Raw genomic sequence first — 70,696 nt, 5'->3', positions numbered from 1 at the left:
TTGAAACGGAGAGTAGCAATAAAAAATCTAAATCCAAGTCCAAAGGACGTAAGTCCAACAAATCCTGTAAGTACTGCAAGAAGCATGGTCATGATGTGACTGAATGCTTCAAGCTGAAGAACAAGCAAGAGAGAGAAAAATCCGCTGAAGCTAGTGTTATTGAAAGTAATTCAGAAGGCGATGTTATGTTATCTGTTAGCTCCGGTTGCAAACGGAGCGAAACCGAGTGGATTCTGGACTCTGGTTGTACATTCCACATGTGTCCTCACAAAGACCGGTTCGTCTCTCTAGAACCGATTGATGGTGAAGTTGTCTTGCTGGGTAATGATACCCAATGCAAGGTTAGTGGAATTCGAAGTGTTCAGATTAAAACTCATGATAACGTTGTTAGGACTCTTACCAATGTTTGGTATATTACTGATTTGAAACGTAATCTGATATCCTTGTGCACCTTGAAATCTCTGGGGTGCAAGTACATAGTTGAAGGTGGAGTTTTGAAGGTTATAAAAGGCTCTCTTGTTTTCATGAAAGCTTCTCGTTCCGGAAGCTTGTACGTCTTGCATGGCAGTACTGTGACAGGTTCAGTAGCAGTATCCTCATCGATGTCTGATGCGGATCTCACTCAATTATGGTATATGCGTCTGGGGCATATGAGTGAGAAAGACATGCATCTCCTGAGCAAGAAAAACCTTATTGGTGGTTCATGTACGGGTAAATTACAATTTTGTGAGCATTGTGTTTTTGGGAAACAAAAGACGGTTAGTTTCTCTACTACTACACACCGTACCAAAGATGTATTGGAATACATACATTCTGATTTATGGGTACCAACTAAATTCCAGTCTATGGGAGGCTGTAGATATTTTATGTCTATTATTGATGACTTTTCTCGTAAAGTCTGGGTCTATTTCCGGAAATATAAAAATCAGGCATTTTCTATTTTCAAAAAGTGGAAAATACTTGTTGAGACTCAGACAGGTAAAATGGTCAAGAAGCTCAGGACATACAATGGCTTGGAGTTCTGTGAGTCAGATTTCAATGACTTCTGCGCGGCAAATGGAATCGCCAGGCACAAGACCTTGCCTGGTAAACCCCAGCAAATGGTGTTGCTGAACGTTTGAACATGACTCTATTGGAAAGAGCTCATTGTATGCTCTTTAATGCTGGGTTATGGAAACATCGTGATTTCTTGATGTTCTTGAGGTTCCGGATGCTCCTGAACCGTTATATGATTAATATTGAGTCTTGGCATGTTTAGAAATTGTGTTAGGGCATATTTGGAATGATTTTTGATTTAATCCCCGTTAATTGAATCCGTGGTATTGTTGTTGTGTGCTGGAATGTGTCTAGACATGGTTTTGGGTTCCACGAGAGATCTCGGGACCGAAAGGTTGCCTGTGTATTAGTAGGGGTAGGTGGGGGGACGAACACCCGCCACCTACCCGTTACCCATGCCCTTCTTTCAAGCGAGCATGCGACTACCCGCCAGGCACTCACTGGAAGATAAGACCGCCGCCCACCCGCTGGAAAATCGATGTAGGTCGTGATGATTTTCCCCGTGTCCCGTTGTACCCCGTTTGACGTGTATGAGTCCCGTTTGATGTTTTGAATACCGTTCTAGGAGTTTATGTGTAGTACGTGTCGTTGTTGTTACGTCTTGATTGTTATTGATTGATCATGTGTTGATTGAATGATGATGAGTATCGTGGTCATTGCGCAATGATCAGTGTGACTGATGATGATGAGATTGTGATTGGTGGAAATGAATTGTTAGTGGTTGGCACAACGAGTGCCCGGTCATTGTACTAAAGGTACATACCTAGCGGTTATTGTGCTAAAGGCACAAATCCACCTTCGAGTAGCTTGCCTTGAGCATGGGTCAGGTTATAAGTGCTGTGGTGCCATGTCGGGGCTATATGCGCTGACCCCTTGGTATTGGTACTAGAGGTACGGATCATGCGAATGGCATTGAGGCGCTATCATGATATGAGGTGGTTGATAGGTGGTTGGTCGGCGGGGGCATGTAGTTGCCCGGAGGAATAAGGGAGGCGATATAAGGGTGGCCTGGAGGTACAGGTTGGAACTGATATAAGGACGGAGGGGAGTCAAAAGGTTGGAACTTGGTATAAGGGTGTGTTTGGAAACCTGGAAAATGAGTTCTGGAAATCATTTTCCAAGTTTTCACTGTTTGGATGTGCCTGGAAAATCAAGTCAACGGAAATCATTTTCCGTTGACTTTGGAAAATAGGCTTGTTTTGGAGGAAAATGACTTCCCCTTTTTTTGGAGGGAAGTCATTTTCCAACTTTTACACCAACATCACACCATCACCAACATCATCAATACCATACCACCACCACCACCATACCACTGCAACCACCGTCGCCGCCCACCACCACCACCATACCACTGCTGCTGCCACCACCACCATACCACCGCAACTACCACCACCAGCATCACACCACTGTCGCCACCACCACGACCATACCACCACTGTCACCACCACCACCACCATACCACCGCAACCACCGCCGCCGCCGCCACCACCACCGCTGCCGCCACCACCACCACACCACCAGCATCACACCACTGCTGCCACCACCACGACCATACCACCACCGCCACCACCACCACCATACCACCGAAACCACCATCGCTGCCACCACCATACCACCGCAACTACCACCACCACCACACCACCAGCATCGCACCACCGCCGCCACCACCACCACCATACCACCGCAACTACCACCACCACCACACCACCATACCACCGCCACCACCGTCGCCGCCACCACCACCACCACCACCATACCACTGCAATCACCGCCACCACACCACCACCACCACCACCACCAGTTATTATTATTATTATTATTATTATTATTATTATTATTATTATTATTATTATTATTATTATATAAAAAATAAAACCACTACCACTACACCACCACCACCATAATATTTTTGATATATTATTAGTTATTTTTTTATTATATTTAAAATTATTATTATATTATTATACATGTTGTAATATTCTAAATAAAATAATTAAAATGTTTAATTATACAATTCTACTCATTTTCCAGAAAATGAACCAAACACACAAAAATAGTTTTCCAAAATGCAACCAAACACTGGAAAGGAAAATGTTTTCCGGAAAATGACTCATTTTCCGGAAAACATTTTCCAGAAATCATTTTCCTGTTTTCCAAACGGACCCTAAGGTTGGAAGATGGGTTGTGTGACTTGATGATTACTTGCTAATTGATTGTCTTGAATTCCTCGGTTGTCTATATTTGCTATTTATATGCTTATATGTCTATTATGTCTTGTAACGTGTTCTTAGGACGCATGCTAGTCTTTATGATTGTTCTATATCGTCGAGTCTGTTGTAGTGTCTTGAGTCTTGATCTTGGATTTAAATTAGAGTCTCGTAAGTATATATGTATTCCATTTTCAAAATGATTTCTTATATCTACATATATTGTACTTAACGCGTGGGAGTGGGTTACCAGTATTATTCGCTGACGGTTGTTACACCGTATGTTTTTCAGGTACAGTTTAGTAGCTTTAGAGTGCGATAGATGGACACGTGGACCTAGCTTAGATAGTTTAGTATTAATTAGATGGCCTGTGAGCCTTGAATTCTATTATGGATATTAATTATCGTTTATGCTTGTTTAAGTTAGATAGCCTGTGCATCTAGGTTCTCAAACCTAGATGTGGCATAACACCCCGATACTTATGTTGTTAGTTCCGCTTTGTTTGGATGAATAATGATAGATTTGCCTTTATTTCATAGGCTTTAAATGTTTTAAAAATTAAGGGTGTTAAAACTACAGCTCTCGGTGATCGCACGGCATCTGCTCCCCTAGCACCGACTGCAGCTTCCAGTGAGCACACGGTCTCGGACCGTGTACATCAGCCCCTTGGTGGTCGTGGGAAGTGTGCTACCAAAACTCAGCAGCCCCGTTCTCATGTAATGGCCACTCGCAGTCAGGGTCCGACGGAGCATATGGCTTTGGTTGTTGCTACTGGTAATCTTGAGCCGACTTGTTACTCTCAGGCCATGAAGAATTCTGAGTGGCGTGAGGCCATGAACTTGGAGTTTAATGCCTTGCTGCAGAATAATACTTGACGGTTAGTCCCTTATACTCTTGGAATGAATGTTGTGGGCTGAACGTGGGTATTTCGGACCAAGGGGAATGCTGACGGGTCAGTTGAGCGGTATAAGGCTCATTTAGTGGCGAAGGGATTTATTCAGGTTGCGGGGCAGGAATTCTTTGAAACTTTTAGCCCGGTAGTCAAGCCAACGATGGTACGTCTCTTGTTGTTTTTGGCTGAGATTGTTTATATGCGCCAGCCTCCCGGCGACGAGGACAAGGCTTCGTCTAGTCATGTGTGTTTGCTCTAAAGATCGCTTTATGGATTAAGCAGGCTCCTCGTGCCTGGTTCACACGGCTGCATAACTTTCTGGTTTCGATTGGTTTTTCTCCCTCTAAGACCGATGTGTCTTTATTTATTTGTTCTCAGGATAATGTTCAACTTTTTTTTTTGGTTTATGTTGACGACATTCTGGTCATGGGATCTGATTCAGCTCGTGTTGCGAGTTTGGTTGATAAGCTGGCATTGGAATTCAAAGTGCGTGATATGGGGGTGACGTCGTTCTTTCTTGGGATTGAAACAGTACCTCTGCCTGATGGGATGCTTTTGTCTCAGCAACGGCCAACGGTACATGAAGGATATTCTGAAGCGGGCTGGTATGACTGATTGCAAGTCAATGTCTATTCTGGTCTCACTTGCTAAGCCGGCGGATGATCATCCGGTTCCCTATGCTGATCCTACTCAGTATCGTAGCCTGGCGGGTACTCTTTAGTATCTTACCGTCACTCATCCAGACTTGTCCTATGCTGTCAATCGGCTCTGTCAGCGTATGCAATCACCTACCATGATAGATTGGGCTGCGCTGAAGCGTGTGTTACGGTATGTTCACGGCACTTTGCACTTTGGTCTTCATATTTGTAAGTCTGAGTCAATTGACATTCACGCCTTTTCTTATTCGGATCGGGCTGGTAATCTGAATGACCAGAAGTCTACGAGTGGTTTTGCCATCTTTCTGGGCCGTAATTTGATTTCTTGGGTATGTCGGAAGCAACGAACTGTGACTCGTTCATCTACTGAAGCTGAGTACAAGGCGTTAGCTGATGTGTCTACCGAAGTTACTTAATTGGCTGGTTTCATTGCTGCGAGAGATTGGCTTACCTCTTGCTATAGCGCCCAAGTTATGGTGTGACAACTTGGGAGTTACTTATTTAATTTGTGTGCCAATCCAGTTTTCACACCCGAACGAAGCATGTTGAAATTGACTATCACTTCGTTCGCGACAAGGTGTCCAAGAAGGAACTGCAATTTAATTTTATTTCTACTAAAGAACAGTTAGCCGATGTATTTACTAAACCTCTTTCTTCTTTGCGTTTTAGTTTTTTACGTGGCAAGCTCAATGTTTTGGCTAGCCTAACTTGTGTTTGAGGTGGAGTGTTAGGACTGTATTTGTAACACCCCGAAATTTTGAAGCTTTTAAAACTTATATAATAAAGGTGAATTCTCATTAAATCCCAAAACCAAACATAAGAGTGCGAGGTGCTATGCCACACCTGAGCTGGAGAACTCAGATGCACAGCCTAAACTAACTAAATATCCTCAAAGCAATGTCAATACACGATTATGGCAGGCAGACCGAAAGGGAAACTAACTAATCTACACTTCGGATCTCTAGCGCGCTCCGGGGTCTACTCATCTGTGCCTGAAAGCCAAATATATCTGTTCAGCGAATGATGCTGGTAACCCACTCCAACGCGTTGAAATACAATATATATATATATATATATATATATATATATATATATATATATATATATATATATATATATATATATATATATATATATATATATATATATATATATACATATAAACCATTTTGAAGCAGGAAGATATATACTTAGGAGACTCTAGCTTTAAAACCAGGGATAGACTCGACAGATAGGGATAAGCACATTAAACGATGATAAACAGTTATATAGAGACAATATCATAAAGAACATGTATCTAAGGTCACCGATCACTTTCGAATCATTCACTCATCATTCAAGTCACACAAGCATACTTTGGTGGCGCCACGGGACCAATCGCATACCCCAAACATGAAGGTTAGTACATATAGTACTAACACGGCCCCGCAGCACCCTACCTAATACCGCAACATGAAGGGGTTGATCGCAACCAACCGTAAAGACCGTCGACGATTTCAACGGCGGATCACAGCCCTACACACCGCTGACGCGCTCAGTCGGTGGACTGTGATCCTCTTTTGGGGACTGCGACCCTACACACCGCTTGACGAACTCAGTCGATGGGTCGTAGTAGATCAAGCCCTACACACCGCCTGAGGGACTCATTCAGTGGGCGATGATCTTCAGAGACTACGACCCTACACACCGCTGGCCCATACACTCGGTGGATCGCAGCCGACCATAGCCCTACACACCGCCTCATCACTCATTCGGTGGGTTATGGCCTTCCTCGGGCTAGTGGCCCTACACACCGCCTGGCGCGTCCAGTCGGTGGACCATAGCACACGAGGCCCATGTGGACCGCAACCCAAGAAATGAATCACTGACCACAGCCAAGAAAATGAACCACAGCTCATAAGTAACCAATTTGACCGTAGCCAACTTCTGAACTGCAGCTCAGGAACACCCAATTTGATCGCAACCAAATTGGGGTATCATGCATCACATAACACATAGTAGCACGTATTAGCACATTGGGAAGGGGAGACGTATAAATAAACTTATGTGTGATCATTCACATACTAAGAATAGTCCTAAGGGGTTCATGCATCTTCCACCTAGGCCAACGGGTTACCGATTCAATTAGCATGCAATTCCTAAGACTCTTCTATCCTACGAATGGCACCTGAAACATCAAACTAGACTCATGCACGACAAACGGGGTCCATTGGGACACCACGGGGATTGGGGAACATCAAACGGGGAAGCCAAAGTCCTGAAGTGGGTAACGACCAGCGGGTAGCCGGTGGGTGGAGGGCCACCCGCCGGCGACAATTTTCCGTGCAGCGGGTGCCCGGCAGGCAGTCGCCTGCCCGCTGCCGACGGTGCTTCTTTGGGCAGCGGGTAGGTGGCGGGTCCCCCTACCCCCACCTACCCCGGCGACCCTCCACTGGCCCTTTATCACAATAAACGTCCCGGGATCCTTTGTGGAACCCGAAACCATGCTTAGACACTTTTAAACGTAAATAACGATACCACGTAGGCAATTAATGGATCAAAAGCAACAATCACGTAGGACACAACCTAACAAGACTTATAAACATAATTATCACCCGAGCATGCGAATTCCCACCCAAATATACCAAGAAAATCCCAATACGAAATTCAAGATTCAACCTAGGGCCCTAATCATATTTAAATCACAAAATCATGCTTTATCTTTTAAAAATCAAGAACATCAAGATTAATCAAGAACATCACACAATTATCAGGATCCTCTTATCATCATCAAGATCACACATAAAATCACCACAATATCAAGATCATATCACAATTATCATAGAAGATTTCATCAAGACACAAGTATAGAATAGGGAGCCAAAGAAGAAGATTATAGCAAGGAAAATAGGTTTTGTTGAGACATGGGTTACCTCTTAGCCTTAATTAAATTCCTTGACTATGAAGGGTCTTTCTTTAATATTTCTTCTTTCTTGATTTCTCCTATGGGAATTCTTGGAAATTCTTATGTGGTGAAAGTTATTGTGATGTGAGTTCTAGGTGCTTCTTATGTCCCTATTTATATATCTAAGAGTCCTAATTAGGGTCTAAATGGTTTGGGCTTGCCAATTCTATTCTTTATAGGACTAAGGGGTTGATTTTAGGGATAAGGGCCCATTGACTATGGTGGACCCCCTTTTAGCTAATTAATGAATTTTAATTCCCTTTTTAGGGTGAGTAATTAATTAATTAATTTGGTTTACGGGTTGTAACACAGGGTGTTACAGTATTAGTTGTGATAGTCTAGGACTCTCTCTCTGTATCCTTATATGACTGTCTTCAGTCTTTGCCTCTTTGGTTAATGTTACGATATTATTCTTATCCTCATCGTCTGGCTCTGGTTGGGGATTCATACTTCAATTTGAGAATTATTAGCAGAAATTCACAGTGGATAATTTAAATAAAATAAAAATAAAAATAAAAATAAAAATAAAAATAAAAATAAAAATAAAAATAAAAATAAAAATAAAAAAAGCTCACAAACCTAATCAACGAAAAATCAGAAAAGTTACATGCTAAAAAAGTTAATTGCTAGTATGCCGGAATAGCTTATTTGTACTTTATCCCTAAAAAAATACCGGACTGAAGGGTGACTATGCTCGTGGGATCATTTTGTAATAGGTGGACTAGTTTGTGCAACTTTTTAATTATGGACAAAAGCAAATAAAATGCCAGCGGTCAATCATGTGTTTTCTTTATATACGCTATACAGGGTTCCTAAGCTTGTGTTCTAATTGTTGCAAGGCGTATTTTTCTCTATATACAGGTTGTGTAGTGATAGGTTATATATCTCGGCACCGACCACCTGTATGTCCGTGGACTCGTTTATGAGCGGTTCAGGGTCAAGAGGTTCAGGACCCGATCCATGGGTCAAGGTTGGAGGTGGCGGGTCCAACTCGAAGCGGGTCAAACCCGCAACCATGCGTATAAAAGGCATCTTGGCCTTCTAAGTGAGGGGAATTCCATTCATTCACTCTCCATTCACTATCTCTCTAGCTAATTGCTCTTCCTTCTCTCTACAATACAAACTCAAGAACACTCATGATTAAAATACCCCTTCTTCTATATCATCTTGTCTATTATACTATTCTTATACATCACATATATGCATCTAGTACATACAACCAATATCCGGGAGAATTAGTATTATCATGTAGTATTTACTTGGTCATACATGAAGCTTCTTATACAAATGTAGAGTGAGATCAATGTTTATACACATGCATGAATATTGGAAAAGAAAAGAAAAAATATTTGATACCTTGTTGTTATAGAGATGTTATACACCGATCACCGACCGTGAACAAGAAAATGCGACCTCATTAAAAAAGAGAAAAAAAAAAGAAGTCCAACCAAATGAACACGATTAGGTCATCCCCAATAACGAATCATTCATGAATTCTGGAATAGTAAAATTCCCTTTGCTAAATTTTTGACAAATGAGAGGAGTAGATTTTGTGTGGGTCCCACGATCTAATTTGCATATTTGATTTTTTTAAACCTCCCTCACATGTACTCCCACTTTCAACTCCATTTTGTACTCCCTGCTGAAGTGTCATTATCGGATTGGTTTAAATAACAAAGTGGGCCATTGTTTTTCTTTATTCACTTGAATTCATTGGTACACGTGGATGGAGTTTATACTTCATGAGAGTACATATAAGCATTTTCCTTGTTTTTTAACACTCTATATTACATCTCTAGTTTGCTAGCATTTTGGTCACAAAACATACCAGGCAAAAGAGAATTAGACTTCGTAGAAGACTAATTTTGGTTCTCATGTGTGTTCATAATTATGAGATAAACCTGGTCTCTAAATATGCATAAATTACTAGTCAATATATGAATTATTATCCACATACCAGATGCATCAAAATCAAAGCATTCTGAATGACTTGATCAATTCGCGCACTCAGGCAAGCATATCATATACTCCCTCTGTCCCATTTTGCATGTCTTACTTTCCTTTTTAGTTTGTCCCAAAATGTTGTCCTCTTTCCAAAATTGAACATCACCATTATTCTACTTTTTCCCAAATTACCCTTAGGGGGCGTTTGGTTCACGGAATCTTGGATTACCCCAGGTAATATGATTACCTCCTGGAAGGTAATGTGAGATTTTGGGAATGTAAGATTACCTTGTGTGTTTGGTTTGGATGGTGTAATATAATATTACTTTGTTTGGTTCAGGGTTATATTTTAGGTTATATGAGTCAATTTACAATAATGCCCTCAATAATATATATATATATATATATATATATATATATATATATATATATATATATATATATATGTGTGTGTGTGTGTGTGTGTGTGTGTGTGTGTGTGTGTGTGTGTGTGTGTGTATCTATATCAAAACTTAAATATTAAAAAAAAAACTAAATATATAAATATACACATATGTATATTTAATTATATAAACATATATTAATTTCATCATCATCATCATTATTATTATTATTATTATTATTATTATTATTATTATTATTATTATTATTATTATTATTATTATATAAAGATTAGTAAAAAGGGTAAAGTTGGAATAATTCAAGGTAATCTAAGATTACCTAAAAAAATGGGGGTAATCACATTACCTTGAAACATTACCGCCACATCAGCTTTCAGGTAATATAACATTACCTGGTAATCTCATAACTTGAACCAAACAAGGTAATATAACATTACCAGACTCAGATGACCTAGGTAATCCAAGATTCCGTGAACCAAACTCCCCCTTATGACTTTTGCTTTTATTTCTAAAAGTGAAAAAGTGAAAGACATAATTGAAAAATACATAGCATTTACTTTAATTCATTAAAAAGCGTGCAAAAAGCAAATGAGACAACCAATTCGGGACGGAGAGAGTAATATTTATTTATATTATTAAAAAAAAAAAAAAACTTAGCAGCCCACTATAAACAAACATCACATCACAGGCAAATTATGCCCTGGACCGGTGTCCACAATGAATTGTGGACACGGGCCCAAAACGACGTCGTTTAAAAAAAAAAAACGCGTCATTTAGTTAAAAAAAAAAATCGCGCGCGTTTTGCCGTTAATGGCGTTAACAGCGTTATTTTTTTTTTGGATTATGAATGTACAGTTATGCCGTTATGAATGTACAGTTGTGCAATTATGAAATTATGAACACAGAGCTCTAACATTATGAACTTACAATTATGAACATATATAGTGATAAAATTATGACCATGGAGCTTTAAAATTGTGAATATAGAGCTTCGAAGATTATGAATGTACAGTTATGGAGTTATGAATGTACAGTTATAGAGTTATGAATCTACAGTTATAGAGTTATGAATCTACAGTTATGGAGTTATGAATCTACAGTTATGAGATTATGAATCTACATGTATGGAATTATGAATGTACAGTTATTGATCGAATAATGAACAAAGAGCTCTAACATTATGAACTTACAATTATGAACATATAGTGATAAAATTATGAACATAGAGCTCTAAAATTGTGAACATAGAGCTTCAAAAATTATGAATGTACAGTTATGGAATTATGAATGTACAGTTATGGAGTTATGAATGTACAATTATAGAGTTATGAACGTACAATTATAGAGTTATGAATGTACAGTTATTAACATATAGTAATAAAGTTATGAACATATACTCCTATAACGAAGCGGTCTGAAATTAAAAAAAAAAAAAGAAGATAACTTAGGCACTGTTACCCGTGTCCAGCAAGCTTGCTGGACACGTATCCAACGCATAACGATTGCACATCACATGCATGACTAATCAAAATTCAAGAACGAAGCTAAGCTGATAAAACCTCCATCCCCGGCCCATCTATCTCACTTCGTGCCTCTGGCTATCGTACTTGTGCAGTTGTGCTGTAGTTTTTCAAAGCTACCCTCCCAGCATTCAAGGCTTTCTATGCCTCTTAGCCCTCTTGCTCGAGTCTTCAGCCTTCTTCCATGAGTTTTTGAAAGCTTTCTTCCCATTCTCCACATCCTTCTCTGCCATTTCTGCCCTATTCTCCCAGTGTTTAGCTATCTTCAGTGCCCTCTCGTATGTCCTCTTCGCTGCCGTAATCACCTTCTTCGCGGCCTCAACTTCCCAATTAAGCGCTGCATTCGTGCTGTCCATTTTGATACAGCTGTTCATAATCTCACAGAAGGAAGCCATTGCCTGAAAAAATAATAAATATTATTTATGATTGATCAATCAAGAAACTAAATAAATATTTTGGCCAGCACAGCACGGGCTTAGCTCAGTGATATGTGGGGATTATGGTCAACAACAGTGGACTATATATGCAACATGAGGAGTGTGGTTCGGCTGGGAGGGGATGTTGATTGAATTCCCAGTTTGTTTGTTTTTAACACTCTATATTCCATTTCTACTTTGCTAGCATTTTGGTCGCAAAACTCACAGCAATCAAGGCTTTCTCTGCCTTCTCCCAAGATTTCTTCCAATGCTCCACGGCCTTCTCTGCCATTTCTACCCTATTGTCTGAGTCTTTAGCTATCTTCAGTGCCTTCTCGTATGTCCCGTTCGCTGCCGCAAGCTCCTTCTTCGCGGCCTCAGCATCCCGATTAAGCTCGGCTTTCTTCCTCATCATTTCCTTCTCCGCCTTTTCTGCCCTATTCTCCCACTCTTTAGCTTTCTTCACTGCACTTTCGGCTACCACCTTAATTAGCTGCCGCAAGCTCCTCCTTCGCGGCCTCAAGCTCTGCATTCTTCTTGCCCATTTTGACAAACTCGTTTATAATCTCACAGAAGGCACCCATTCCCTGAAAAAATTAACAAATAAATATTTATGATTGATCAATCAAGAAACTAAATAAAAAATTTGAATTAATTTCACTTTTGGTCCCACGACTTTTGATGTTCTATCACTTTTGGTGCACAAATTTAAAATTTTTTAATTTTGGTGCCTAACTTTGTTATTTTTATCAGTTTTGGTCCTTTCGGCCAAATTGACAGCGAAATGTTGTTGGATTTTATATTTTTAGGGGTAAAATTGTCATCCTAAGGAAGCATCTTCAATATCTAAACAAAATCACTTAAAATCATATCTATAGGTGTTTGATCGATGAGAATAATGGGGAAGACGGGCAGAAACCAGACAGATCTATGGGATTTATAGTTTCGACAATTGCCAAACTCTTTTTTTCCTTTTAATATGATTTTTCTTTTGTTTAAATATTGAAGATCTTTAAATTGGATGACGATTTTGTCCCTAAAATATAAAATCCGGAAATATTTTACCATCAATTTGGTTGGAAGGACCAAAACTGATAAAAATAACAAAATTAGGCACCAAAAGTGAAAAAATTTAAAGTTGTGCACCAAAAGTGATAAGAACTCAAAAGTCGTGGGACTAAAAGTGAAATTAATTCTAAAAAATTTTGCCCTTACTAGTTTAGCTCAGTGATTTGTGGGAATTATGCCCAGTAAAAGTGGACGGGCAGATTCTTACATGGGTGTCAGATTTACCTCCTCACACATGCTCAGTCCGACCGGGCAGGACGTACGAGGATATTCAAAGAAGAAACTAAATGAAAGAGAGAAAGGAAAACAAATGGACATATATAGTTCTGCAAGGTTACCCCCTTGAAAGGTTCCATGTCGTCGGACTTGAGCTGCGCAAACAAGTGGTGTACTTCCTCGGCTCTCATCTTCTTGTTGCAGGCCTCCGAGTTCTCAAAAGACGGTGCGAGTGGGCGCTTCACGACAGACTTGTCTCTAGGTGTTTGCTCCAGCGGCTTCTCTGTAGGCTGAACCTGCTGGGGGGGAGAAGTCTCCACGACCCCCTTGCGCGACTGTACTTCATTATTAGACATTCGATCTATCCCCCGGAGTTTCTCTCTGCTTGTGACTTGTTTGTGAAGATGCATGGGGATGAAGTTAAATAGGATGGGTGGCCAAACCCCACACCTGCTTCTATGGAACGTGACGGACGTGACAGCCCAATTAATGCAATGAGATGAACCGCTGCCGTTGGGAAGATGAAAAAGGACGGTTACGAATTACATGTGAAAACTGAAAATGAGTAATATTACATGCCTTCCCACTTTTTAGTCAATTTTTTTACTTTCTCTAGGAGTGTCATCCTTTGATTGGTTTAAATAATAAAATGGATCATTGTTTTTATTCATTTATTTTTATTTATAGAATAAAATTTGTACACCTAAGGAGAGTTATATTCTATGGGACTACATATATCATTTTTCAAATACTATTTGTATTCCCTAATTTTACTTTCAATTTTTTGAAAATAAAGAAGCTAATTCATTAATCATAGGCTCAAACGTTTACAATAAAGATCAATGGAATTGTTAAACATTTCTTACCATTAGACATAGAAACAACCTACGTAGCAATGCTAAAGAAAACTTGATTCGCAAACTGTTTCACAAATTTGAAGCTGGATTCTTTGGAGGAACTTAACGCTTCTTTAATGATTTGGTCAAACGTACCCAATACTGACAGTGGTTGAATAGTCTTGCACACCCCTAAGTACGTATCTATTTCCATTATATTCTTCTATCCATTGACAATATCTCCATCAGTCTGAACTGCATATCATAGTTCAGAGGAGTCTCTTTTTCATTGTCATGTTTGTTGCCCAGGATGAGATTCACATACGCCATGACTAGCTATATCATATCGTTTTACGCTTCATGAAAAAAGGAGCAACAATCAGAGGGGACGGGGTTGAGGGCGAGGAATAGGTCGTGGTAGGGGCCCAAAGCGAGGTGGCAGGAGCGGAGCTAACAACGATGATTCCCGAACCCAGAATAAACAGCCCAAAGATCAAACTCGTCAAGGACAGCAAAATACGTGCTATGAGTGTGGATGCAAAGGACACTGGTCCTGCACGTGTCGCACTTCAAAACATTTGGTCGAAGCCTACCAGATGATGATACAACAAAATAATGAGCGGAAGACAAATGAATCCTCTCAAGCTACATTGCCTGAAGCAAACGCCTTACTCAATTTGAGTGATGACTTATTGGGCGAGAAGCTTAAAGATTATGGAGACCAAGCATGAGTGTTTTAATCTTTTCATACATCACTTTCGTTATTTTATGCATGCGAGCACACATCTTTCACAAACAAGATACTCTATTGTTTTTGAATAATTCCTTATCTATGAATTTCTAAAATGCATGCTAGACCATTATTTTCAAAAATTCAGTTTGTCGGATACTTGTTGGGGAAATAAAATATTCCATGCTACTACTTTAATTCTAAACCTCCGGCACACTACATATCCTTATTCTCCCTTATACCTAATACGTGGTTTCAAAATCGTACATTTCCCAAACTCTGTAGTATGCAGTTCATTTTACCGTCACACCACCATGGCGTATCTCTAAAGGCTATCAAATACACATTGGTTCTAGGCCTTTATGAAGATCGGTTCGCGGCATTAGGGGGAGAAGAAGGAGCTTGCGGCAGCTAAGGTGGTAGACGGAAGTGCAGTGAAGAAAGCTAAAGAGTGGGAGAATAGGGCAGAAAAGACGGAGAAGGAAATGATGAGGTAGAATGCAGAGCTTAATCGGGTTGTTGAGGCCGCTAAGGTGGTAGCCCAAGGTGCACTGAAGAAAGCTAAAGACTCGGAGAATAGGGCAGAATTGGCAGAGAAGACCGTGGAGCATTGGAAGAAATCTTACCAAAGCATATGGAAGAAGGCTGAGAAGGCAGAGAATGCCTTGAAAGCTGTGAGGGTAGCTTTGATAAAGCACAACACAAGTACGATTTGAATGCATGCAGTAGCCAGAGGCACCAAGTGATCGAACTAGTATGGGAGATAGATGGGGATGGAGGTTTATTAGTTTAGCTTGGTTAGTCATGCATGTGATGTGATGTTTGTTTATAGTGAGCTGCGCTGCTAAGTTGTTTTGTAATGAACAACCAAGTTCATAAATATTTATATGATATGCTTGCATGAGTGCGTGAATTGAATCAATTGATCAAGTCATTCAGAATGCTTTGATTTTGATGCATTTGGTATTTGGATGTTTCATAGTTCATATATTGACCGGTAATTTATGAAAGGAAAATACTACATGTACTCTTATTTATTTTAAATTTTTACTTTTTCTCACAGATTTTTTATATATAAATATTTTTTTTCAGATCCACATAATGAAAATATTAAATCTTTGTTTGTCACATTATAGAGTAAAGTGAGGTTAAACATAGTGTTTGATTAATTAGTTTTTTTATAACTTCATAGCTAGTGTTAAAATTTAAAAAGTTATTTAAAGTAACCTTTTTAATGAACTTTTGTAGAAACGAAATATACCAAACAACTATTAATTAACAGTTAATTTATGAAACACCTTTTTACAATAATCCACCAATGTTATCAACTAATTATACATTCAAACTCAATCAGTTAACAACTATTTATCAAACAGGCCTTTATGATTTTTCATTGATTGTCAGCTATTTCTTATTTAATAAAACTAGTATTTTTCAACATGAATCTGTTGTAATATATTAAGAATAGAGTAAATACCCAAAATGGTCCCCCAATTATAGCTAAATTCACAAATTGATCCTCGACTTTCAATTTCAATCAATTAAGTCCTTAACTTTACAATTTTAACACGATTTGGTTCTCCGTCTATTTGACCGCTTGTTGACCGTGATCTTTGAAGATATATATGTAATTTCACATGCAAAGCTCAAGAGAATGCTCTTGGAGGTGACAGCACTCTTTCGGAGGGGGAAGTGCTTCTTCGCTTGCTGCTTGGAGATCACGAGTCGGTTCAGCTTAAAGAACGCTCTTGGAGGTGACAACGCCGTTTCGAAGGGGGAAGTGCTTCTCCACTTGCTGCTTGGGGATCACGAGCCGGTTCAGCTTGCCTATGTCGCTTGGAGTCACGACTTTCTCAAAGAGCTGCTCTAGGGACTTCGCCGATCTATCTATCAAAAGCTATAATCTCTTCGACATGGGGTGTAGCGCTGGCATGATCTCGATCGATCTCGCACGTGACCTCCTGTACGTGCACCCCAACTCTAACGCCCTGGTGGTTAGCACGAAGATTATTACGCCCAACTATTACAAAGGATCGGAGAGAGCTATGCTCCTCCCTAACTGCCACTTCAGAATGGGCGGGGCCGCGATTCTCATTCGGATCGTTTATGTATTCGATATATAATTATTTAAATTAGAACATCAAATATTATGTAGTACAATTAAAGATATAGTTCGGATCGTTTATGTATTTTGATGTTATCATTGCTTGAATTTGTGCAAATAATTGCTCAAATTAATAGCTAATGTCTCGATGTACGCATGCGGTGCTATAACTTTGAAGATTTTATTTATCATTGTTTACGGGCTGTTTGGTTGGAGGTAGTTTAAGTGTAGTTGAATTGCAATTCCGTGGAGACTACAATTACGCCGTTTGGTTGGAGGGAATTGCAATTCCATTGAATTGTAATTCCCTCCAAATACTGAATTACAATTCCGGACTCCCCCCTATGAATTCTAATTCAGTGTTGAATTGGAGATTGGGAAGACATTTTTGTCCCTGACATCTATTATTATTATTAGTACATGAGGGCATTTCAGTCATTATGTCACGTATTCCCTTTCAATTCCCTGTAATCTTATTTTGCATACCAAACACTGTAATTTGAATTCCTACTTTATTCCTACCTTATTCTTTTTCCTTCGAATTATAATTCCTTTCCATCCTAATTAGGTAAATGTGCTCGTTCTCTAATAACCCAGTTATAGGAATGAATTGCTATCCTAATTCATTTGTATAAAAGATATATTTTTTGTCTAGACATATAGCAATTTTTTCATTAAAAAAAAATATATCAATGATTATATTTACACATTATTGAAACTTCTTTGTAGACGACATTGGTAGTGACAACACAATCTTGTCCATCCTCGTCTAGAGCTAACACCTCCAGTCCATCAGGACGGGTTACTCGGGTAAAAATATATAATGGTAGAATATCACTCAATTAGTGATCCTTTTATATTTTCAGTCAATTAGTAATATCAGATTCATTTTCAGCCAATTATATTTTTTTATTTTCAGTCAATTAGAATATCAAATACAATGATATTTTTACCTAATTTTTGTTCCATTTTTAATTAATGTTGTAGATATTATTATTGAAATATTTCCGTTTCATTTTTAATTTACCTTTACTATTGTTTAACATTCATTTCCTTTTCTAATTAACATAATTTCCATTCATTTTTTCATTTTTAATTCTCAGTCAATTATTAATATTCATTTCATTTTCCAATTTACATAATTCTTGTTCCATTTTTAATTGATGATGTAGAATATTACTGTGACATATTTCTATTCTTTTTTTAGTTTACGTTCCTTTTTTAATTTACTTTTACTATTGTTTGGGCGGGAAATCAAGTAAATAGGATTTTGTTTTTAATTATAGTATAGATATAGATATAGATTATTTATTTATTATTATTATTATTATTATTATTTTATTATAAGTTAATTTCATTTCCTTTTTCATTTTTCTTTTTTTATTGTTTGGGAAGAAGTGTTTGGGCAAGAATGAAAGAAAGAATTTGTTTTTAATAATATAAATATAGATAGATTATTAGCTTAGTTATCATAATAATTATTAGTCAATTATACTAAAAGTGTGTTTGGAAATTCAAAAATTGATTCCAGAACTCATTTTCGAGGTGTTCAGTGTTTGGTCTATTAGATAACTTGATGTTCACAATGTCTTCTTCAATGGTTATCTAAGTGAGAATGTTTACATGAAGCAACCACCAGGGTATATTGACATAATTTTCCTACTCATGTATGCAAACTATAAAAGTCTCTATATGGTTTGAAGCAAGCACAATGTGCATGGTGTAAGCATAATATAAACACATACATTTATGTAATATTGTATATGTAAGAAATAGGAACTAACCTCCAGCCATAGTTGTTCTTCCTTAAGTTTGCCTTGTAGTTGCTGTAGATATTTTGACAGAGTGTCTCCCACTTTTTTTCTAGTTCAATAGAGATAGTGTATCTATTAACCATTCTTCCAATAGTGTATCTATTAACCATCAATATAGGCTTTGTAACGGTTACCTTTACATACTTAATGGCAATTTAAGGGCCCTCATAACTTGCACAATTATTGCATTTCCTAATGGAAATTGTTACACATGGTTCAAACGTCTTCAAGATTGTATACTCTCGATTGGTTTCAAAGCATCGAAAACTAATGTATCATTGTCATTGTTGCAAAATTTGCGCCTAGGCGTTAGGTACCAGCATCGCCTAATGTATCACCATAATCAGTGATCTAGCCAGTCGGGCGCCTAGTTGGTTAATTAGCTAATTTTTTTTTCAAAAATTGATTATTTCACTCAAAACAACGTCGGTTTGAGAGAAATAACCCTAATCATTCAAACCTAGATGTTTTTAGGTTAACATTTAATATTTTAGTTGGTAACGTTTTTTGTTTTTTTGTTTTTTTTTTTTGTTTTTTTTTGTTTTTTTTTTGTTTTTTGTTTTTTGTTTTTTGTTTTTTTTTGCTTTCGTCTCGCCTAAGATCTCTTCTAATCTCATGTTTATCACGTGTGAGATAGCCGAATAATGGGAGGATAAACCTCGGATTTATCGTTCTCAAGGATGGCCGCTCGGAATTAGCCCTAAGTTGCTAAAGTCGGAAAGTAATGATAACGACATTGATTGCAAGCATGTTACGCGCACACAATATGATTAATGTTGTAGTTGAAGCACAAAATTGAAACTAACAAGTAAACAACAAATAGAAAACAAGTAGGGGTTGGATTGCTTAGTGTGGATGAAGATGCTTAAGAGATCATTTGACAAGAGAGTGGCTTATGCCCTTTCGTAACTTAGACTACTGATAAGTTTCAAAATATACTAAGTTTCCAGTAGTTTTTCTAAGGATTGTGCACTAGTTTTAACTTAGAAGTCGTGTTTTTAGAGCAAAATATATCCTAAAAGTACGTTCTTACACAGAAATACCTTCCCGACTATATTTTATTTATTTTCATGTATTTATGGACAGAAAATGTGGTAAAAAGGTGAAAATAAGCAAAGTCAAGACAAGCAAGCGAACAAGGACCGAACACGCCGGGACTACGCATGAGAAGAGGGATGGAATGGGAATTAATTCCCATTCACGCCCCTCCTCACGACGTGAGGATGCCGTGAATGGGGAATGAGATGACCAAGAGAAAAGGAAGGGGCATATGCCCTATTCACGCCGGCCTCACGGCGTGAGGTCGTGCGTGAATAGGAGTGCGAATAAAAGATGGAAAATTCAGCATTTGAGGAGAGTTCAATTTCATTCAACAATTTTAGAGAGAGAAGTTTTTAGATTAGGGTTAGATTTTATTTTCTTTTTCTAGGATTTTAGTCAAGATCTAGATGTTTTCCAAGGAAGCTTGAAGATTTGGGGAGCTTGTGGCTTAGATCTTCGTCTTCTACAAACATCGGAAGGGATCTAGCTTCATTTTGGGTGAAATCTAATCTTTGATCTTCATTGTTTAAATCTTGTTCATCCATTTCATATTTGTTAGATCTTGCTCATTATCATGTTTGGCTAAAATTCTAGGGGCAAGGATTGTTGTTTAGATTGCATTTGTTTGATTCGTAATGTGATTTGTGATTCTTGATTGTTGTTGGCTTACTTGTCTTGTTGGAAGTGAGTTTTGTGTGGACTAGTGTGTGAGGTTCACAATTCACCCATTAGATCTAGGATGAGTGCATTGGCAAGAGATTGTGATGCACTCTAGCCTTAACACTTGCAAATCCCGCCCTCAGATCCGAGAGGATAAGGTCCGGAAAGGGATGTAGGCAAGATGTTTGTTATAATGCCTCTTAGAGAACCAGAGTTCCTTTGAGCGGCGTATAGACCGAATCGGCGACGCATTAGCAGTGCCATCCCTCTTGACTAGAGTTTCGACCCGCTTGAGTCACTTAACCTTCAGTATGGCCAACCACGCAATGCAATCGAAGCACGATCCGAGCCCGTTTTCCTTTCATCTGTTTTACTTCTCGTATCTCTCTTTCACCTTACTCGATTCGTCTACCACAACCTATTAATGCAACCCCTTAACCAAGGACCTCAAACTCAAATACCTTTACCATAACACTCTCTCAACACTTCCAAGTTATCACTCCTTGAGTACGACACTCGGGGTGGTTCTCACTCACCCTGTTTTATCTCTAGTACACCTCAAATCCTTACACGACCATCACATATAATCTTTTGACCACACTTCCTAAAAGAGAACCGTAAACGCAAGCGTGCAATCCGGTCAACTACTAAGGTTTTGTCTAGGATTCACCTAAACCTTTCCTCAAACACCTTGCCTTCAACTCTTTCATAGCCAAGCCCCGTAGGGTTCCTTGAGCTAAGAAATGCTAAGGATAGGAGCTTGGATTGATCTAGCATAGATCAATCCCTCAAACACCATAGTAGGTGATCAAGTTCCTAGGATTCAAGCAAGTCAATCCTCAACAACAAGACATAGAAGCAATGGCATCAATCAATCCCTAATTTAGGAAATAAGTCATGTAAGCATCATCAACACACACTTACACAATCCAAACCCTAGCTAATCTAGCCTACCATATTCAAATCAAATACAAAATCATTCATGAATCTAAGCATAGCAAAGCAAAATAGAAATGAGAAAGGAATAGAAATTGTACCAAAAGTATATTAACAAATTGAAAGAAAGTCTTGCAAGATCCTTGAATTTGGAGTTTGTCAAGCTCTTCCTTCAAGCAATCCCTCTAGAAATTCTTCTACAAAGAGTTCTTCTCCTAGATATACTTGCTAAGTTATCTATTTCTCTTTCTAAAATTGTGTTTCTCTCCAAAAGCCTCCCTAAATCTGATCTAAAAACACTTTAAATAGCCTTCTCTTTCAATTCCCTTCGCAGCTAGTCCAACGTGCCTTCCAACGTCGGGGCAACGTGCGTTGCTCGGGAACTTATTCTCCCCAACGTCCATCGCAACGCACGTTGTCCGGTGCGTTGAACTTTTTGGAAAATTAGCCTTGTTCCACTTTTCCACAACGTGTACTGCAATGCACGTTGTGGCTGCGTTGCTTGGCCCTGGCTTGTCTCCTTATTCCGCTTTGCTTCCAGTTGTGCCACTTCGCCTCATTTAAGCCCGAAACTTACCTGAAAACTTGTAAAACATAAAGTGCGGTGGTAATTTCCAAAATAATATAAAACATAGTTATTTGGCACATAATTGCTACACAAAAGATTACTTTAAGCCTAGAATTTACTCTAAAAGGACCTTAAAAGTGTGTGTCTTTGACACTTATCACATGTTTCCACACTTTAGCCTTGGTTGTCCCCAATCAAGTTTCAATCAAACCCAAGATCACATAAGTGTCAAAGATACACCCAACCATACTCAATGCCAACTCAATTCATCCTTTGGTCAATCAAGATAAGTGTTATGCAACCGAAGTGGGTGAAGTCCCTCACATTATGTGATAAATAAGCTAGTGATACACCCCTACTAAAATACTTACGGAATATACTAAGGAAGCTTCAAAGCAAATGAAAACAAATGGTATTCTCTCACACCAAACGTCAAGCATGCAATCCCAAAGTGGTATTCACCTCTTATCTTGTAAAGGTCTATAGCCGAGCCACACTAGTGGGAACGATGTGTACTAACTAACCAAACCCATCCTTATACTGCCAAGGACCCTTATAAGAAATTAAAATGAATGGCTTGGTGTGGGCCTCTCACCAACCTTAAGCCAAGGTCCAATCTCCTCAGGCACGGAGCTCCGTGTTTTAACCCAGGGAAACCTTTTGTGGTCCCGACTTAAGCGTTGGTTCTCACCTCCTTCCACCCTTATGCCAAGGATCGTCTTCCCGCGGCATAGATCTCTATGTTTTTACCCGATGAGGTCTTTATGATCCCGACATAAGCAATGACTCCCTCTTTTGCTCTCTTTTTTCTCATCTCCTAAGACATCACCATGAGACAACCGACTTCACGTAGAGCTCTATGCTTTTTCGAAGACAGTGATGAAATTGCCCCAAATCTTAGCGAGATGGCTTACCTTTTTTTTTTTTTTTTTTTTTTTTTTTTTTTTTTTTTTTCTATCTCTCGGGGTGACAATTTATTTTTGGTCTTTGCCTTTTTCTCATTGTCATTCCCCCACTTTTTCACTCATATTTTTTCTTCTTTTTGGGATAAGGGAATTTTCTCACTTCTCTCCACAAGGCTTCACCTTTTGCCCCATACCTTACCAAAATTAGATTCATTCCCGACCTTGTTTTTATTATCTTTCCAAGGTTCGAAAGTACACACTCCTACTTCGAGGGATCGTTTACTAAGGTCTAAGCAAGATAGAAGGTGAATTCATACAAGCATGCATCAAATGTAAACCTAGATGGCTTATCTATGTAAATTCTCACTTGGGTGTAGAGAAGGTAGCTTCCAAAGGATATTTCAAGAGTAAAATTTTCGGACGGGCACATCACTCTCACATTCATCACATAATATGAACAATGACATACACTCCAAATAAAAAACACTCGTCAATCAAGCACCAAGGAATCAATTAAGTGACATGAGACAAATAAGCACAAGGTGCTTCCCTTTCCACACTTTAAACCGAACATCGCCCTTGATGTTCTCTACTCAAGGGTAGATAAGGGAAGTTAAGGTCTCAACAAAAGGGCTTGCCCCTTAGCACACTTTAGGATTTTTGTGGGACTTGAGTGAACTTTGAAAACTAATCCTTTGTGACAAGCAAACCAATTAAGCACATGCCAAAAGCAAACAAGGTTTCCACACTTTAGAATTACAACTAGGGCTAAAACAAGTTAAGGGATAGAGAATTGTCACCAATGATAGTGCATAATCCCTTTAACTTTTTGAAAATCATTCGCCTTTGCCCTTTGGTTCCAAAGGAAGCTTCATACAAAATCGGTTAGTGGTATAAGAAATACATCACACATTTAGCTTAATCAAAAGGGAATGGGAAGACTAATCCTACCTATTATTTCTGTGATTTTTTTTCCAGTTTTTTTTCATAATGAAAGCAATATAAAGAACTAATCCTAAACTTATTGTAGAGGGATTATTAAAGTAGAGACTCAACTACTCAAACAATAGTAAAGACATGCATGCTTCATGCAACTAAAAAGAAAAGCATAGTAAATGAAAAGCATAAAAAGTAAGTAAAGTAAAACAAAATAACAAAATAGTCATGCGTAACAGTCTAGAACATGCGCAAATGACACTATGAAAAAAATTATCACTTTCTCCTCGTTTGGACAAAAGCCTTATTCTATCTTAGGGAGGTGTTGTGCCGTTGCAACTTCAGTCATTCCTGTGATGCGCGGCCTGTGCCAATGATGCCGCCATCCAAGGCTACATTCTTCCTGAAGGTTGTCCCTCTGCTCTTGCCAACATCACCCTCAACTCAGCAACATGACCGTGCAACACCCCAATCCTGTCGTGCTGTTCGTAAATAACCTCACGTTGATGAGCTAACAGGTGCATCATTTTGTGGGCTAGGAAAATCAGTTCCTCTTTGACCTCCTTTAGTTGCTCCATCTACTGTTGGTGAAGTCGGTACACGTGGGCCTGCATGGCTAACCAATCATCGGCCCTGGGGAATTCATGGGGTAACATCGGATATGGTAATTGCACTGGCCGTGGTGTGGGTATCTCTTCCTCCTTAATTGTGTGGTCCGCGCTGCCTACAAAAAAAGCAACTTCTCCATCAAACATTTATGATAGCCAAACACATCATATTTTAACGTGATCAACTCGCATTCACATTCCTACAATTGTTTGCAAGAGATTCAATCTCACAATTTTAAGCAATTAACACTACACACCATAATCAAGCATGATGAATTTACATTCAAATCCTCTTAATCAAGTTTAAAGATGGAAAATTCTAGCAAAAATTTAGCATAGTTTCCCCTATTCTAGTCGCTTTCCACACTTTAAACTTGAGACAAAGATGACTAACATTGATACACCATCAACAAGTTCAACAATTCAAGCTCAATTCAAAAAGTCAAAAAGTCAACTTCATCTTCTCCAACTAGTTCATGGAAGAATTCATTCTCAAAGGGTTCATGCAAAACAATGGTGGCATTCACTCACATTATGCAAATTTGATGAACTCAAACATTAATTGAACTTTTCTACCATTAATCACAACATGCAAGACATATAACCATTCAAAATAAAAAATCCCCAAATTCAATCATAGGGTTCATGCTTGCATTCATACACCATCAACAATGTCATATAATCACAAATTAATCTCAAATAAACATCATAATCACCACAACTAGGCAATTTAATCAATTTAAAAACATAAAACTTCTCAAGAAACTCATCTACCATCTTCAATCCTACATAGAGAAAACTCAAGTTTCATCAATGGAGATTGAGGGTTGAGAGGGTTACCTTGTTGTGAAGAAGACATGGTTGAACCTTTGATTTTACAAACTTGAATGGAAGAGGAAGATGGTGAATGAATACTACCTTTGCGTGGGAGAGGAGAAAATTGCGTTGGAGAATATTAGAATGAGAGAATGAGGGGTTTTGAGGGTTTTAAGCTCGGATTCCCGCAACCTGCTTCCGCAACGTACGTTGCTACGTGCGTTGCCCTTTTGGCCTCATTTGCAACGTGGCTCACAACGTGCGTTGTGAGTCACGTTGAACTTTCTGGAAATCCATCTTTTCTCAACCTTCCTCCAACGCGCGTTGCCCTTGCGTTGCTCCTTGCGTTGAGATTTCGGCCTCCTCCACAACGTGTGTTGCCACGCACGTTGAACATTCTGGAATGTTGGTTTTTTTCTCATCTTAGCAACGTGAGGCACAACGTGACGTTGCAAACTCCCCTGTTTTGTTGGTGGTTCGGTTGATATCACAACGTGAGGCACAACGCACGTTGCCGCGGCGTTGTGACCTCCCTCTTCTCTTCCTTTTGGGGTTTTCTCTCCTTGTCCAATCCTAACAACTTCACAATTTCCTAATCTGAAAAGTTAGCTTTTCCAAGTCCTAAAAAACAAAGAAATTAAGGTCACAATCATTATTTGCACTTTATTCAAACAACTAAAAATAAAAAAGAACAACAAAACAAAAGTAAAAACCTTGGGTTGCCTCCCAAGAAGCGCCACCTTTAGCGTCGTTGGCTAGACGTGTTACCTTTCTCTTCATCCTCCTTCGAAAGTGTTGGTCTTGAGGCACTTCGGTACCAAAGACACTTTCTGGATCTCCCACCATGGCTTGATCTTCTTCTTGGCTCATTTTGTAACCACCGAGCAAGCATTTTCTTTCTTCTCAACTTAGTTCTCATCAAATTTCTCCCCATTGATCCTAAAGATAAGCTTGCCCATCCCCACGTCAATTAGGACACGGCAAGTAGCTAAGAATGGGCGTCCTAGGATCAATGGCACCTCGAAGTCCTTGGGTTGGAAGGTTTTTACTTCCAACCCCATGAGATTAACCGATACAAGATTTCTTCCAACTTTGACAAGCACGTTTGCAACCACACCTCGGGGGATAACGTGTAGTCCTGTCGACTAAGCAAACAACAAGCGGTGTGGAAGCTATACAAGGCAAATTCAATTTATCATAGATAAGGGAAGGCATGATGTTGACGGAGGCTCCTAAGTCGGCTAAGGCATCCTTAAAAACACAATGCCCTATACTACATTTCACTAGGAAAACACCGGGATCATCTTGCTTGCTTGGGCATCCTTTATGAAGGATAGCCGTTGCCTCGGCACCAAGCTCAATTTGAGGTAAATCTTCCTCCTCATCACTATCAAAGTCCTCATTAACCAAACATGCACGATAAATAGTATTCAAGAAAGCATATTCCCCTTCTTCATAGTCATAACCTTGTGAATTTTCAAATCTTGTAACTTGAGGTGTTTGAGCCTTACCTTTCAATGGTGGAATTTCCTTCTCACTTTCTTTAAGGGCATAAGAGGTTTCATTTCCTTCCTTCTTTTCCAAGAGATTACAAGAGGTAATCTCTTGCATGTTGACCTTCACGGTGTTGGTTTCATCTTTCTCACAAACCCTTTCCATTGCATCTTTCTTTTCTCTTTCTATTGGTTTCACAACGGACACGCCATTCACTCTTTCTTTGGGATTATTTTTGGTGTTACTTGGAAATATTCCCCATGGTCTTTCGGACATTAGCCGGAACATTTGAGACATTTGGGTTTCAATGTTCTTCAACGAAAGAGCATAGTCTTGCTTCACCGCGGCTATCTCTTGCCTAATCTCTTGTGAGACTTCTTGTCTCAGGAATCCTTGATCTCTCTTCAAATCACTAATGGCCTTAGATAACCGTTCTTCCACATCTTTTGCTTCACTTCTATGCATCACCATCTCTCCTTGTGGATTTCTCGGGGGGTCGGTAAGAAGTACTTGGTTGCCCTTGGTTGTAATTTGGGCCAAAGGTAACCCTTCTCTCCATTCCCGTTCCATAGACGTTCTTTCCTTGAGGTTGCCCTTGGTATCCTTGATTTTGCCAACCATTACCTAATTTCCAATTTGCATTGTCATTTCCCCACCCATTTGGCTTTTGTGGTGGCGGATAGTTGGGCACCTCTACCTCTTTAATTTGAATCGTAGATGTGCAAGTGTTGGTGTCGTGTGGACCTCCACATACATTGCAATACAACGCTAAAGCCATGCACGGTTGAGATTTTGCCTCCAACTTCTCAACTACCGTTTGCAATCTCTTGATCTCTTGTGTAATTGCTTCGACCTTGGCTTCATTCGCTACACTCTCTTTCACTTCATACATCCCCGGGCTTGCATCCATTTTGTTATACCAAAATGAAGTATTGGATGAGATTCTTTCTATCAACGCCTCGGCGTCCGCCGGTGATGATGATACAAATGCTCCGCTTGAGGATGAGTCTAGTAGCATCTTCCCTTCATCGGTAAGACCTCCATAGAACGAACTGATGACGTCCCATGGATGTAGTAAGTCCGGTGGGTACTGTCTTCGTAGTGACTTGAATCGTCTCCAAGCTTCACCTAGGCTTTCTAAGGAGCCTTGTTTGAACTCTTATACATGCTTGCGAATTTTCATGGTTTTCGTTAATGGAAAGAATTCGTTCATGAATTCTTTGTGTAGTTGAGCCCACGACCTAAAGTGATCGTCATCTTGCGAGTCCAACCATCGCAATGCCTCACCTGAAACAGAAAAAGGAAACAACTCCAGTCCTACTATTTCATTGGATACTCCTCCTTGTCGAAACATTCCACAAGCTCTAATGAATCGCATGATGTGGGTGTGGGGATCTTCTGAGTGTGTCCCTCCAAACGGACTATTCTGTACTAAGCTTAGAACCGCGGGATGAATTTGGAAATTAACATTTTCGAGGTGTCATGTAATCCGAAATGGATATTCCCCTCTCTTCTTGTGGTACTTCGAAATAGTCTTCATTCCCAACGTGTTCAATTGGATTTTTTTCCCTCATTTACTCCTTGTCCTATAGGTGGTTGATTCACATAAGTTGGAGTTCCTCCTTGTTGGTTTGGTGGTGTGTGCATAGTAGAATTTCCTCCTTGGGCCGCTCCTTGTGTATGATTTCTTCCACTTGAAGAAGCCATATCATTCAATGGAATTGGTTCTCGTGTTGTTCTTCTTCGGATTGCCTTGTTAATTTCGGGTTCAAAGGCCAAGAGTCCTATGTTCCCTTTTGATCTTGTTTGCATTCAATCCTAGAAAAACAAGTCAACTTTCTCCTCACAACTAAAAGTAGTTGATGAGGGTTAGAACAAACACAACAAAACGAAATAAAAGTAAAAACAAAGTAACAAGCATTCAAACAATGAACGAAGTCAAATTCCTAATTAGCAACAAATGGCTAAAACCTAATGCCATCCCCAGCAACGACGCCATTTTTGATAACGTTTTTTTTTTTTTTTTTTTTTTTTTTTTTTTTTTTTTTTTTTTTTTTTTTTTTTTTTTTGCCTTCGTCTCGCCTAAGAGCTCTTCTAATCTCATGTTTATCACGCATGAGATAGCAAAATAGTGGGAGGATAAACATCGGATTTATCGTTCTCAAGGATGGACGCTCGGAATTAGCCCTAAGTTGCTAAAGTCGGAAAGTAATGACAACGACATTGATTGCAAGCATGTTACACGCACACAAGATGATTCACTCTAAAAGAACCTTAAAAGTGTGTGTCTTTGACACTTATCACAAGTATAAACTATTAAAGTATTAAATTGTCTATAATTATCAAGTCTTTAAAACTTTTTTAAAAATAAAATAAAAAAAAGTTCACCAATTTTTTTTTAAATAAAATAAAATACACGAGTGCCTAGGCGATCGAGGAACACATAACAATTTTTCAACCATGATCATTGTTTATCTATTATGCTGTTAATGCTCAAATTTATTTACTTGTCCATGTTGATGACATACTAATAATGAATAGCAACAAAATTCTCTTGGCTTCCATAACAAGCAGACTAGTTGAAGATTTCAAGATCTGAGATATGGAACCTCTAAACTTTTCCTAGGAATCGAGATAGTTCACAGCAAGGGGACAATGATCCTATCACAACGAAAGTACATGCTTGAAATACTCAAAAGACCCAGAATGAAACACTAAAAACTAATCTCCACTCCAATTCTAATCAACAGCAAGCTAAGTGCAACAAACTCATCTCAACCATATGACAATCCCACACAATACCACGGATTAGTTGGAGCATTTCAATATCTAACCATCACATGTCCAGATATCTCCTTTGCCGTAAACAAACTCTGTCAGTTTATGCAATCTCTAACCAATGACCACTAGGTTGTCCTAAAGCGTGTTCTAAAGTATGTCAAAGCTACTCTAGACTAGGCTACGTTTTATGAAATCAGACTCAAACGACAGTCATGTATTTCCAGACTTTGATTGGATAGAATGTCCTGATGATCGTAAGTCCACTAGTGATTTTGTTGTCTTTATTGGTAACAATCTAATTTCCTACGCTTGCCGCAAACAAAAGATAATTGCTAGATTATTAACAAAAGCATAATACAAATCTATAGCCGATGTCTCAATAGAGGTAACATTGTTAGTTGCTTTAATTAAAGAACTTGGTCTTACTATGCAAAAACCACCAAAACTTTGGTGTGACAACCTTGGTGCTAACTATTTGTGTGCAAATCCCGTATTTCATGCAAGAACCAAACACGATGAAATAAATTACCATTTCGTTCATGACAAAGTAGCATCAAATGAACTACAAGTAAACTACATCTCTACAAAAGTCAATTTGGTATACATCTTCACCAAACCACTAACGACAGCAAGGTTCAATGATCTAAGGGATTGACTCACATTTCTCTCTGGAAAACCTTAAGCTTGAGGGGGCAAATTCTAGTCACATTAAAATTCATTCTTACTCTCCATGTATTATTGTGAGTCTAGCTTTTATCATTTCTCATTTGATTAGAACTTTTTGTATTCTTATAAATACATCTCTTCCTTACTTTATAAATTGGATTATTCAAGAGTTAATTCCTGCAATGGTCCTCCGACTATATTGATTTTCCAAAATTAGTCCTTGACTTTTAATTTGGACACTTTAGGTCCCTTGACTTTCAATTTCTTTCCAATTGAGGTCCTTTCGTTAGAATACGGTTAATTGAATTTTAAATGAAGGGGTAAACTCATCATTTCACCTGCCTATGTATTATTTTTAGTATTTCTCCATTGTATACGCGATATATATGAAGATAATCTTAGTCGAAACCCTAAAATGTTCTTCATCGTTTCCCATTTGCTGACTACTCGTGTGTGCGTTCCTCTATTATTGAGATGTTTAAAATGTATAACAGCAAAATACGAAGGGAGAAATACGAAGAATAATACATAGGCAGGTGAAAGGACGAGTTTACCCCTTCATTTAAAGTCTAATTAACCGTATTCTAACGAAAGGACCTCAATTGGAAAGAAATTGAAAGTCAAGGGACCTAAAGTGTCCAAATTAAAAGTCGAGGACTAATTTTGGAAAATCACTATAGTCGGAGGACCATTGCTGGAATTAACTCGATTATTCAATAATAAAATTCTTCTTAGAATTATTATTCTTATCGACCTTACACATCTAATGTCAGAACAATTATCTAAAATAGGAATTACGTGTCATTTCAAAATGACATTCTTAGAAGGTAACATCTTAATTTTTTTTTTTCCCTACCATACCTATTGCAAGTTTGAATCTCTTCACTACAATTAAAAACATCACAATTCACAATTCAAATTAAATGTTGTTGAAGTATAACCTAAATTCTACACTAATTTTAAATTAATTGAAAGATCATTTCTGGTATTACCTCAATTACATAGTACAACAACTGCGTAAATTGAACAAGACTAACGGCACCGTTTTGGCCCTGTCTTCTGATCCCGCCGCAAGCCATCCGCGAACCTCTCTACATCTTCATTTCCAGCGGTCTTCTTCTTCTCCTTCCAAATTCACCATTCAGCTAACCTAATATTGTTTAAAAATAAATAAATAAGTATAAAATTATATTGAAAAATGACCAGTTCTTGTAGAATCAGAGCTTTCTGGATCATCAGCACTCAAGATAACGTCCTCTTCTCCAGGTACGCACCCGCGGATTTGATTGGATTTCAGAATTATTTTTGTAATTTGATTCTTCTTAGTTGGCTTAAATGGTTAGACGGTTTCCGGTGGTGGAGAAGCGGTGGCGAGCTGCCTGTCAGCGAGAAAATGAGAACTTAAGCGACGAGAGTGTGAAATCTGCTGCGGCGGTGCCTCCGTCGCTTTACCTGCCCACTGATTCTGAGATAGCAGCGGCATTTACTGAACGGAAGAATAGGTTAACTTTCATCTTTATGTTGAAAAGAAATTATAGCATTTCAAGCGACTGAAATTGTATTATTTGAAAAAATATGTTGCTTTAGTTTTGAAGAACTGGTAGTCTAATAAAGGTTTCGCAGAAGATTAGATCAATTTTGGAGATTGTTTTTGGCAGTAAGTATTTGGTTTTAGACTGTGACTATTGGTGTCATTCTTTGACAAAGAGCTATTACTTAAGCTTTTCATGGTATTATTTGTATGTTTTTAGTTGCTCTAATGAAATGTTTTGTGCCTTTTGATGAAATGTTCTGATTGATGCAAATATGATTTGTATTGTTTAGGGGTCTCCATTCTCCCTTCAAGTAATATATGGGTAATGAATCTATTTGCTGTGTAATGTGTTTATTTGTTTAATCTGAAAGCAACCAAAGTTACTTAATTTTCCATCTTTATGTATCTTAGTAGTTGCATTTGTTGAACTGTCATGGATGTTGTTGATTAATAGGTCTGCTATTCATGCAACTTTAGTATTATCTGGTTGTTGTTAGTTGTTATTGTAAATTTTTTTTTTTCTTTGTTATGCATACTTTTTCCATATGACCTTTTTAAATGTGCACAGGGAGGGATCTGCCCGTGGATTTGGTGTAAGGGTAAACCGATCTGTTGAAGGATCAGATTCCTGGGTTGATGATCCAATTACGCGTCACATAATAAGTCTAATTATTAACAAAGTGGATGGTGTGAATCATATTTTCTGGCCATTAATTATGCACATAAAGGGCCATTATTGTGTCCTTGTATTGCCTTTAGTTGAACCACATCAGCTGAGAGTGTATTCAAGAATGTGTAAAAGAGCAGACTGTGGAAATTCTATTGGAGCAGATCAAAATTTATCTTCTCTCCTTCTTGATCTTCCATCCATCACAGGGTATGGTAAGTTATATGCTATACATTTATGCAAAAAGAATTGAAAGAGACATATACTGCTTTTTTGTGCTTTCCCTTGTTTTCTCTTCTTACCAGCTGACATGCATCTGTCCTTCATGTCCTTAATGGATTAATCATAACTTTAAGATTTCCACTTTTGTAACAGGCTAGCTTTTGTTATAGACAGTGGATTTTATTTTCATATAGTAGAATCAGTATAGGTTGGGAATTGGGATCCCTGGATTTGGTTTGGCACGCACTTATCAATGTCATACTGTCCTAGATATAGTAATAATACATCCATTTCCCTCTCAACATACTGAATTTAAAGAGCCAGGTTCATCATCAATTCTATCTTCTATGTTTTTTTTTTTTTTTTTTTTTTTTTTTTTTTTTTTTTTTTTTTCAATAATATTCAATGTTCTTATAGAAAAAATAAGTAAACCACTAATTACTTGTTCTTGTAAAAAGTTTTTTCCTTCTTCACCATTTCTGCCATCATCCATTGTCAATACTTCTGCCCCTTCCTCATTTACATTGAGTCACTATCATTCCGAATTCCCCAATTAAATAAAATCCCAAATGAAAACCAATGAAAATAGAAGCATCCATTACAGCTGCTAGCTAGTGGTTGTCATTTGCAGAAATGGGGATGTGGCAAGGTGATTGTGAAAGGTTGAGGAGCTTGTCTTTTGGTGGTTTTTTTCTTGAAGTGGGTTGTCAATTTTGGTTTGCAATGGTTGTTTAAAGAGAGGACTAAGTGAATGGCTGGCCAACCATGAATTAGCCAACTGAGGGGTTTTAGGGGAAATTGTGTTAAACAATGTGAACTAAAAAATAAATCTATTCTCATTCTTTGGTGTGTTAATTATGCCTGATGTTATTTTTCTCCCTTCACTAACTATATTGTGGTAATTTGCGCCATTTCTAAATCCACTTGGATGTTAAGACTACTCTTGACTACAGAGTATAATCAGCATGTTTTCAAAACCATGGAAGGGTAATTGCCAATTTACCCTGGAAAAATCCTTCAGTGAAATTTTACAATTTACTAAAATATTGTGTTTCTCCATCTGGAATTAACAATATCCTTGAGGGTGAAGTATGATATACTAGGTGTAAAGCCCATATTAAATGTTATTATTGGGGTTTGCTTATTCTGTTATTTTATCTTACTAGTTCGACTGCCATTATATTAATTGCAAAGCTTCCTTAATACAGGGCCTTTATGGTGGCTCATATGATTGGGGATGTTATAACTGGAGATGTAACAGAACCTGAAATAGTCATAAGCGCATCTCCATCTGTGGGAGGACTATTGGATTCTCTCACTGGAAGTATTGGGATTTCAGGTATTTCTGCAAGAGCAAAACCTGTAGCTTCTCCAGCGGCAGCACCTACAGTTTCCAGCAGTGGTATTGGTGGAGCAATGGCAGCTGATGGTCCAAAGATTGGTTTGAGGCCCCTTGATAAAGATGCAGTTCGGTCTTTTATTAGTAGTGCCATGCCTTTTGGTTGGTATTTTTTATTGTGATTCCTCATCACATATTTTTAAACCAACACTACCGCATGTAACACCATTCTTGCCTGCTTTTCTTAGGTACACCTCTGGATCTAAACTACACAAATATTTCCTCTATCAAGATCAATGGATTTTCCTCAACAGATATGCCTCCTACAGACATCAGGCAACCAGCATGGAAGCCTTATCTTTACAGAGGGAAGCAAAGAATCCTCTTCACAATTCATGAGACTGTTCATGCTGCAATGTATGATCGCGATGAGATTCCAGATAGCATAAAGATTTCAGGCCAAGTGAATTGCCGAGCAGAGTTGGAAGGGTTGCCTGATGTTATGTTCCCATTAACTGGGTTAGATGCCGCTCGTCTAGAACTATTGTCATTTCATCCTTGTGCTCAAGTTCCAGAGCACAGCAATGACAAGCAATCACTGATGTTCTCTCCACCCTTAGGAAATTTTGTATTAATGCGTTATCAGGCATTTTGCCGCATTGGGCCCCCAATAAAGGGATTTTACCAGCTTTCAATGGTCTCAGAAAATGAAGGTGCATTTTTGTTTAAATTGTGTCTCATGGAAGGTTACAGAGCTCCTCTATCCATGGATTTTTGTTCAGTTACTATGCCTTTTCCTAGGAGAAGAGTGGTTTCTTTTGATGGCACACCTTCTCTTGGAACAGTTTCAATTACTGAGCACTCAGTTGAATGGAAAATTATCACTACTGGTCGAGGAGTTTCAGGGAAGAGTGTTGAGGCAACGTTTCCTGGAACCGTTAAATTTGCTCCCTGGCAAACACAAAGCAACAGGACTGCAGACGATGAAGATGATGGTGAAATAGACTCAACTAACAATACAATAAATGTGGAAGATTTCTTAATGGAGAAAATGAGCAAGGATCTTCAAGCAGTTGAGTTGGAGGAGCCATTTTGCTGGCAGGCATACGATTATGCTAAAGTACATTCTCTTTCCATCATCAACACTACGGCTCTGTACCTTTTCTTATCATAGACTCCTGCATTTCAATAAGCTGCCCTTTGTTACTTTTTTATCTTTCAAATAACTAACTACGCTCTTAACTGGATAATTAACAAAATATCCTGGACCTCTTGTCAATGTGATTGCAGGTTTCTTTCAAAATTATGGGTGGATCATTATCAGGAATGACGATTGATCCAAAATCTGTAAGTACCTGCTTATATTCCACGCCTAAAAGAATAGATGCCTCCTTTTTCTGATGGAATATCACAATATTATTTGGCGGGATCAGTATTTTGACATTCTTTTATCACTTTTTAAACCTTTGGTAGCATAAACATTCCATGATTTTCTGAACTCTAAATGTGTAGTAATATACACAGGTAACTATTTTCCCAACCGTCAAAGCACCTGTGGAATTCTCAACACAGGTATTGACTTCAGCTTAATGTTCTCAGATTCTACAGCATCAGACAACAATAAATTTTAACCTGCATTGCCTGAGATTATCACCATTTTTGCAAGGACTATTCTTCTGAATATGACCTTTGGTTAACAACTTTATAATCTTCAATTATATTGATTTCTCTAGTTCCAAGGCCAACTATTATCTGCTTTAAAATTTTGACTAAGGGTGTGTTTGGTTCATGGGTTTACAAACTAGGAATGGAAATCAAAATCATAGTCAGTGTTTGGTTGACAACTTTTTAAAACACAACTATGGGATTTGATTACCCCTTCAATTAAAAATCTCATTCTCTAATTAAAAGGGGTATCATTCCATCTTATTTATAATCTAATTTTTAAGTTTGAATTAGTACTTTTAGATTTTTTTTTTTTTTTTTGTTCATATTGATGCTTTGGATGTGATTATATTAGGATCAATTGCCTTGATTTTTTGTTTTTGTATTTTTAAAACTTTTATTCCCATTATAGGGTCATACACAACCAAACATCAATATTAGTAATCATTCCAATTTCACCCTACTACCAAACATGCAAAATACTTTCACCAAACCCATTACCATTACCAAATACCAAGTATTTGATTCTCATTCTGATTCCGATTCCCATGTACGAACCAAACACACCCTTAAATTTCATACTAGCTCCATCCTACTATCTTTGCTTTTCCTTTGATCTCTAATACACTCGTCATTTTGTTGTTCTACCTGAATGTGCATACTTTATGCTTGAGTTTGTGGAAGTGGAATGCGCACATGAGAAACAGTGCCCTATTGTTGAGATGTACTAATTAGATTCACTATTGTTTCTGCCATAGAGCTTATTCTTTTTGCATGGGCATACAGTTCACTTGCGCGAGAAAATATTAAGCTTCAATTTTGCTGCCTTTGGTATGTGGTTTTGACAGGTCACTTCTGGTGATTACATTTTGTGGAACACGTTAGGAAAATGTCCCGTAGTTGCAACACCAAAAGCTTAGCTCAGGCGAGTCCACTGGCATCTTGCAATCTTATTATGTAAAGAGCAATCTATAAAAATGACATTTTTATGCAAAGGGAACCTGTCTGCAGGTGATTTCGTCATGGATTTGGTGTTCTGCATGAAAGGATTGTTTTGGGGTCTGATGACTATACATGCAAATTTTTAAAAGCTTATACGTGTTTGGCAAACTATTGTGTGGTCCACGTAGTGTTGTAGTATGAAACATAAAAGAAAGTACATTATTTGTGTATTGAATATTTGAATGTACATTATATAAAATAATGTACTTTTAGTATTTAAATAATGCACTTTTTCTGAATAAAAAGTACATTTTTAAATATACTAAAAGTACATTATTTGTGTACTAAATATACATTATTTTATAGTATACAAAATATGGACCACACAGCTTGTGTAGACCATGATCTACACAATAATAATTGTGTTTGTTTCGAACTTCTTTTTTTTTTTTTTTTTTTTCAATAATAAATTTTAACAGAAAGAAAATTTGCTATTCGGGGAAGTTATGGACAGGCCCAGTCCTATTGTTTTATAGGTTCGGAGCATTACGAAAAAAAAAATGTCATACTTTGTTAGCATTATGCCTAAAACTTAAATTACAAAAAAAAAATACTAATATTAAATAACTTGAAATAAGATTTAAAAGTTTTTTTTTTTTTAAATTTTATATACACGTCAATAACCATGAAATTCTTTTTTTATGTGTTTTTGTAAATGTAAGATGATCAATAACTACATTAGTGTATTTATAAGTAAATATTTTTTTTTTTTTGTGTGTAAACCACGAGGTAGTCCGGGTCTTTCTCTGTCCATTTAATGGTCTAAATCTACCCGACTAATCACCGTTCGATCCGAGAGTCTGGGAGCTAGCCTAGAGGAAATCGAACTCGGGTTTCCTTGAAATTCTCTCACACGAACTTATAAGTAAATAATTATAGTCTATAAAAACGAATAAACAATTTAAAATTAAAAAAATTACAAATAATAACATTGTTATCATAATAAATAATAAATTAATTATTAATAAAAATTTATAAAACAAAACTTACAAAAAAGGCAGAGCTAAAAATATTTTTGACTGGGGTGAAAATTTAAATATTTAAAAACGTGAAAAAAATTATTCATAACAAATTAATTGGACAAAATGGTTTGAATAAAAAATACATTATAAATCACACATATTTAAAAATACTTTTTCTTTTAGCTATATCAATTTTAAGTTTTTTCTGGAGTAATTTAAATACGATAACATATAATAGAAACTTCTAAATTACATTGACTAGATGATTCATAAAAGAAATTTTTAAAAAAATATTTTCTAATTTGTTTTTTCCATAAGTGATTCACAAAATATATTTTATGTAAATTAATTAATCAAGTTAAATAATCTTTACAATTGATAACTCATTATAAATCTCACAAAACATACATGCAAAAAATATAAGTATTAAATTACTCTTTTATTTCTTGCTTTTATTTTATTTTCCTGCATGCAAAGTGATTAATTTCATATAATTAATTTGGTTAAAAACGAAGTAGAAACCAATTAAGTTCTTTCTTGCATTCAAGACCCACAGTTTAACAATTTATGAGTATTCTTTATTGTTGATCAATTTACTGTATGATAATCCTTTGAAAAATGATGTGTGAACCGATTGCTACAAATTTCTTGATGCACTGCTAATTTAATTTGCCAAGGAACATGGATTACTTACTATGAATATTCAATATTAATCTGAGTTTTATTAAACGTCATATACATCCACCATAGAAACAATATATAAAAAGTTAAATTTAGAAAAATACCAAAAAGATGTGTACAATTGATTGAGAGTGTTGTGATCTAAACACATTTTAATTTTAATTGAGGGTAAAGTAGTATATTTTAAGTTTAATTAATGGTAAAATAGTAAATAAGAAAATTAGCCTATTGGATCAAGTCTTGTGGATCAGGCCCGCCTAGAACAATGAGTCTCTTAGCATGGAACTGTCGTGGGCTAGGGAACCCATCAACAGTTCAGGTTTTAGTGGACCTGGTCCACTCTAAGTGTGACACCCCGTAAATCTAAATTCTAATCAAGGATTAATTAGAGAATTAGTCCTAATCTCTTTGTTAATTTATTCCTAAAAATTATGAAATTCAATAGTCGAGGGGCTAGATTTTGACTAGTCACTTAAATTCAAAGAGTTGTACCTTGTGCTTCTTGAGTTGTGCCCTTGTTCCCTTGTCTTTCCAACTTTAGTAAGGGTACGGATGTCTTTCTATTTAAAGTTTGGGGTTCAAGCTAACATAGCAACACCTCTTCATTTCATTCACCCTACAATCCAAACACAAAATCTCTAGCTTCTCTCTAGAAAAGTGTGGCATCTTCTCCAAGCTAAGATTTGAGCATCCCAAATCTTGCAAGTTGTCTTCCAAGATTCCTACTTTCTTCATCTTGAGCATAGGGGAGGGTAAGATCCTTGGTCTTTTGGTGTTTTTAAACTCCTTTTAGGTGTCTTTTTCTAAAGATAGAATCTTTGTTGTCTTTTGGTTTGTGTATGAAGTTGGTGTGGAAGAGGAGCTTTAGGAAGAGCTTTCTAGGGGTGAAAAGAGGAAGTGATTAGGCTACAAAGGTAACCCATACTTTACAAAACCTATTTGCTTACTTATATGATGATTCTTGGCTTCTACTTGTGATTCTTGTGTTGATTTGTGAGATTTGATGCATTGTCTTGTGGTAATGCATGTTTAGAGCTTAGTCTTAGGGTTCTTGAATTCCATTGCTTGGCTATTTCTTGGGTTCAAGTCATGTTGTTGTTTGGTGTGAGATTTTGGGTGTTTTGGACTTGAATTTGGACTTGTTGAAAATCCCTGAAGGGATTATTTTGGTGTACCGGGTGTACCCTCGGGCGGAACGGCGGGCAGAGGCCTACCCGCCGCCCCACCTACGGGGAACAGGTTCTCGTGGGTTGGTACCCGTGGGCGGAACCGCGGGTGGTTGTCCACCCGTGGCCCCACCCGCGGGGAACACTGTTGGATGATGTCGGGGATTTGTTCCTCGTGATTCTTTTGACTTGGTATTGATGTTTTGACCTCCCGATGTTGTTTTATTGGGCTATTTGAGAGTCTTCTTGATGTTTTGTATGTCTAGAACGGTACGTTAGGAATCCATGTAGGATTTGGTGTCTTGAATCGTGCTAAGGGTCCGACTTTGTGATTTGTTGGACTATTGTGAGTCTTGAATGTTCTATGGAACTACTTTTGGTTTACCCGTTTGATAAGCATGCTAGTTTGATGTTGAAATGCTAGTATGTGTGGTTTGTTCTTTCCTATTGGGATTGGCAACTTGTGTTGACCATCGTTTGGTGTTGGATTGTGATCCTTCGTTGTTGAGTATGGTTTCGTGTCTTTGTTGTGATCCATTGATAGATTCCTATGAAGTGAACGTATGTAATCGTTGTACCCTTTGATTGATACTTGATTAATGTTATTGTGGAACCTTAGTCTTCTTGGTAATGATGATGACTTGTGTGACTATGATTTGAATGTGGGTGGTTGTTACTTGAGCTTTGCTCACATGTAGGTGGTTGTGTGAATGAAATGAATAGTACCCTCGTGTATTGATATGTAGGTGGTTTGTTGGAGATTGTTGGAGTGGGGACGACGGTCCCTGGCGGTATATGGTTGGACTCAGAAGTACAGGGTGGCACTAGGAAGTAATGATTGGAACTGAAATAAGGTCGGGGGTAGCCATAAGGTTGGAACTATGATACTTGCGACATGTAGTTGTCACTGTGGCATGTAGTTGCCAATGTGTGAATGTGTATTGTTTGCTAATGAGCATGTCTTGATGTATTCTACTTTGTGATCAGTAGAATGCATCTTGAGTTGTATTGTCTTTCATGATTCTTGTCTTGTTAATGTCGTAAAGATGTTGATTCCTTTTCCTTTTGAGAGTGTGAATGAGTCCTTGAAGTTGACTTCTCTATATGGCTTTTGAAATGATATATAATGTATTCCGTTTCAAAAATGGTTTTGACTTATACTTATCTATATATGCTATTTAACGCGTATTGATGGGTTACCAACAATGTTGGCTGACCGGGCGTCATCCCCATGTTATGTTTTCTCTGTTCTACAGGTTTTGAGTAGATGCCCGAGAGCGCTAGACTTGGAGCGTTAGATAGCTTAGTCACCTTGTCTAGACAGTTTGTTGATGGCCTGTGAGCCTTTTTAGCGGCCTGTGTGCCTTGACTCCTTTTGTTTTATTTTACCGTTTAGTTTTCCCGCCTGTGCATCTTTAGTACTGTAAGATGTGGCATAATACCCCGTTTAGACTTGCTTCCACTTTATGTTTAATGAATGATTAGATTGCTTTTCTCTTGCATTTAAGTTTTAAAAATATGGTAAAATCAGGGGTGTTACACTAAGAAGCCCAATTTAATTTTCCTTGCTGAAACTTTTGTTGGTCATAGCAAACTTCTACCTATCAAAAATAGAATTGGCTACTTAGGCTTGCTTAATGTAAATAATGAAGATACCAGTGTGGGCCTGGCCCTTTTTTTTTTTTAGAAAGAAGGCACTGAAAGTTTCAATTAAGTCTTATTCGAAAAATCATATCGATGTGGTCGTCTCTCTCAGTTCCGGCGAAGAAGAATGGCGGTTCACCGATTTCTATGGCAAACCTGAACGACATCGCCGAGCAGAATCATGGACTCTCCTTAAGCATCTATCCACTACCAGCCCTGTAACACCCCGGAATTTTGAAACTTTTAAAACTTATATAATAAAGGTGAATTCTCATTAAATCCCAAAATCAAACATAAGTGTGCGGGGTGCTATGCCACATCTGAGCTGGAGAACTTAGATGCACAGGCTAAACTGACTAAATATCCTCAAAGCAATGTCAATACATAATCATGGCACGCCGACCGAAAGGGAAACTAACTAATCTACGCTCCGGATCTCTAGCGCGCTCCGGAGTCTACTCATCTGTGCCTGAAAGCCAAATATATCTGTTCAGCGAATGATGCTGGTAACCCACTCCAACGCGTTGGAATACATACATATATATATATATATATATATATATATATATATATATATATATATATATATATATATATATATATATAGATTATATGAAAACCATTTTGAAGCAGGAAGATATAAACTTATGAGAGTCTAGCTTTAAAACTAGGGATAGACTCGACATAGAGGGATAAGCACATTAAGCGATGATAAACAGTTATATAGAGGCAATAACATAAAGAACATGTATCTAAGGTCACCGTTAACTTTCAGATTATTCACATAATCATTCAAGTTACACAAGTCACACAAGCATACTTTGGTGGCGCCACGGGACCAATCGCATGCCCCGAACATGAGGGTTAGTACATATAGTACTAACATGGCCCCGGAGCACCCTACCTCATACCGCAGCATGAAGGGGTTGATCGCAACCAACCGTATAGACCGTTGACGAACTCAACGACGGATCACAACCCTACACATCGCTGACGCGCTCAGTCGGTGGACTGTGATCCTCTTTACAAGGGGGGACTGTGACCCTACACACCGCTTGACGAGGCCTATGTGGACCGTCCTACACACTGCTTGGCGCGTCCAGTCGGTAGACCACATCACACGAGGCCCATGTGGACTGCAACCCAAGAAGTGAATCACTGACCGCAGCCAGGAAAATGAACCGCAGCTCATAAGTAACCAATTTGACCGCAGCCAACTTCTGAACCGCAGCTCAGGAACACCCAATTTGATTGCAACCAAATTGGGGAATCATGCGTCACATAACACATTGTAGCACGTAATAGCACATTGGGAAGGGGGAGACGTATAAATGAACTTACGTGTGATCATTCACATACTAAGAGTAGTCCTAAGGGGTTCATGCATTTTCCTCCTAGGCCAATGGGTTACCGATTCACTAGCATGCAATTCCTAAGACTCTCCTATCCTACGAATGGCACCCGAAACATCAAACTAGACTCAAGCACGACAAACGAGGTCCGTTGGGACACCATGGGGAATGGGGAACATCAAACGGGGAAGCCGAGGACCCGGGGTGGGTAACAAACCAGCGGGTAGCCGATGGGTGGAGGGCCACCCGCCGGCGACGATCTTCCGGGCAACGGGTGGCTGGCGGGCAGACGCCTGCCCGCTGCCTGGCGGCGTCTTTTCGGGCAGCGGGTAGGTGGCGGGTCCCCCTACCCCCCACTGACTCTTTAACACAATAAACGTTCCGGGATCCTTTGTGGAACCCGAAACCATGTTTAGACTATGACACCCCGAAATCCAAATTCGGTTAAGGGATTAATTAAGTAATTAATCATATTTCAATTTGTAATTTAATTCCTTAAATTCCTGAAATTTAATAGTCGGGGACTAGTAATTGGCTAGTCAACCCAAAGTCAAAGTTGTACCTTGAGCTTTGTAAGGAGTTCCCTTGTTCCTTACACCTTTCCATGTTAGTAAGGGCATTCTTGACCTTTCACCTTGTGTTAGTATTGTAACCTAACCTAGTAAGAACACCTCATTTCTCTCCTTACACTTTCCAAAATCCTAGCTCCATCTTCTCTCTAAAAAGGTGGATAGCTTTTCTTCCAAGCCAAGTTGAAGCTTTGTCAAGACTTCAAGAGTTGTCTCCAAGATTCTACCTTTTATACATTTGGGCATCTAGGAGGGTAAGATCCATGTTCACCTTGTGTTTTTAGTGTTCTCTTAGGTGTCTTTTCTTAAAGATAGGATCTTTATGATCTTTTGGTATGTTCTTGAAGTGGGTTTGGAAGGTGAGCTTTGATAGGAGCTTCGTGTGGTGTTAAGTGAAGGTTTTTGGTCTACAAGAGGTAACCCATGCTCTACAAAATCTATTTTGCTTACCTATGTGAATATTTCTTGGATTCTACATGTATTTTGCTATGAAATGTGAGTGTTTATGCATTATCTTGTGAAAATGCATATCTAGAGCTTGTGTTTAGGGTTCTTGTATGCCATTGCTTGGCTATTCCTTTGATTCAAGTCATTTTGTTGTATTTGGTGAGATTTGGCATGTTTTGGACTTGAATTTGAGTTTGGAGATGAAAATCCCCGAAGGGATTGTGTTGTGCAGGTATGTGTACCCGCGGGCGGAACAGCGGGTAGGGGTCCAACCCGTCGCCCACCCGCGGGGTACATGAAGTTGGGGGCCTGTACTCGCGGGCGGAACCACGGGTAGGGGCCTACCCGTGGGCCCACCCGGGTACGTATTGTGGTTGGGCGGGGATTTGTTCCCCGTGATTCTTTTGACTCGGTATTTGGTCTTTTGACTTTCCGTTGTTCTTTTGTGGAACTATTTGAGTGTCTTCTTGATGTTTTGTATGTCTTGAACTATATGGTAGGTATCCATGTAGGTTTTGGTGTCATGAATCGTGTTAAGTGTTCAACATTGTGTTTCGTTGAACCGTGATTAGTCTTGTGTGTTCTTCGGAACTACGTTTGGTTTACCCGTTTGATAAGCATGCTAGTTCGGTGTTTAAATGCTAGCGTGTGTGTTGTTTATACCTTCCTATTGGTTGATGATAACTTGTGTTATTCATCGTTGTTGTTGTTGGACTGTGATCCACTCCTTGATTGAGTATGGTTTCATATCTTCGTTGTGATCCGTTGATTGATTCCTGTTGTGATGTGATGTGTGTGTGACTTTACCTGGATTGCACGATTAGTGGTATGGGACACTAGTCATCAAGGTATTGCAGTGGTCCTCGTGTGGCCATGACATGATTATGGAGTTGTGACCTGTGTGTCAGGTTCACGTTTTTTGGGTAAGGCATGTGTCGCCGTGTGTGTGATCGGTACCCTCGTGTACTATGAAATTGGTGGTATTGTTGGTGGTTTGTTGGTGGGGGACGACGGTCCCAGGAGGGAAAAGGTTGGACTAAGAAGTACAGGGGTCCTGGAGGTAATGGTTGGAAGAAGATATAAGGTTGGGGGTAGCCATAAGGTTGGAACCGGGCATAAGGAAGGCATATCAACTCGTGATGGGTGATGTCACGAGGGCTTGTGTAGCTGTTGTTGTGAGTTTTCTTCTTGTGACGTGTGTAGTCACAAAGGCATGTGTTGTCTTGGCATGTGTTGCCGTGTGTTGTGTCTTTATTCCTTGAGTTATGCATGTCGGGTATGAACCTATTGTGTGATGATAGATTATACCTTGAGACTTCTTGTGAGTCGTTGTTGTTCTTTGTAGTCTTGGGATGTGTTCTCGTGTTCTTGTTGAAAGTGTTGAGTCTTGTGTTGACTATTACTCTTGGTTTTTGACTTATATATATGTATTCCGTTTCGCAACTGATTTTACAAATGTATATCTTACCTATGTATGATATTTCACATGTATTGGTGGGTTACCAGCATTATTCGCTGACCGGGCGTTGTCCCATGTTTTTTATGCTTCTTTCAGGTGACGCTTAGACGAGTGCGCGGTCTAGTGCCAGCTAGTATAGCTCCCCTTTTTATGTTTTGTGGCCTGTGAGCCAATCTAGACTTAGTACTCTGTTGGATGGTTGTAGATTTAAACAATGCAGATTTAGCCTGTGCATTCACCCTTGGGTGAGCGTGGCATAGCACCCCGTTTCCTTGTTTTATATATATCTTCTCTTTCAGTCTTCCGCTGTGTTTGGTGTTTTGGTTTAAGTTATCTGCATGTTTTAAGGCTTTAAATATCATGGTTTTAGGGGGTGTTACATAGACACTTTTAAACACAAATAACGACACCACGTAGGCAATTAATGAATCAAAAACAAGATTGAACACATCCTATCACGACTTCTAAACATAAATAACACCCGAACATACGAATTCCCGCCCAAATATAAATCAAGAACATCACAATACAAATTCCCAATCCAACCTATGGCTCTAATCCCATCCAAATCATCAAAATCATATTTTATATCTATCATCAAGAAACATCAAGATTTATCAAGAATCATCACATAAATATCAAGAACCTCTTTCTAACATCAAGATCATCAAGATCACAAATAAAATCATCACATCAATCAACAGGATTATATCACGAACAACATAAAGGAATTTATCAAGACACAAGTATATAGAGGGAGTCAAAGAAGGGGATTATAGCAAGTAAAATAGGTTTTGTTGAGACATGAGTTACCTCTTAGCCTTAATTAATCCTCCCTTGGCTATTAAGGTTCTTCCCTAAAATTTCCATCCGATTGATCTCCCTAGGCTTGGTGGTGGGAACCCCTTGGGAATACTTTTGTGTAATATAACTATGGTGGTAAGGGTTCTAATGCTTTCTAATCCTCTATTTATAGTATCAAGAATCCTAATCATAATCTGAATAGTAAAGGCCTACTTTCTCCATTCCTAATAGATAATTAGGTCTAGGACTCCTAATTAGAATCTGATTAGTAAAAGGTTTACTCTCTTTATTCCTAATAGGCTTAAGACTCTAGTTTAGGCAAGGGTCCACGATCCATGGTGGACCACATTAATTAATTAAAGGAAATCTTAGCCAAATTAAATCCTTTTTAATTATTATTTACGAAATTAATTAAATAATTAATCTGGGATTGAAGGCCGTAACATGGGGTGTTATACTCTCTCCCCCCCCCCCCCCCCCTACAAGAAGCTTCGTCCCCGAAGCTTAGAAATCATTTTGGGGTAAAGAGCCCGAATTAGTATAGTAGTACATAAAGAAGATGTTATATGGGAGATATATATGCACATATAAATTTACTGGGTTTAAGCCTAACTATTATGCTAGCAAGATGCATCAAATAATATGATTATGAATATGCAACTTACATTATGTTAATTTTACGGATGAATGAATCATAACATAGAAGTCTTACACATGGCATGTTCATTTCGTAATTAATTTATAATGATTTAACACATAGGATCTCAAGTTGCACCGATCATTTATTTATGTACCTATTTAAGAGGCAATTACCACGTGGGTGTAGGATTCGGATGGTCACATAATTATTATAAAGCACATATGCACATATTTCAAGTCTTTAAATAATTAGTCCTATGGAAATCATAAAACTCATGTATGTATTATTCAACATGTTAAACTAGTGCATGATTAACAATTAAATTCATGTACTCAACGTCGTGACATAACCAAACAATTGTCATATAAATTCAGGAAGGTCATAAATCGTATAACAATTATTCAAATAGCGAAAATCAGATTTTGAGGAAAAGATTGTAAGTAGTTTAGGAGGAAGACTCTTGCTTATTATGTGGGAAATAAATTATGGGGAGCCCATAGAATTAGTATCTTTATTTTGCATACCATGGATAATGGTGGGTAATCACATAACAAGTATTGGCGCTTATATGCATATTGCTTGTAATTAATAATATTGCGTATATGCATAGTGGGATGCCTTATAACATGCCATTTTTGTCTAGCATGCTTTGCATATATACATGAATGTGTGTAAGTGTGTGTTTTAACATAAACATGCGAGTTATGTGATTTGACATGCAATACATATGAAAAATATGGATTACCACCTATAATTAGACCCTGCAATTTGCATATAAATAGTTTAATAATCACGAGTAAGATAGCCTAGGTTCACAAGCACTAAAGGTTTTATCTTGAGAAATCTTGACAGAATTTAATCACACAAGCACTTAGGAAAAATTAGTTTTATCTTGGTGGTAATTAATTTTTTAGGTAAGCATAAATCTTACCTCTAGAAGCCCGGAATACCTAAACAACTTTAGAGTTGAAGACCCTTGATTGCTAATTCCTAAATCAATTGATGATCTGATGATGAGGCAAAGCTTTTAATTATTTAGGGAAGGTAGGAGTGGTAACAGGGAGGTCATGCGAGGGGGGAAAAGTAGAATTAGGGCTATCTCGGGGTATGTGTATATAAGAGTGATGTAATTTGTACGGAATGATATTTCAGGGTTAGGACATGCTAAGTGCAAACTCATAGATCCGTATAATATTATCATGGCTAGGGTACATGTGTATGATTTCGAGGCTAGGGATATTATTGTATATAATATGACTGTAATAATTTATATGAATAGGTATGTATAAGGGAGGATGTTCTATAGGCTCACAAGTATATATATATATATATATATATATATATATATATATATATATATATATATATATATATATATATATAAAAGCATATAGGGATGTACCGTACATGACGCAACCATGGAGGATTTAGGTTTAGGCAAGGTGACTAGGGTTAGGGTGTAATAGTAACGAAAATAATAATAATAATAATAATAATAATAATAATAATAATAATAATAACAATAATAACAATAATAACAATAATAACAATAATAACAATAATAACAATAATAACAATAATAACAATAATAACAATAATAACAATAATAACAATAATAACAATAATAACAATAATAACAATAATAACAATAATAACAATAATAACAATAATAATAATAATAATAATAATAATAATAATAATAATAATAATAATAATAATAATAATAATAATAATAATAATAATAATAATAATAATAATAATAATAGTAATAACTTGCATGTAAGTGTGGCATACAAATGTATTTGGAGTTTACTACATACTTTAGGAACGTGTGTGTGTGTGTGTATATATATATATATATATATATATATATATATATATATATATATATATATATATATATAGGAGTGATCACATGTGGTCATGTTGTTAGGTGTGGTCATATGGTCAATTATAGGCCATTAAATTAGATAGATCCAATGAATCATATTAATCAAGATTTTTTCAGTATTTTTGCGCACATTCTCCTACCCAGCGAACTGCAAGGGTAAACTCGTCATAAAACACCGGAATAGAGGAAATCACATTGTTGTGTACTTTATTACACTATTGGTGCATGTTGTCTAACACTGTTGGTGTATTCTGGAAGCCGACCGCTATAAATGGCCACTGTAATTACCATAACACGGGAATACACCATTGGTGTGTTTCACTGTGTTGTGTTTTATTAAACTATTGGTGTATGTTACCAACACTGTTGGTGTATTCTGGAACCCGCCCGCTATAAATGGCCACTGTAATTACCATAACACCCCCACTTACCAAAACGCGCGAAAATTCTCAGAATTACCACTGCCGTTAGATTAAACTGATTCAACGACACAGATACGACCACACGACCACACCTAATGACATGACCACATATGAGCGCTTTTCTCTCTCTCTCTCTCTCTCTCTCTCTCTCTCTCTCTCTCTCTATATATATATATATATATATATATATATATATATATATAATAGAAGTTTAGGGGAACATATTCAGAATAGTAGTGATATACATATTTATGTATAAATGTTCGTTTAAGGGGGTCCTTATCTTAGTGGCCAAGAGTTCTAAACAAGGTATTGGAGGCTTGTGGTCTATTATACAACATGGACCAAAGTCTAGAGGGATAGCTTTTGAGATAGTTTGGGGATGCAATATAATTTTTCCAAGGATAATTTCTAGATGACCACTTGGTCTAGGTTCCTCGGGTTTCTCCCGGTCTCACTCAGATTGTCCTTCGGGTCAAAACTTAATACGCAATGTACCCGAGGATTTAGATTTCTAGAAGTACAATTAGTCCCTATAATATCTATGTAACTTATAAACAAATCAATTAGGAAGATAATTCGACTTTCATGTTTAAGCATTAGATTGGTGTTTACATGTTAAACACATAAGAAGTATCAAGGAAGACGCACAAATGCACAATGAATCAATAAAACGAGAAGTCAAGAAAACATACCGTACCAGTGGGCGTGAGGTGGGTGATCGACCGCCTGTCATGTCCCCACTGGAATGTGGCAGTGGGCACGTGGTGGGTGGTCGACCTCCTGCCAAGGCCCCACTAGAACGTGACTGTGAAGAAGGAATCACTTCGGGAATGTCCCGGGAATGTCTCGGGAATGCACCGATTTAAGTCCAAACAATTCCACGCTTATATGAACAATAAAAGGGATTTAAATGCATGAACAATCTTAGGAAATCACATTATAATGATACTAACAAGGGACACGGGAGACATACAATGAGATATCATAAGGATCACACACCCCATTCTCCTCCTTCTTAACTAGAGCTATGTTCCCACAATTTTCTCCATGCAAACTCATGTAAGTACTTATCAAGCTATTAGTAGATTAATTATCAAAGTAATTGGTCAATTATGATTAGGAGAAGTGAGCTATTATATGTCGAATAAAATTACCAATTACAAGTTCCAAAATATCAAATAACAAATATCCAACTAACGCACGTTTGATCAAATAGTTTAACCAACAATATGCAATTCCTGACTCAGTCTATAAACAAATCAATTAGGAACATATGTTTAAGCAAATAAACAAGTATGGTAATCAAAGAGTGATAAGCAACAAAACAGGTGAAAGCATGCAAGGATGTCACAACTTTTAGGGCAAGTATGTGGAATGAAGAACAAGTATGTGAGACCTGTCAAAAGTGATAAACTCACAATCTCATCGCGCGTCCTAAGTTTCCTGAATCCTATGTACCTAAATACCTAGAGTTCAAGCTTAATGTCCTAAAGTCTTGTCTTAAGAGTCTTATCCTAGGGTCAAACTTAGGCTCTGATGCCAACTGTAACACCCCGAAATTTTGAAACTTTTAAAACTTATATAATAAAGGTGAATTCTCATTAAATCCCAAAATCAAACATAAGTGTGCGGGGTGCTATGCCACATCTGAGCTGGAGAACTCAGATGCACAGGCTAAACTGACTAAATATCCTCAAAGCAATGTCAATACATAATCATGGCACGCCGTCCGAAAGGGAAACTAACTAATCTACGCTCTAGATCTCTAGCGCGCTCCGGGGTCTACTCATCTGTGCCTGAAAGTCAAATATATCTGTTCAGAGAATGATGCTGGTAACCCACTCCAACGCGTTGAAATACATACATACATACATACATATATATATATATATATATATATATATATATATATATATATATATATATATATATATATGTTATATGAAAACCATTTTGAATCAGGAAGATATAAACTTAGGAGACTCTAGCTTTAAAATCAGGGATAGACTCGACAGATAGGGATAAGCACATTAAGCGATGACAGACAGTTATATAGAGGCAATAACATAAAGAACATGTATCTAAGGTCACCGTTCACTTTCAGATTATTCACCTAATCATTCAAGTTACACAAGCATACTTTGGTGGCGCCACGGGACCAATCGCATGCCCCGAACATGAGGGTTAGTACATATAGTACTAACACGGTCCCGCAGCACCCTACCTCATACAACAGCATGATGGGGTTGATCGCAACCAACCGTATAGACGGTTGACGAACTCAACGGCGGATCACATCCCTACACACTGCTGACGCGCTCAGTCGGTGGACTGTGATCCTCTTTACAAGGGGGGACTGCGACCCTACACACCGTCCAAATGTATGAAATGTAGAATCTTGGAGACAACTTTTGAAGTCTTGACAAAGCTTCAACTTGGCTTGGAAGAAAAGCTATCCACCTTTTTAGAGAGAAGATGGAGCTAGGATTTTGAAAAGTGTCAGGAGAGAAATGAGGTGTTCTTACTAGGTTAGGTTACAATACTAACACAAGGTGAAAGGTCAAGAATGCCCTTACTAACATGGAAAGGTGTAAGGAACAAGGAAACTCCTTACAAAGCTCAAGGTACAACTTTGACTTTAGGGTTGACTAGTCAATTACTAGTCCCCGACTATTGGATTTCAGGAATTTAAGGAATTAAATTACAAATTGAAATAGGATTAATTACTTAGTTAATCCCTTAATCGAATTTGGATTTCGGGGTGTCACACTATCTTTTTTTATTTTATTTTATTTAACACATATCAGATCTGGCACAGTCTCTATCACTCTTCTTCATCCCTTAACACAAAAGTTTCTAAGAGTTTCATGCCATCATCTTCCTTCTTCATCCATTCGAGAACACGGTGTGTAGATCTCGCACAAGACGTAGTCTTCTTCATCACGGTGTACGTACCTTCATCGTTCCTATGTACAGAAGCAGCAACTCGTGACTCCGACAAAGACGACTCAGATTTACGTTCTTCGGCGACAAGCGAGATTCCAGCTTGGAGTGGCGATGAGCGTTCTCCGGCGACCACGACTTTATGGCGACGAGCATAGCAGGTCCGGTCGGCAACGAGGTTGCTTGCTTCGAATCCTTCGATCTATAGATATTTATCCCTACGTATATGAATCCTTCGATCTATAGTTCTCCCCTCTTCTTCTTCCGCGCAGACTGCGAAAGAGAAGGCTATTATACGGTGGCGACGCAGGCGATGGAGACGACAAAGGCGACGAAGGAGACGGCGCAGGCTAGAAAAGAAAATACCAGCGTGAGTCTGTAGGTATTTTTTTTCAGATTTTATTTATTTTTTTTTTCTCATCACCTTTCTTGCAGCGTTATTATACTTTCTTGCAAGTATATTTTTTCTCATCGCCTTTCAGATTGCCTATTATTATACTTTTAAAAATAATAATTTTTTTTTGTTGCCTGTGGGTTGGAAACTAGAGCTTTGCAAGAATCCAAGGCATTGGGTGGAAATAGGCAGGAGTCATCTGGATTTACAACATAATCCTTAGCTTTTTCACTCACTGATACACGTATGTACACAAACAAATTTACACTACTATCATGTAATCTTCTAATCTTATCAGATTATATTTTGTTTTCTCACTTTGGAGTGAATGACTTAAAATTTATATGATTTCAATATTTTTTTCTTTTGCAAATTGATGCAATTTCAGTTTTTTTCTGCAAAAACTGAAATTGTATCGCTATTTTTTATTTTTATTTTCAAAGAGATACCAAAAAATCTGACTTTATATCTCTATTATTAAAAAAAAATAAATGACATACAACATTGGTTGTTTAAAACAACCGACGTTTTATGTGCTTTTCAAAAAAAAAAAGATACGACGTTGGATTTTTTTATAAATAACTGACGTCGTATGTTCATTTTAAAATTAAAAATATATATATGACATCGGTTTTTTAAACCGACATCGTATCGTTTACTTACAACGTTTGCTGGGCCAACGTAGACAGAAAATCGACGTTAAAAATGTCAAAAAGCTGACGTTAAAAGCATTATTTGTAGTAGTGCAGGAACGGCAGGGCAGTGTACCGCGATGCCAAATTTGCCGGTCGCAAGGACACACTGCCATATACTGTTACAAGAGGTATGAACCTCAACCGCCGTCGCAAGCTAATTTGGTCGTCCTAGGCGACGACGCGGTAGCAGCAACATCAACTCCGGGATGGTTTTCGGACACCGGTGCGACGACCCATGCCACGCCCGATGCTTCCATGATGTCGCAGTCTGATGAGTACACTGGTGGTGATGTCCTCCGCGTTGGTAATGGCGCAGGTTTGACAATTTTGCGGGTCGGTTATGCTTCTATACCATCTGTGTCAAAAATGTTACGTTTATCTAATGGCTTACATGTCCCAAAATTGTCGGTTCCATTATTATCTGTTTACCGTCTAACGAATGACAATCATGTGTTTTTTGAATTTCACAAAGACTGTTTTATTGTGAAGGATTCAATCACCAGGGCGGTTCTGCTTAGAGGTTCCACGTCAGGAGGTTTATACAAGATCCCAGTTTCCCAGTCGCATTTTGCTTATCTCATGTCTCGTACAACTTCGGTAGTCTGGCACAGCAGGTTGGGTCATCCCCATGCACACGTCCAAAATCAAGTTTTAAAGTCATGTCCAGTCGCACCAAATAAAGTCAAAACAGCGGGATCGTGCACATCTTGTAATCTTGGCAAAGCATCTAGATTCCCATTAGAACGAGTTTCATTATCTAGTAAAAATGTGTTGGATTTAGTTTATACCGACATTTGGGCCCCCGCTCCTGTAATCTCTACCAGTGGATTTCGTTATTTTCTGCTTTTTGTAGACGATTATTCTCGCTTTTGTTTGTTTTATCCCGTACGGGTAAAATCTGATATATATAAAAGTTTCGAGTCGATTCGGGTCATGGTAGAACGCCAGTTTTCACGTTCTATCAAGTCTATTCAATCAGATTTGGGTAGGGAGTATCGTAAGTTACATTACACTTTTGACAAACTGGGCATCATTCACCGCCAATCTGGTGCGTATACGCACGAGCAAAACGGCAGGGTTGAGTGTAAGAATCGGCATATTGTCGAAACTGGGTTAGCCCTATTAGCCGAAGGCTCTGTCCCACAACAATATTGGGACTATGCTTTCGAGACGGCTACTTGCTTAATCAACTACTTACCCACATCTGTTCTAAAATATGATAGTCCATACAGTCGTCTATATAAAACCTCACCACCATACACATTCCTACGAGTCTTCGGGTGTCGGTGTTACCCTTATCTAAGGCCCTATAATCGGCACAAGATAGAGTACCGCTCGACACCGTGTGTGTTCTTAGGGTATCCTCCTTCCTTTAGGGGCTATAGATGCATGGACTTATCAAACGGAAAAGTCTATATCTGTCGTCATGTACGCTTTGATGAAACTATTTTTCCTTTTTAAGACATGGCTACACAGGACAAGGCGCCACCAATGCCACCCGTGTTACCTTGGGCCTCTGGGCCAATAATTTCACAACCCCAGTACCCGGCTCCGCCACCCTCTAGACCTCACAGTCCGGTGCCATTGGCTCGGGATCCCGCTCCCTTAGCCATTGAAGACCCTGTCATACCCGTACGCATAATTCGGGCTACCCAAACCCAGCCTCAAGAACGGGGGCATGTGATGAGACTGCGACACATGACCCGAGGCACCGGTGAACAATTCCATGCTCTAAGTGCAACCACTAATCCCACCTGCTATTCACAGGCTGTAGGGCATCCACAGTGGCGTGATGCTATGGATCAGGAATTTAATGCACTATTACATAATAACACATGGAATCTTGTACCAGCCGAGCCAGACATGAATGTCATTGGGTGCAAGTGGGTGTTTCGCACCAAACGCACTGCAGATGGCTCAATAGAAAGACACAAGGCCCGTCTGGTTGCAAAGGGGTTCAACCAGGTGGCAAGCGAAGACTTCTTCGACACTTTCAGTCATGTGGTCAAACCGAATACAGTTCGGCTGCTGTTTTCTCTAGCTATTTCACACAGTTGGACTCTAAGGTAGCTAGACGTCCATAATGCCTTTCTTAATGGGCACTTAGACGAGATTGTCTATATGAAACAGCCACCGGGGTATGAAGATCCGACACACCCAGATCACGTGTGTCATTTTCAGCGGTCTCTATATGGCCTCAAGCAAGCCCCACGAGCATGGTTCAAGGATTACATGACTATTTATTCTCTGCGGGTTTTTTCCCCTCCAAAACAGACGTGCCTCTATTTCACTGCTCCGCTGGCACGTCTCGAGTGTACTTGTTTGTATACGTCGACGACATTATTATGATGGAGAAGGACCCCACACTCATCACTACTCTGCTACATCGACTTTCTGCAACTTTCAAAATCCGGGATCTGGGTATTCCTGGGTTCTTTCTTGGGATCGAAACTCTAAAAACCGATACCGGGCTCATGCTATCTCAATGCCGCTATATGAAGGACATTCTGACTCGCGCTGGTATGACTGATTGCAACCCCCTGGCAATTCCGGTTGTCGTCAGTCAGCCTGTGTCACCCTCTGATGAGCCGCATGACAATTCGACTCAGTATCGACGTATCGTCGGGGCTCTGCAGTACTTGACTATCACTAGGCCGGATATGTCCTACGCAGTCAATCGCCTGTGCCAGTTCATGCACTCTTCGACTACTGATCATTGGGGCCTGGTAAAACGAGTGTTATGTTACATCAAAGGCACTCTCGACTATGGTTTACGTCTCTCGGCGTCCAACTCCTCGGCTATTCATGCCTTCTCAGACTCAGATTGGGACGGGTGTCTACTCGATATGAAGAATACTGGTGGCTATGCAGTATTCTTGGGGTCCAACCTGATCTCCTGGCTATCCCGCAAGCAGCGCACTGTTGCCCGTTCGTCGACTGAAGCTGAGTATAAGGCTCTCGCTGACGTTTCTGCAGAAGTCACGTGGGTTGTGTCATTACTACGTGAACTAGGGCTCCACTCTGGCGAACCGCCCACGCTCTGGTGTGACAATTTGGGCGCTACCTACTTGTGCGCTAAGCATGTCTTCCAGCAAGAACCAAGCACGTAGAGATTGATTTCCACTTCGTTTGAGACAAGGTCGCCTCTGAGGATCTAGTGGTTAGTTTTGTGTCTACTAAAGATCAACTTGCAGATATTTTCACCAAATCGCCGCCGGGGCCGAGGTTTGCTGCTCTTCATGACAAGCTCAATGTTGTGGCTTACCACCCTTGTTCTTGAGGGGGTGTGTTAGCAATATTATAATTATATGTTACACCTATGTTTAATATTGTAATAGGTTAGGTCTTTGTGGCTGTCCTGTTAGATATGATTACGTTATGTTAAGTTGTTTAGCTATTAGTATTGTATTCCTATTCTATTGTAACTGAATTTCATAATCAATTATCTCATCCAACCTTGTATTTGAATCCCAATCTGCTTTTGTTCCTAGGAGGCTCATCACTAACAACATCATGCTTGCCTATGAAATTAATCACTATCTTAAAAGAAAACCCCAGGGGAGAGATGGTTTTGTTGGGGTTAAGCTTGATATGAGTAACGCTTTTGATCGTGTTAACTGGGATTTTCTTAAAGATGTTCTTCTAAAGCTGGGATTCTCTCAACACTTGGTAAATCTCATTTGGGAATTGGTTTCAACTGTCAGTTATAAAATCCTCCTTGAGGGTAGTGAAATTGGTTTTGTCATCCCGGGTAGAGGTTTAAGGCAAGGTGACCCCTTATCCCCCTACATCTTTATCCTGATTCTTGAATCCTTCCACCTAATGTTGTCAAAAAACCAAACTGAAGGATCCTTACATGGTATTTCTATTGCTAGAAGAGCCCCCACTATCACAAACCTTTTCTTTGCCGATGATTGCTACATCTTCTGTAAGGCGACTCCTCATGACGCATCCACCCTTAAACCTACCATAGAATCCTTTGATATTGCCTCAGGCCAAACTGTCAATTACTCCAAATCTACTCTCACTTTCAGGAAAAACACCACTGCTGAAAATAAAGATATCACTTGTCACTTGTTGGGTATGAGAGAAGGAAACCTTAATGGCACTTATCCTGGTCTCCCTTCTTTGATTGGCAGAAATAAACGAGAAATATTGGGCTTCATTAAAGATAAGGTTGTGGGTAGGATCAAGAGTTGGACTCACAAATTTCTTTCTAAGGCTGGGAGGGAAATCCTGCTTGAAAATGTCATTCAAGCTATTTGCCCTAAGTGTCTTCCTTCTGCCTCTTGAATTGGGTAGGGAAATTGAGAGAGTCATGGTTTCTAGTGGGGTTGTGATGGTAACAACAACAAGGGTATTCGTTGGAAATGTTGGGATAGATTATGTACTCCTAAACAGTTGGGAGGTATGTGTTTCAAAAAAATTAGAGACTTTAACGTTGCTATGTTAGGCAAGTAAGCTTGGAAATTTATTGAACACCCCAATTCTCTTGTCTCTAGAGTCTGTAAAGCTAAATATTTCACAAACAATTCCTACCTTGAAGCAAATCTTAGCAGTAACCCATCCTACATTTGGCGTAGCATCCTGGAAGCCCAAACCATTCTCAAAAGAGGGTGTAGGTAGAGAGTTGGTGATGTCAATTCTATCAATATATTTAAGGTTGTGGGAATGTGTTATTGGGGAGCTGATACATGTTGCATCCACCCTTAAACATACCATAGAATCCCGATATTGCCTCGGGCCAAACTGTCAATTACTCCAAATCTACTCTCACCTTCAGTAAAAACACCATTGCTGAAAATAAAGATATCACTTGTCACTTGTTGGGTATGAGAGAAGGAAACATTAATGGAACTTATCTTGGTCTCCCTTCTTTGATTGGCAGAAATTGTAACACCTCACTTTTCTTAAACTCAATTAAAGTACTAAAACCAAATTCAGATAAACTAAGCAGCGGAATTAAAAACAACTAGATAACATAAGAAGTGTCACCGCCACAATTAGGGATTGCAATGGGGCGGGGCGGGGGCGGGGGATATATCCCCCGCCCCCGCCCCCGCAATCCACCCCACCCCCCATACCCGTACCCGCACCCGTGCGGGTAATGAAATTCCTTTCCATACCCGCCCCCGTGGGGATTTTGCGGGTGCGGGGAATACCCGTGGGGATTTTGCATGTAACCTTAGTCTCATTAATAATATGAAACTTACATCTAATAAAATTTTTATTACTACAATTTATTATATTAATCATCAAAGTCTTCAGCAAATAACTACCAAACTTGAATATTACATTTGCTTCCAACTTCAACTTTAGTGTATAAAATCTTAGCCACTAGCACCAAAAAAATAATTAGAAGCCGTAATATTAGTGAGTTAAGAACCTTCCCTTACTACCCAAAAATCTAACAGATTAAATAAATAACATAATATATATATATATATATATATATATATATATATATATATATATATATATATATATATATATATATATATATGCGGGGGCGGGTGCGGGGCAGGGATACCTCTCCCCGCACCTGCCCACATACTCGCGCGTGTTTAAAACATTTTTCCCATACCCGCACCCATTACCAAAATTATGCGGGTATTTTATTACCCATTGGGGCGGGGATGCGGGTAACCCGTTGGGTGCGGGTAGAATTTCCATCCCTAGCCACAATCACCGCCCATGGTGACTGCACAGGCTACAAAAGGGATCTAAAATTCAAGTTGAAAGTAACTACAACCAAGTATCTAGGGGATGAAACCCCGGTGTCCAGCACCAACAAAAGGATAGTCGACTACAACCCAAACATAACAAGGAGTTTAGACTACAAAGTTATGTAAACTAAACTAGTCTAACCCGTGCTCTCTTTCTTACGAAATGGGCCCACCTGAAAGGGGTTAACAAACAACAAATAGCAAACAAAACCCATTAGCACGAAGCTAAGTATAACGCCACTCAACCCTGTAAAGTAACACAATATATACTCTTGGAAACAGTAGTTTCACATTCTTAGATCAAACAAGTGTAAACACTTAAACGTACTTTGGCGTTATCTTCTAGATGCTTGCATCCTAATAAACATATATGCATGTTCTTACCATAAACAACTCATCACAGGCTCAACTTATGAACAATCTAAAGCTTTCTCAAGTACTCAACTATTTCATGTTAAGTTTTCTCATAAAATCAAATAAGCAATCTCATGTTATCAAATACTCATCATGCAATCTCGTGCAAGACATATAACACATAAGCAAACTCATGCTTCTATATAAGTATAGATAGATATACATATACACTCTTTTGTATAAGAAATACATTTTCTGTGGAGGTTTCTTAGAGCCAAAAATGACTCGCTTTGCTCTTCTTTTCTTAGAGTCTCAATGACTCGCTTTCTTTTTCTTGAGTCTCTTGACTCGCTTTCTTTGAGTCTCAATGACTCGCTTTCTTTCTCTTGGGTCTCTTGACTCGCTTTCTTTCTCTTGGGTCTCTTGACTCGCTTTCTCTTTACTCGTGGGCGAGGCAGGACTTCACCATAATGTGAATGTACCTATTGGGCTCGGCGTCTAGCCGGCCAATCTCTCATCCCGCCCATAGAACCAATCTCGTGGTTCCAAAATCAAACTCTGTGGAATCAGGTATCGAACTATCAGTGTGCATACCCCCTGACCAGGATTCCAAGCTTGGCAGACAGTTTCTAACCTCGTAACGTGGGAATACGCCGTGTTACATGATTTCGGATTGCAATGTCCGTTTCTTTCTCTTTTACTCCGAAAGGACATAGTCCAAACGGGTCCTCCAAAACAAGATTTTCCTCACAATAGAAATATATATATATATATATATATATATATATATATATATATATATATATATATATATATATATATATATATATATATATATATATATATATCACTCATGCAATCCAAACATGCACAACTTTTCTTATGCAAATATGCGCATAACTTCTCAACTCATTCTTAATATGACAAGCTAATGACTTTCCAACATGGATATGAGTTTTTGGAAAATAATACTTAGGCTCACGTTGGCCACTTATGTGCTTTTAAAACATGATATGTTCAACAATGCCATTTACTGTAAAACATGCTTCCTTTTCTTATTCACTGTGAAAACTCAATAAATACTTAAATCATGCTTGTTAACCACAACTTGATAATTCTTCTCATCAAATACTTAGCATGTAATTCAGTATGTACTTAGAACTCAAAATACACATCTTTTACTCATTTACTGCAATTGAACATGCAAGTTAGACATGCACTGTAACATTTAGAAGCTAGGCAAGATTCTCAATAAATCGTATAAGACACTTTAAACATGTTTTTCTATCAAAACTTAACACATAGTGTTCATACTTCTCTATTTAACAATCAAATAGCAACAAGCTCATCATATAGGTACTCAAAGTCTGATACTTCCCATTTTCTTTCACTGATGCAACTTCTGCAACATATATTTCCACAAAATCTAACATAAAAGGCTTAAATCTTCTCCAAACACAACGAAATCAAAGTCAAAACGTGCACCAAGATGGCCCGAGGTACCGAGCAACAAGGGCTCGCGACTCCTCGTTTGAAACGACACGTAGCTGAGCCACAAGGGTCCGGCCACTGCATAGAGAACTCTCAACGGGGCTTGGGGCGGGGCTTAGCTAGGCTCGCCCCTTGGCCCGCCTAAGACGCGACTCTGGGCAACAACCCTCCTCTAGGGCCATCCCCTAGAGCCGGTCTACCGCGGTGCTAGCCAACGACGTCCTCTGAGGGCCGTTGGCTAGGCCCGTGAAACTTATTGGTGCACACTGTTTGTGCACTAGTGGCTTCTTCTCATCTCCAAATAAAATCAAAGAGGAAAAGTCTGGTAAGGCTTGAATATATAGTAGCACAAAACCCTATGATGATTCCTCATGATTGGTGGAGGGTAGAAGAGTAAAATGCTTGGCTAAAAGATGTTATCAAACAAGGTTGGTTGATTGTGGTCCACCATGCTCCATGAACCAATGCTAGAATTGCTATTTTAAAATAGTTTGGGGTTGAAAAATGAATTTTCCCAAAATGATTTCTAGATAAACACTTGATTTAGGCTTCTCATATTTTTCCCAGTTTCGCTCAGATAGGTTTCTCAGTTCAAAACTTAGCACGCAATGTGTTAAGAATAAATTGTAATAGATTTTGATATGCCATATTGTAAATCGTAGAACCCCAATTTTATTTTGGATAGACTAGTCGAGTCATAGCCCAAGAAAGGGAAAAATAAATTCATTAATTGAGGAAATGGATGAAGAAGAGATAAAGCCTAAAATCAAGAATTTGCCTAGTGAAAATGGCAAACAAAAGAGAAAGATGTATGCGTATGAAGAAGTTATGAAGACTATCATCCAAGAAGAAATCTCTCAAGAAATCCCGAAGAAGAAAGAACGTGACTTGAAGTTTGCATGAAGCTATCTTGAAGATCAAGCATCTATAGAAAGAAAGAAAGAAGTACACCAAGTGAAACAAAATAATAATCAAAAGGCTGTACGGATGAGTTGGAAGAAGCTTGAAATATTATATGCAAGGTCACAGGTTTGAATCTCACATCCCACATATTTTAAAGAAGCCAAGTTTAAATCCATCAGATGAAGTATGGGCGATAGTTTGGCCGAAAGGAGGCAAGGGGGTCAATTAAGAAGATGAAGTTTGGAAGATGGTTTGGTCGAAGGGAGATCTGTTCCACCCAAAATGGGCTAGCCCATATCAAGATAAAGTCTGGAAGATGGTTTGGTCGAAGGGAGATCTGTTCCGCCCAAAATGGGCTAGCCCATATCAAGATGAAAGGGAGATCTGTTCCGCCCAAAATGGGCTATGTCCAAATCAAGATGAAGTTAAGATGAAGTCTGGAAGCAAGTCAATTAAGAAGATAAGTCTGGAAGCAGCAAGTCAAGAAGATAAGTCTGGAAGCAGCAAGTCAAGAAGGAAGATAAGTCTGGAAGCAGCAAGAAGCAGCAAGTCAAGAAGGAAGATAAGTCTGGAAGCAGCAAGCAGTCAAGAAGATAAGTTAAGTCTGGAAGCAGCAAGCAGTCAAGAAGATAAGTCTGGAAGCAGCGGAAGCAGCAAGTCAAGAAGGAAGATAAGTCTGGAAGCAGCAAGCAGTCAAGAAGATAAGTTAAGTCTGGAAGCAGCAAGCAGTCAAGAAGATAAGTCTGGAAGCAGCGGAAGCAGCAAGTCAAGAAGGAAGATAAGTCTGGAAGCAGCGGAAGCAGCAAGTCAAGAAGGAAGATAAGTCTGGAAGCAGCGGAAGCAGCAAGTCAAGAAGGAAGATAAGTCTGGAAGCAGCAGAAGTGCAGAGGAAAATCATACAAGATGAAGAAGTGCAGAGGAAAATCATACAAGATGAAGAAGTACATACAAGATGAAGAAGCAGAGGAAAATCATACAAAGAAGTACATACAGATGAAGAAGCAGCAGAAGTGCAGAGGAAAATCATACAAGATGAAGAAGTACATACAAGATGAAGAAAGATGAAGAAGCAGAGGAAAATCATACAAAGAAGTACATACAGATGAAGAAGCAGCTGAAGTGCAGAGGAAAATCATACAAGATGAAGAAGTACATACAAGATGAAGAAGCAGAGGAAAATCATACAAAGAAGTACATACAGATGAAGAAGCAGAGGAAAATCATACAAAGAAGTACATACAAGATGAAGAAGCAGAAGTGCAGAGGAAAATCATACAAGATGAAGAAGTACATACAAGATGAAGAAGTACTGGAAGCAGCAAGCAGCAGAAGTGCAGAGGAGCAGCAAGCAGCAGAAGTGCAGAGGAAAATCATACAAGATGAAGAAGTGATGAAGAAGCAGAAGTGTAGAGCAGCAAGCAGCAGAAGTGCAGAGGAAAATCATACAAGATGAAGAAGTACATACAAGATGAAGTACTGGAAGCAGCAAGCAGCAGAAGTGCAGAGGAAAATCATACAAGATGAAGAAGTACATACAAGATGAAGAAGTACTGGAAGCAGCAAGCAGCAGAAGTGCAGAGGAAAATCATACAAGATGAAGAAGTACAGGAAAATCATACAAGATGAAGAAGTACAGGAAAATCATACAAGATGAAGAAGTACATACAAGATGAAGAAGTACTGGAAGCAGCAAGCAGCAGAAGTGCAGAGGAAAATCATACAAGATGAAGAAGTACAGAGGAAAATACAAGATGAAGCAGACAGACCCGTGAAGAAGATGAAGCAGAAGTACAAAGGCAGACGAAGAAGAAGTACAGAGGCAGCCGCAGACAGACCCAGACGTGAAGAAGATGAAGCAGAAGTACAGAGGCAGACGAAGAAGAAGTACAGAGGCAGACGTGAAGTACAAGATGAAGCAGAAGTGCAGAGGAAAATAGACGAAGAAGAAGTACAGAGGCAGATGTGAAGTACAAGATGAAGCAGAAGTGTAGAGGAAAATCATACAAGATGAAGAAGTACAGAGGAAAATACAAGATGAAGCAGACAGACCCAGACGTGAAGAAGATGAAGCAGAAGTACAGAGGCAGACGTGAAGTACAAGATGAAGCAGACAGACCCAGACGTGAAGTAAAAGATGAAGCAGAAGTACAGAGGAAAATAATACAAGATGAAGCAGACAGACCCAGACGTGAATGAAGCAGACAGACCCAGATGTGAAGAAGATACAAGATGAAGCAGAGGAAAATACAAGATGAAGCAGACAGACCCAGACGTGAAAGTACAGAGGAAAATAATACAAGATGAAGAAGTACAGAGGAAAATACAAGATGAAGCAGACAGACCCAGACGTGAAGTACAAGATGAAACAGAAGTACAGAGGAAAATAATATAAGATGAAACAGACAGACCCAGACGTGAATGAAGCAGACAGACCCAGACGTGAAGTACAGAGGAAAATACAAGATGAAGTTGCAGAAGCAAAAATACTAGTTTAAACTAGTAAGGGATGAAGTTCACGTATCTCACCCTTGGGGCAGAAGTTTCAAATTTGCAAGTCCAAATCAAGGGATGAGATTTCAATTGACAAATCAAGGAAGGGATGAGATTTCACTTTCAAATATAGTAAGGGATGAAGTTTACATGGGAAGACATTTCCCAAGTCAATTAAGAAGATGAAGTCTGGAAGCAGTAGACAGACCCAGACGTGAAATACAGAAGAAAATAAGCAATAGAAGATGAAGTCTGGAAGTAGTAGACAGACCCAGACGTGAAGTACAGAGGAAAATAAGCAGTAGACACACCCAGATGTGAAGTATAGAGGCCGAGGCGCGGCCAGCGGGGGCAGTGCGCCCCCCAGATTGTCAACGGCACCCGCCCCCTTCCCGAGGGGGTGCTGGGCGGGTGCGCCGAGCATGGTGGACCGGGTGGTATGCGTGGGAGTTTTAGAAGTATGGCGAACGTGCCCGCTTGCGTAGCGATAAATGGGGAAGTGGGGATGAATTGCATGGGACACGTGGACGCTAGAGGAGGAGGGGGGCTTGCTATAAATAGGGGCCCTGGATCTCTGGCTAGGGAAACTCAGACACGACAAGCACTACGGTCTAGTGGTCTTGATTTATACTTTCAACCCAGCTACCTGGGTTCGATTCCTACCAGTAGCATAGTTAGCTATAGCCCACCACGTGGGTCTTATTCTTTGTATTTGGGCCATCGTTCTGGGCCTGTACCTCGGGCTTTGTACGTATTGTTGAGGGCCTAGCGCTTCGGGTAATAAAGTCAGTACTTTCATACCCCCGTCCTATGTTCCTATACCCGGTTTATGGTGGACCCGGTCCCAATAAAAACCATCATTGGCACCGTCTGTGGGGACACGCTACGATTAGCCCGTGTTTGTAGTCTCTACCATCCTAGCAAGAGTTCGAGGTACGTTGAAATGGTCGGCCCGTCAAGAGAGCACACGCCCGATCCCCCACGCCGTAGAGACGGACGAAACACCAGCCGTGGTGCGACGGAGGCGCCCGCATGGGTTCGCGCCGGAAACGGGAGATGGGTGGACGGTGAGCGAGCAACCGTTATCCACGCTGGGCAGCCCCCGTTGGGCCCACTTGTGATGCCACGTGGTCAAGGGTCGCGGAGGGGTGACGCCCGCGAGGGAAGTCTGGAAGAGGCCGAAAGCGAGAGTGCCCCCCCCGGTGGTGACAGCGCGGGTCAACCCCCTACCGGATTGGTTGGACACGTTGAGGGCCAAGATTGATGAGTTGGTGCGGTGGAAGGAGTATGGTGCTAACGCCGTGGTACCCAATATTTCCCTCACCCCGCCTTTCACCCCCAATATCATGAACGAACCCCTCCCCCCTAACTTTGCAGCCCCCAACATTAGGAGATATGACGGGACGGACGATCCCCAAGAGCACATCTTGACATACCAGGCGGCCATGATGCTCATGGGATCGTCGGACGCCCTAATGTGTCGCTCATTTTTCTCCACGCACTCGGGAGGGGCGCAGCGATGGTTCACAAGCTTGAAGGGCAGCTTGTTAAGTTCATTCCAGGATCTGGCCACTAGGTTTATCACCCGTTTCATGGGGGCAATACGGCGCAGGAAGCACTTCACGCACCTTGCCAGCGTCAAGCAGGGAAGAGATGAAACTCTTACGGAATTCATCTCGCGGTGGAGGAAAGAAGAGGCCGAGGTCGAAGATATGGATGACGGATCGGCGATGGCCATGTTCGTTGCGGCGCTTCGCGCCGGAGACTTATACAAGAGCCTGCGGCGCAAAACCCCGAGGTCGTACTCAGCATTGATGATGAAAGCAGATCGGTATGCCGAGGCGGAGGAAGCTAATCGCCTAAAGTATCTAGAGGAACGTGAGGGTGGTAATAGGCCACGGCTCGAAGGGTCGCCAAAAACCTAGTAGAGGGGCCAACCGCCTGTCCGGAGGCTTAGATGGAAGAACAAGGTAGCTTGCATAGCTTTACCACTTTACGTTACATCATGCGAATAATAATATCAGTACTCTTTTCCCGAATATGTGCTCCTACACGCTCTGCATGCTTGGCCCACGGCCACCTCAACTATATGCTCCTATGTGCTCTGCATGCTTGGTCCGCGGCCACCTCAACTATATGCTCCTATGTGCTCTGCATGCTTGGACCACGGCCACCTCAACTATGTGCTCCTATGTGCTTTTACTTGCCATGGCGGATGGGGCATGTGGGTTATCGCAACCCACATGCTCGGACTTGCCCCCGGCAAGCCGCATGCAGTTGGCGGATGGGGCATGTGGGTTATCGCAACCCACATGCGCGGACTTGCCCCCGGTAAGCCGCATGTATTTGGCGGATGGGGCATGTGGGTTATCGCAACCCACATGCGCGGACTTGCCCCCGGCAAGACGCATGTATTTGGCGGATGGGGTATGTGGGTTATCGCAACCCACATGCGCGGACTTGCCCCCGGCAAGCCGCATGCAGTTGGCGGATGGGGAATGTGGGTTATCGCAACCCACATGCGCGGACTTGCCCCCGGCAAGCCGCATGTATTTGGCGGATGGGGCATGTGAGTTATCGCAATCCACATGCGCGGACTTGCCCCCGGCAAGCCGCATGTATTTGGCGGATGGGGCATGTGGGTTATCGCAACCCACATGCGCGGACTTGCCCCCGGCAAGCCGCATCCAGTTGGCGGACGGGGCATGTGGGTTATCGCAACCCACATGCGCGGACTTGCCCCCGGCAAGCCGCATGCAGTTGGCGGCAAGTTGCATGGCAAAAAAAAAAAAAAAAAAAAAAAAAAAAAAAAAAAAAAAAAAAAAAAAAAGATTGCATGCAGGTGTAGCATGGAGAAGGAGCAAAGACATCCATTGAATATTCAAAAGAAGCATGCAGGTGCATCATGGAGAAATCGACAAAAGCATACTAAATAAATGCAACAAAGGAGCTGTCTAGTGCAAGAAGCATCCAAGAAGCGACAATAGAGGAGTCACCTTGACCTCTCGACACTAGGTGATAAAGCGAAGGGCAGGGCAACGTGCGGTGTGTGGCAGAGGTACGGAGTAATGGCATGACGCGTGGCAATCACGGGGATGGCAGGTGGTACCGACGCACGATGGTGGCAGGAACCGACAAATATCTAGAAAATTTGGAACCAAAATTTGAGTTGGGGATAGAGGGGAGAGGGTGATACCGAATTCTACTTCCTTTAGGCATCAAGATACCTAAAAGAAGTGGGGGACTTGTGATGGGGATATCATGAAAGCTTGGGGACTAGAGGTTGAGTTTGGGAAAGAAAGGAGATGGTTGTACCGAATTCTACTTCCCTTAGGCATCAAGATACCTAAAAGAAGTGGGGGACTTGTAATGGGGATATGGGACCCTAGGGGGCCCATTTTATTGGGAAAGTATTGACCCAAGTGGGAGTGGTGAGGAAAGGAGATTGACCCAAATCATATTGGGCTAAGAGGACAAGGGGCTTGGTGGCCCAAAAAGGAGGAGAGAGAAAGGATTTCCGGGGCACAATCGCCAGCGCCCGGCCGGCGATGGTCCAGCGGGATAGCCGGCCGGACTTCCGGCGGCGAGGCGTGGCCTGCGGGGGCAGTGCGCCACCGGTGCAACCGGTGGCGCCCCACCAGCGCGGCCACAGAAGGCAGCAGTTGGGAGAAGGCTAGATAGAATGGAAATGGGTGCTGCTGCTAGGTGGGGGTCGAGCCCGGGACCTCCAATTCAAGAGCCAAGCTTCAACCCACCAGCCCACTTCGCCTCTTGTGTACCAAGGCGCAACAACATATATTAGTTCCTATATTTGCGGCTGGCAGCCTCCATCACCGACCATGACCGGCCGTTGCCCGGCCGGCGACTGGCCGGCGCCGGGTCCCGCCGGCCACCTCAGGCCGAGGCGCGGCCAGCGGGGGCAGTGCGCCCCCCAGATTGTCAACGGCACCCCCCCCCCCTTCCCGAGGGGGTGCTGGGCGGGTGCGCCGAGCATGGTGGACCGGGTGGTATGCGCGGGAGTTTTAGAAGTATGGCGAACGTGCCCGCTTGCGTAGTGATAAATGGGGAAGGGGGGATGAATTGCATGGGACACGTGGACGCTAGAAGAGGAGGGGGGCTTGCTATAAATAGGGGCCCTGGATCTCTGGCTAGGGCAACTCAGACACGACAAGCACTACGGTCTAGTGGTCTTGATCTATACTTTCAACCCAGCTACCTAGGTTCGATTCCTACCAGTAGCATAGTTAGCTATAGCCCACCACGTGGGTTTTATTCTTTGTATTTGGGCCATCGTTCTGGGCCTGTACGTATTGTTTAGGGCCTAGCGCTTCGGGTAATAAAGTCAGTACTTTCATACCCCCGCCCTATGCCCTATGTTCCTATACTCGGTTTATGGTGGACCCGGTCCCAATAAAACCATCATCGAAGATCATCTACAGAGTCTCAAAGTTGGAAGCAAGGCAAAATTTGTTTTAGAGCAAAACAAGGGAAAGGAGTAAAGTAACACGGAGTTGTGAAATCCTGGATTGTCAAGGGAAAGGAGTAAAGTAACACGGAGTTGTGAAGACATTGGGTGTGATTAGTGCGGGCTTTGTGATCAATGCACTAGATCACGGAAGAAGCGTTTCTACCGGAGTGTGGAAGACGGAGGGGAAGTAACGCGGAGTCGTGAAATCTTGGGAAAGTAATGCGGCGACGTGAAACCCGAAGCAGCAGTGTTGGTGGCACTGGGCGTGATTAGTGTGGGCTTGGTGATCAAAGCACTAGATCACGAAATTCATTGTATCTTGGAACCAAGAAGTGGTAGATATAGTGAATTGCTCTTGGGCGATAAGAGCAAGTGGAGTAGGAGGATTACACCACCTCCGAACCACTATAAATTGCCTTTTGTTCTTTATTGCTTTCTTTACTTACTGCTCTTGCTTGCTTCTCACGAGAATAATATTGACACAATCTACGCACACACCGTATCGTTTATTATTTCCGATGTGCACCATACTCTAACAATCTAGTTAAGAGTTTTGGTTTATTTCTGGCTTAACAATTGTTGTACTGTGCTAAAAAGTTTGAAAGTCTATTCACCCCCCCCCCCCTCTAGACTTTCACCTTACCTCTTTTGGGACCAACAATTGGTATCAGAGCCTGTAGCCTATTTGAGTCAAATTTGTTTCAAAGCAAGTTGTCTCTTTGGGTCAACCTGTTTCTGACTGCTAGGCAGATCCATTTTACCCACTGTGTGTAATTGGATTATTTATCTCTCGTATCCACCGAGAAGATGAATAAAGATTTAGCTCAAAATCTATTATTCTCGCTTGATAAATTTGATGATTGGAAAGTTCGTATGCAGGTTCATCTATCAGCCTTACATGATGAAATGTGGGAAGTTATCTCTAACGGCCCGATCGAAATATTGAAAGTAAATACAGCTTTTCTTCTATCACCGGATGCTCAACAATTCATACCAAAGCCAAAATCGGAATGGACATCGGATGATAGAAAGAGGAACAATCTTGACAACATTGCCAAAGATATTCTGTTCAAAGCCATTGATGATACAATATTCCCAAAAGTGCGAAAATGTACGAGTGCAAAAGAAATTTGGGATACTCTCATCAAGATCGGAGAAGGAGATGAACAAGAAAAAGATAACAAGCTCACTATTGCTATGAAGAAGTTCGAGGACTTCAAAATGCTCTCAAACGAATCCATTATTGATATGGAAGCTCGAATGATCAAAATCCTTGGAGAAATTAATGACCTTGGCAAAAATATTAGCCAAAAGGAAATTAATCTCAAAGTCCTACGAGGCTTACCATCTACATGGGATATGAAGGTTACGGCTATGCGAGATCACCGAGCACCGAGATCTAAGAATTTTGTCAACCGACAAATTATTTAGTGATCTCAAAGCATATGAGTCCGAAATGAAGGCCAAAGATGATGATGTTCATGAAATTCGAAATCCAGCTCTAATGGCCGAACAACCGTCAACCTCCAGGTCAGTAGATAATATTGATTTTATAACTGACGAACAATTTGCTCTTTTTGTTAGAGAATTCAAAAGGTTCATGCGAAAAGGAGACAACAAAAATTATGCTCGTGGAAAATTTGTCTCTCACACGACACAAGAAGAAAAAGTCGAAGAAAACAACAATTTATGCTATAATTGCCGCAAACCCGGACATTTCAAAATAAATTGTCCATATCTGATCGTTAGCAAGTATCAAGGCATAAATGTTGAATCTACACCGAATAAATCCGAAAGCAAAGATCGATGGTTCAAGCGAGACAAAAGAAAAGCTCTCGTTAGCAACGAACCAAATGAAAATGATGAGTCGAATGGATTGTCATCAAGCGATGAAAGCTCAAGTTGGGAAGATGACTCTGCTCTAGTATGCAAATCAATTGAGTTGAGTTCAAGTGAAGAGTGCTTTATGGCTCTTGGAGCAGAGGAAGAAGATGTAACATCTAATTCTTTCAATTCCGTTAGTTCCTCTTTTTCTCGTGAATCTATTGGCAGTCTAATGCGAGATTCTCAAGAGATTATGCTCACTCATCCTCAACTCAAGGAGCGCAATAATATTCTAATTCTTGAAAAAGAAGAAATGAATAAAAAATTGCAAGATGCTTTACTTGAAGTGAGTAAATTGAAGAGTGAAAATATTCATCTTCAAGAAGAGTGTAAAGCAAGAGAGGTTAGAGAACATAACCTTTGGGCTACCATTGCTACGTTTACTAATTCGTCCAAAATTATGGATAAAATGGTAAGCATGCAAAAGCCATCAGGAGATAGAACCGAAATCGGTTATGACTCCACATGTTCTCAAACCCCTCCGAAACTTACTAATCTTACTACTCCTTTAACCAATAAAGTGCAAGTGGTAAAATTTGTTAAAAGTCAGTATAACACGATGAGACAAGGACTTGGCTATCATGAGAAAGCAAAGTTGAATGTTGAAAGGCCGAAACAGTTCAATACTACGGCAAAGCAACAAAAATTCTTCAAGCAAAGATA

General features: G+C 39.6%; 3 protein-coding genes across 5 annotated transcripts; 2 read left to right on the top strand and 1 right to left on the bottom strand.

Moving 5' to 3' along the window:
- Window positions 1-11,626: 11,626 nt before the first annotated feature.
- Window positions 11,627-13,705, bottom strand: LOC109153524. Its single transcript, XM_019301384.1, has 3 exons — window positions 13,444-13,705; window positions 12,264-12,624; window positions 11,627-12,019 (listed from the first exon to the last, which is right to left on the bottom strand). Exons 2-3 carry the CDS (start codon window positions 12,567-12,569, stop codon window positions 11,753-11,755), a joined length of 573 nt encoding a protein of 190 aa, XP_019156929.1. The 5' UTR covers window positions 12,570-12,624; window positions 13,444-13,705; the 3' UTR covers window positions 11,627-11,752.
- Window positions 13,706-31,399: 17,694 nt separating this feature from the next.
- On the top strand, window positions 31,400-36,747 carry LOC109153544 (AP-5 complex subunit mu). Of its 3 annotated transcripts, XM_019301405.1 has the most exons (9): window positions 31,415-31,482; window positions 31,560-31,718; window positions 32,319-32,627; window positions 33,848-34,140; window positions 34,227-35,098; window positions 35,269-35,325; window positions 35,503-35,550; window positions 36,492-36,568; window positions 36,655-36,747. In XM_019301405.1, exons 1-8 carry the CDS (start codon window positions 31,415-31,417, stop codon window positions 36,561-36,563), a joined length of 1,878 nt encoding a protein of 625 aa, XP_019156950.1. In that variant the 3' UTR covers window positions 36,564-36,568; window positions 36,655-36,747. The 3 variants fall into 3 exon arrangements, with proteins under 3 accessions (XP_019156951.1, XP_019156950.1, XP_019156949.1); XM_019301406.1 differs by lacking the exon at window positions 36,655-36,747 and having other exon boundaries at window positions 31,400-31,482; window positions 31,543-31,718; window positions 36,492-36,608; XM_019301404.1 differs by having other exon boundaries at window positions 36,492-36,747.
- A 24,691-nt stretch (window positions 36,748-61,438) lies between these two features.
- LOC109153508 lies at window positions 61,439-62,014 on the top strand. The gene has a single exon (XM_019301374.1). The coding sequence runs from the start codon at window positions 61,439-61,441 to the stop codon at window positions 62,012-62,014; it is 576 nt and encodes a 191-aa protein (XP_019156919.1).
- The last annotated feature ends 8,682 nt before the right edge of the window (window positions 62,015-70,696 follow it).

This window comes from Ipomoea nil, unplaced genomic scaffold, assembly GCF_001879475.1.
Source record: "Ipomoea nil cultivar Tokyo-kokei standard unplaced genomic scaffold, Asagao_1.1 scaffold2494, whole genome shotgun sequence".
Taxonomy (NCBI): Eukaryota; Viridiplantae; Streptophyta; class Magnoliopsida; order Solanales; family Convolvulaceae; genus Ipomoea; species Ipomoea nil.
The sequence above is the reverse complement of the archived record's forward strand: the minus strand, read 5'-3'. Positions and strand labels throughout refer to the sequence as shown.

Coding starts and splice junctions, on each gene's coding strand:
- LOC109153524 (XM_019301384.1), bottom strand. CDS start 12,569: ATGCAGAGCTTGAGGCCGCGAAGGAGGAGCTTGCGGCAGCTAATTAAG. Junction 12,020..12,263: donor CAGAGAAAGCCTTGATTGCT/GTGAGTTTTGCG, acceptor TTATTTTTTCAG/GCAATGGCTTCCTTCTGTGA.
- LOC109153544 (XM_019301405.1), top strand. CDS start 31,415: ATGACCAGTTCTTGTAGAATCAGAGCTTTCTGGATCATCAGCACTCAA. Junction 31,483..31,559: donor GATAACGTCCTCTTCTCCAG/GTACGCACCCGC, acceptor TTAAATGGTTAG/ACGGTTTCCGGTGGTGGAGA. Junction 34,141..34,226: donor TAGTAGTGCCATGCCTTTTG/GTTGGTATTTTT, acceptor TGCTTTTCTTAG/GTACACCTCTGGATCTAAAC.
- LOC109153508 (XM_019301374.1), top strand. CDS start 61,439: ATGGTTTGGTCGAAGGGAGATCTGTTCCACCCAAAATGGGCTAGCCCA.